Genomic DNA, 72,089 nt, shown 5'->3' with positions numbered 1-72,089 from the left:
TATACGTCGTTTGACGCGGCGGTTGAGTGGGTGCGAAGGTACAGGGCGGGGGCCCTTATGGCGAAGACGGATGTGGAATCGGCTTTCTGGCTTCTCCCGGTTCATCCGGACAGCCAGCGGCTGTTAGGGTGTTACTGGGAGGGGGCTTATTATATGGATCGGTGTCTCCCGATGGGTTGTTCGGTGTCTTGCGCGTACTTCGAGGCGTTCAGTTCGTTCCTAGAGTGGGTAATCCGTGAAGTGGCAGGGTTAGAGTCGGTCATACATTATCTAGATGACTTCCTGTGTGTGGGCCCAGCGGGTTCGGAGGTGTGTGCCAATTTACTGGGGGCAATACAGTGGGTTGCTCAGCGGTTTGGGGTTCCGTTATCCCCGGAGAAGACTGTTGGTCCCAGTACTTGTATAGTTTTTCTTGGCATTACCCTGGATTCGGTGGCGATGGAGTGTCGACTTCCTAGGGACAAGCTGGATGCGCTGCGATTGGAAGTGAGCAGGACGGGTCGGCTTCATAAGATTCAGCTGCGGGATTTGCAGTCATTGATAGGGAAACTTAATTTTGCTTGTCGAATAATGCCCATGGGCAGAGTTTTTTGCAGGAGGTTGGCGTCAGCAACGGCGGGGGTTAGAGCCCCACACCATTTTGTGCGGTTGACACGGGAGCATCGGGATGACTTGGCAGTATGGAGAGAGTTTTTGAATTTGTATAATGGGAAATCATTACTGATCTCGCCGGTGGTGGATAATGTGCAATGGGAATTGTTTACGGATGCTGCAGGTAGTGTGGGTTTTGGTATTTATTGTAAAGGACAGAGGTGCGTGGGGCAGTGGCCGGAGGAATGGGTATCTTTGGGACTGGTTCGTAATCTTGTACTTCTGGAACTCTTCCCGATTGTGGTGGCGGTGGATATTTGGTGGGAGCGTTTTCGTAATAGCAAGGTGCGGTTCCACTGTGATAATATGGGGGTGGTGTTGGCAATCAATAATGTAACGGCTTCTTCCCCCCCGGTGGTGAGGTTGTTACGGCGTCTGGTGTTGCGTTGTTTGTCACTCAATGCGTGGATTGTGGCGGTTCACATTCCGGGGGTACAGAATGACATCGCGGATTCTCTCTCTCGCCTACAGTGGGAGCGGTTTCGTCTGTTGGCACCGGAGGCAGATCTGGAAGGGGTCGCGTTCCCGGGATGGATTTGGGACGTGGTTTGCGAGCAGCAGGAGGTTTGATCAAGTCCTCTCTAGCGCCTGGTACATGGTTGGCGTACGACGCGGCGTGGAGTGACTTGGTGTCGTGGTTAACGGGTTCGCCCGAAGTAGGGTCGATGGAGGAACAGGTGGTAGCTTTGCTGGGGTTTTTGGGATGGGTATCAGTGGAAGGCTGGTAGGTGTCTAAAGTGAATCGTTTCGTGTCAGCTTTGGCCTTTGGTTTTAAACTAAGGGGGTTGGGGGACGTGACTAAGGATTTCTTGATTGTCCAGGCGTTGAAGGGGTTTCAGAAAAAGGGGGCGGGGCGGCCGGACGGCCGTCGCCCGGTTTCTTTCGCGCTTTTAGAGCAGTTAGGTGAAGTATTGGGTAGGGTGTGTTTCTCGGGCTATGAGGTAGCATTGTTTCAGTTGGCCTTTTCATGGGCGTTTTTTGGAGCTTTAAGAGTGGGTGAGTTAATTTCACCTAGCAAGAAGAGAGCGGGGGGTTTGCAAGCGGAGGATGTAACAAAAGGGGGGGAGAGAGTGGAATTCTGGGTAAGGCGGTCGAAATCGGATCAAAGTGGAAAAGGTAAACGGGTGGTTCTGGGGGCTGTGGCGAGGGCGGGGATGTGCCCGGTAAGATGCTACAAACGATACGCCGCGCTACGAGGGTGTAGTGGGGAGCCGCTGTTATGTCATAAGGAGGGTGCCTTCTTGTCAAGATGCCAGTTTACAGCTGTCTTCCGTAGATGTTTGGAGGTGTTGGGTTTGGATAAGGGTATTTATTCACCACACTCCTTTCGTATTGGGGCAGCCACGGAGGCTGCGTCATGGGGTTTGGGGCCTGATGTGGTGAAGCGCATAGGTCGTTGGGATTCTGGGAGGTATAAGTCCTACGTGCGTCTCCACTTTATGTGATTTGTTTGTCTCGTCTCAGCATACTGTTTCCGGTTGATGTCATCGTTGTTATTCTTCTATTTCAGATGGTTCACCTGCACTGGTGTGGATTCTTGGGCACTCATATGTGCACTGGGGGGCGTTAAGGGCTGATGTGCAGCCAGATGGGCGGCAACTGGGGTTCCAAAGGTCGTCGGTGGTGATACGGTGGCTGGGCACGCGCGGCATGGTGTGGAGTCGAGTTTTGCCGGATTTCCATCGGTATGCGCAGTTGGATCGGGTTCCTGATTTGTTGGTGGGAAACGACTTAGGTACTCGTCCGTTTAGAGAATTAATTCGAGATATTAAGTACGACCTTCTCCGGCTTTGGTCCTGTTTTCTGAAGGTGAAGGTGATTTGGTCGGAAATTGTGCCGCGGAGTGTATGGCGAAATGCGCGTTCGGTAGAGCGCTTAAACAAGGCCCGGGTGAAAGTTAATCGGGCGGTTTCCAGCTTTGTGGTGAAAAACGGGGGTTTTTTTGTGCGGCACTACGATTTCGAGGATGGCCAAGGGAAGTATTGGCCAGGTGATGGAGTGCATCTGAATGCGGTGGGCATTGACCTTTGGGCTTTGCGGATTCAGGAAGGGATCGAGCGCGCAATGATGGATGGTGGGGGCTCGCATACTTAAAGGTGGTCTAAGTATGCTCGTGTGGCGGATTGGAGGGTCCTTGGAGTTGGTGGTAATTTGAAGTGGGGGATTCATCAGTGGTATGGTCCCTAACAAATACATAATTGCTCATGGATATGGGCGTATTTTGGACTCCTGCTGGGTGGTGTCCCGGGGAGTGGTTTTACATACTTGGCAAGCCAACGGACGTAATTCGGGTGTTTTATGCCTGGAATTACGTCCGAAATTACGGCTTGAATGCGTTGACAAACATCTGCCCATTGAAAGCAATGGGCTGACGTTTGTCTGTTCAAAAGACGGCGCGTAAATAGACGCCCGCGCCAAAGAAGTGTCCTGTCACTTCTTGGGACGTAATTGGAGCCGTTATTCATTGACTCCAATGAAAAGCAGCGCCAATTACGTCCGTAATGGATGCGGCGTTCAAGCGCCTGCACATGCCGTTACGGCTGAAATGATGGGGCTGTTTTCTCCTGAAAACAGCCCCGTAATTTCGGCCGTAACGGACGTGCACGTGTGAACATACCCTTAGGGTATGTTCACACGCTTAGCAAAAAACGGCTGAAAATACGGAGCTGTTTTCAAGGGAAAACAGCTCCTGATTTTCAGAAGTTTTTTGAGCCACTCGAGATTCTCGCTGCGTTTTTCGCAGCGTTTTTTATGGCGAAAAACGTCCCAAGATGTGACCTGCACTGCTTTTTCGCGGCCGGTTTTTTACGCGGCCGTTTTTCAAAACGGGTGCGTAAAAAAACGGCCCGTCGAAACAGTACAACATTTTTCCCATTGAAATCAATTGGCAGATGTTTGGAGGCGTTCTGCTTCCGATTTTTCGGCCGTGAGCGGACCGAAAAATGGCCGAAAATAGGCCGTGTGAACATACCCTTACTGCTCTGCAATATGTGCAATTCCCTTTTCTATTTGATGTGCTTATCAGACAATTGTGAAGTAAAAAATAAACACAATGTCAGACCAGAGCTCCTCCTGTGCTTGCGAATATTCATACTGCAGTGAGAATCGACTGGTGTTTTGCCATTAGAACTAACCCTCAAGACCATTTAAAAGCTTTTGCCCATTGCTTGCTGGTGACTGTAAACATGGAATACATGCTGCACGTGGACAGTATATTTTAATCCTGAATGAACCTTAAAGTTATGTGCACAAGCTTACTGAAAAACGTCTGAAAACAGCTCCAGTTTTCGCGTTTTTCGCAGCGTTTTTTACGGCCGTTTTTGGAGCTGTTTTTCTATAGTGTCAATGAAAAACGGCTCCATAAACGGCTCAAGAAGTGACAAGCAGTTCTTTTTCACGGGCGTTTTTTACGCCACCGTTATTTAAAAATGGCCGCATAAAAAAACGGCCTGTCGGAACATAACGCCATTTTTCTCATTGAAATCAATGGGCAGATGTTTGGAGGCGTTCTGCCTCCGATTTTTCCGCCGTTTTTCGGGCGAAAAACGGCCGAAAATAGGCAGTGTGAACATACCCTTAGGCTAGATTTTTGCAAACCTCGGACATGAAAAACAAACATGTCTATGGAGGGATGCGTGAAGCGCAAAAAAATAGGACATCCTATTTTTTAACAGACACTTCACACGGTCCATTGAAACAACAGTCATGTGAATGGCCCCATTTAATTACATAGGTCCGTGTCACGGCAGTTGTTTTAACGGCTGTCACACGGACGTATTACACATTCGTGTGAATAAGGCTTAAGGATATGAACACACTAGGCGGATACACTGTAGATTTTCCGCAATGGATTTCACTGTGGAAAATCCGCAGCTTAATTCAGTAGCAGCAGTGTGGGTGAGATATGAACAAATCTCATCCACACACATCGGGAAAAAAATTCATAAATTAATCTGCGGTGCGATTTTATAAGCTGCAGCTTGTCAATTTTTGCTTTGGAATCGGTGCCCTTCTGTTGCGGGTTTTCCCCATTCAATTCAAGAGCTATGTATTGTGACTTTTGCGCCAGGTACGCTGCGATTCCGCCCCAAAAATATCAAATGAAAGAAAAAGGTATTTTTTATTTGAAATGAATAAAAAAAAAATTATACTTACCCCAGCCGTAGTCCTAGCAACGCGATCCTCTCTTCTAAGCGCGACCCGGCCTCCTGGAATGACGTTTTATCTCATGTGACTGCTGCAGCCAATCAAACTGGGATAACTATGACCAGGGTAAGTAAAACACTTTTTTTCCCTGAAAGATTTCCGCAGTGGACATGCCATTCGAAAAACAGTTTGGTGCGGTTTTTCGGGTGGAATTCCCTGCAAATAGCTACAAGGGTCGATGCGCTATGTAGTTTTATGCGTATTGGCCTAGTGTGTTCCTACCCTAAAGGTGAAAATTTGTTACGTTTCTTAGTCAATCTCAGAAAAATGTATTTCTATTTTTGCAGGAAACATAGGGCTTTCCTATAATTTAAAATTTGAGCCGACATTAATTAATTTTGGAGATCTTTTTTAGGGAAAATGTTTAGAAACAGGGAAGTCAAGTTTTGGGCTGGAATCATGGGGAGAGAGCTGGTAGGCCCCTTTAGGGTCCCTGATGGTGTGAAAATGACCTCTGCAAAGTACGTAGGGTTTATGACTGACCACTTTCTTCCGTGGTACAAAAAGAAGAACCGTGCCTTCCGTAGCAAAATTATCTTCTTGCATGACAATGCACCATCTCATGCTGCAAAGAATACCTCTGTGTCATTTGCTGCTATGGTCATAAAAGGAGAGAAACTCATGGTGTGGCCCCCATGTTCCCCTGACCTCAACTCTATTGAGAACCTTTGGAGCATCCTCAAGCAAAATATCTATGAGGGTGGGAGGCAGTTCACATCAAAACAGAAGCTCTGTGTAAAGGATCTGCCAGACACAGCTTCTGCGTCGACGCCCGTGGGTAATAAGTCTGCACCTGCTCCTATGTCTGTGAGACTGACTCCATCTTCCACCACTCAGGATGGCAGGCTTAGGAGTGGGAGAGTCTATCACAGCCTGGCCAGACGGCGCTAGCTCCCGCCCACTGTCTATTTATACCTGCCTTTCCTGTTCCTCCTTTGCCTGTGATTCTGCTCTGCTTGTTTCCTGGCTCTGCTGCTGCTGCTTGAACTACTGATCCTCTGCTTGTTATTTGACCTTGGCTTACTGACAACTCTCCTGGTTTGACTCGGCTCGTTCAATACTCTCGTTGCTCACGGTGTCTCCGTGGGCAGCTGCCCCGTTTCCCTAGCTTCTGTGTACCCTTGTCTGTTTGTCTGTCATGCACTTACTGAGCGTAGGGACCGTCGCCCAGTTGTACGCCGTCGCCTAGGACGGGTCGTTGCAAATAGGCAGGGACTGAGTGGCGGGTAGATTAGGGCTCACCTGTCTGTCTCCCTACCCCGTCATTACACTCTGGGAGGCTATTCTGACATCCTGCAAAGATATTCAAGCAGAAACTGTCCAAATACTCACAAATTCAATGGATGCAAGAATTGTGAAGGTGATATCAAAGAAGGGGTCCTATGTTAACATGTAACTTGGCCTGCTAAGTTTTTTTTGATTGAAAGAGCTTTTGATTTCTGTAAATATGACCACCTGATGCTGCAAATTCAACAAATTACCATTTTAGTTCTCTTTACAACCTTTAAAATGTTTTGATCTCTGTTGTGCATAATAATTTGAAACAGTGCATTTTGCGTTTTTTTACTTCTAAAAATCAATCTGTTATCATTAGGAGATTTGTTCAATAAAATTCCTATTATACTCCAACGGTTGATGGCTTGAAGATTATACTGACTGTCATTTGCATCGACTATTTAGGAAAATCAGCGAAAAATAACATTTGCATAATAATTTGGAATGCGGTGTATACAGTACCTGGTTTAAAGCGGACTCTACCCAGCATGCAAAGCACTAGGACAAGCTCTTTGCAACCATGAGCTGTCAATGAATGCATAATTGAAAATATATAAGCCTAAGTGACCGTCACGTGGTATAATGTCCTCAGGGTGTACGCCTAGTGCCAATTATGGCCAAGAATATCCAGTATAGGAATTAAGCGGCACACCTACAAGCAGTTAATTGCTTAAATCTTGTATTTTATTCAAGGGTGCAATATTTGCAACCTGTATTATACGCATCACGTATAATATGTATAAATGTAAACCACAGAAATTAAAGCTCAGACGTTTCGGTCTCTCCTGGACCTTTATTAACGATAATCTAAAAAGATAAAGCAGCTCTTAGTAATTCTAGTGCAAATATTATCATAAGTTGTATGCATTGAGAAATAGGGCACACCAAAAAGAAAAATGTAAACTCATAGCTAGATTGTAACGTAACTTCTAAGCTTTATATTAGAAGTAGCAACTATTGCAACGTGAATCATATATTAAGTTATTAGTCTTATGTTAAGACACATGTAGAGGAGAGCACTAGTAATAAGGCATATATTAAGACACATGTAAAGGAAAGCACTGGTAATAACCTGTAACTTTAAATTCTACAAAGAATAATGTGCCTCAATAATCAGAGTTCCAGAAACGAACTGAAAATTGCTCATATAGATCATAGTAATACTTACTAATTATCTTACCTTAGTGGTAATGAATATGGTGGAGTCATTGGGAACGTAGGATCGTGTTGGTGTCCTTAAGGACTGTCTGCACCTGCACCGAGTGGCCACACCGAGTTGAAGACGTGGCGTGTTAATTGAAAATGCATTCCAGATTATAATATAGGCTGTAACTCAGGATCAGTACAAGATATGTAATGTATTTACAAAGTTATACAACTATATTTATATTGAAAAATGATGTGGATATATGCTTTTAAGTGCGCCTATCACCAGAAAAAGGGGACCAGTTTTATTTGATAAACATTAGTACCTTAAGAAATTAATCATTTTTTAAATATATGTTATTGAAAAAATCCGAACATACCTTCAGTAGAACTGTACTTTCACCATGCAAATGAGCCGACTCCTTGCAAGAGTAGTCTCCCTTCTCCCCTATCCTCTGGGTAGAGGTCTTCGGCATCCTTTACAGCAGCATCCAAGCTAAGAATGGGAGACCTCGCTGGTTATCGTGTGATCTCGCGTTTTGCCTCAAAGAACGCTAATTGCTGTATTAATACATAGCGGTTACCCACTGGTAAGTGCTATATAAATGAAGCAGTTAGCACTCTTTGAGACTGAATGCGTAATCTCGTGTGCTGAGCTTGGATGCTGTATGGGGGATGCAGAGGATGCCGGGATACCCCTACCTGGAAGTTAGGGAGTCGACTACGGCAGGAAGTCGGCTCATTTGCATAGTGAAGGTACACTTATACTGGAGGTATGTTTGCATTTTCATAATAACATTTATTTAGAAAATGATTCATGGTGCCATTGAAAATTACAACTCTTCCTGCAAAAAACAAGTCAACAGGGACTGAAGGGACACGGCTACTTAATTTTAGCAAGCAGCAGCGATCACAGTGGTTGGATCCCTACCAATTTGACATTGATGGCATCTCCAAGCAATATGCCATCAATGTCTTTAGTGACATAACTGCTTTAAAAAAACAAAAACATTTCATTACAGAACTGATGAAGACTGTTGCACTTTGGCGCAAGTTTAAGTCCTATAGAAATGAATAAGATCTTGCAACTTATCATTCATAATATCATAATATGAGAAGTTAGGGTCACAATGCACAAAAAACAGCAGACACCAACACGATGCCTCCACCAACACATACTTGGCAGAGCTAAACATGCATATGTCTATGGTATTAAAAACCTCTGATGCCACTCATGCCTGGAAATAACAAGCTGAACACAAACCAAGAAAGATTATTATGTTACATTACTGTAATGCTAACATAACTAAATATATTAAAACCTGTCATTTGCAACACACTGGATCCCCTTCGTTATAATATAGCATATACACTATCTGCCCAAAAATATGTAAACACCTTACACCAAACACCTTACCATCACAAATACATGAGCTATTTGGACATCACATTTCAAAAAATATGGGCGTTAATATGGAGTTCGGCCCACTTTTCCAGCTATAATAGCCTTCAATCTTCTGGGAAAGCTTTCTACAAGATTTTGGAGTGTGTCTTTTGGGCCCATTCAGCCAAAAGAGCATTTGTGAGGTCAGACGCTGATGATGGGCGAGAGGTTTTGGCTCACTATCTGCATTCCAATTTCTCCTAAGAGTATGTTCACACGCCCTATTTACGAACGTAATTGAGGCGTTTTTCGCCTGGAATTACGGCCGAAAAACGGCTCCAAACCGTCGGCAAACATCTGCCCATTGAATTCAATAAGTCTTATGGTGTTCTGTGCAGACAGGCTTTTTTTTTACGCACCGCTGTCAAAAGACGGCGCGTAAAAAGACACCTGCATCAAAGAAGTGCATGTCACTTCTTGGGACGTAATTGGCAAAAACAGCTCCTGAATTTCAGACGTTTTTGCAAGTGCACGCGTTTTTCGCCGCGTCCATTACGGACGTAATTGGAGCTGTTTTTCAATGGAGTCAATGGAAAACGGCTCCAATTACGTCCCCAGGACATGACATGCACTTCTTTGAGATGGTCATCTTTTTACGCGCCGTCTTTTAACAGTGGCGCGTAAAAAAAAGCCCGTCTGCACAGAACACCGTAAGATCCATTGAATTCAATAGGCAGATGTTTGCCGACGGTTTGGAGCTGTTTTTTCGGCTGGAAGCAGATTCGGAGAACAGTGTGTTACAACCAACAAGTTGTGAACCCACTGAGCTACTCCACTGGTTTGGCATGGGGTCACCTCTAAGTGTGTCACCTAAGTAGCCTCCCTATTCTTCACCATTTAACCCCTTCTAGGGTGATCGGGTCTTCGTTGCAGGGAGGCTTCCAGGTCACAACCTATTGAGGTAGAGTAACTGCTGGCCAAGCGGACCAGGTACAGGCATTGGAATATGGTACCTTGATGGATGAAGGCCAGGCAACACAGTTCGTTATAGACTGGCTGCTTCAGGCTTGTCACAAACAGTTGACACAGGCTGATAGGGGACGGCTAAACGCAGGCTGATAGCGGACGGCTAAATGCAGGCTGATATAGGACGGCTGGCCGCAGGCTGATAGCGGACGGCTGGCCGCAGGCTGATAACGGACGGATGGACGGATGCTGATAGTGGACGGCTGGACGCAGGCTGATTGCAGACTGCTGTATGCAGGCTGATTGCAGACAGCTGGACGCAGGCTGATTGCAGACAGCTGAACGCAGTCTGATTGCGGACGGCTGGACGCAGGCTGATTGCGGACGGCTGGACGCAGGCTAATAGCGGATGGCTGGACACAGGATGATAGCGGACGGCTGGACACAGGCTGATAGCAGACAGCTGGACACAGGCTGATAGCAGACATCTAGACACAGGCTGATAGCAGACAGCTGGACACAGGCTGATAGCAGACAGCTGGACACAGGCTGATAGCAGACAGCTGGACACAGGCTGATAGCAGACAACTGGACACAGGCTGATAGCAGACAGCTGGACACAGGCTGATAGCAGACAGCTGGACACAGGATGACAGCAGACAGCTGGACACAGGATGATAGCAGACAGCTGGACACAGGCTGATAGCCAATAACTGAATACAGGCTGGTAGCGGATAACAGATAACTGAATACAAGCTGGTAGCGGATAACTGGATATGGGCTGATAACAGATAGCAATAGCAGACTCGAATCAGATGCACACAGGAAACTTTGCAGAACACAACCAGGTTGTTCCAATGTTGCTCAGGCACCAGGTGGATTTTGTAGGTTCTTTAAGTAGTCCAGGAAGAAACAGGGAATAGTACGTGAATTTTAAATTCACGTACACTGTAGGGGACAAGTAGCTGCGGTCAGAGGAACACAGCAGATGCCGTCGTCATGGAAGGGAAGCAGGGCCATCACGCCAGCATAGAAAGTACGAGATCTGGTGGCGGGGACCGCTGCCAGGAGCAGGACCCGCCGCTGGCATTACACAGTGGCTAAAACAATCTGAATGGAGGGTGATAAAAGTGTAATCAAGTAACAGTCCAATTTTGATACAAGGATAAATAGCAACAGTTTGTAGCATAAGGTAGAGACTTGGTCAGGAAACAATCTGAATTTGATATAGAGATAAGCAGCAACAGTTATTAGCATAAGGCAGCAATGAACTAGACTAGAGACAGGAAGCACAATATCCTGGCAAGGAGGAAGTGCAAAGGCCAGGCTTATATAGGAAGTCATAAAGGAATCTCAAGAGGCAAGAATCAAGAGTACCAAGACAACACAGCAGTACAGCTGTCCGGTATCAACCGTAACTCAACGACAAGAGCTTTTTCCTTAGACACATAGGTTTTTGGGTTTGAGTCCTGACAGTACCCTCTGGACATCCTGGGGGCTGACTTGTTGGGATATCTCTGATTAAATTATTTTGTTAGCCTATGAGCATGAACAATGTCCTCTGGTTGCCCAGAATTTTCCTCATAGCTATACTCCTTCCACTGGGATTCTGAAGTCCAAGATTCTTTCAACAATATATTCTTTTTCACCTTGCTTGTACATTCACTGTTGGTGAAGGAGGGAAATAGTGGTCTTTAAAAGTATTTTCATGAAATGGCTCAAAGAGAGAGAGCAATGTAAAATAGGACGCACCTTCATATTCTCAGGAAGTTTTAACCAAAAAGTGACTTCATTAATTTGAGCAGAAATTTGAAATGGACCAATATATTTCTTGCTCAATTTTGGAGAAGGTACTTGCAGCTTTAAAGTGTAGACAAACTTCTGACATGTCATAGTGATATGTCAGAAGTTTGGATTGGTGGGGGTCCGAGCACTGAGACCCCCACCAATCGCTAGAACGAAGCAGCTGAAGCGCTCGTGTGAGCGCTCAGCCGCTTCGTGTCTGTTCGGCTTTTTCCAGAAATAAATGTATCGTTGTACGGACTCAATAGAATGTCTATGACCCCGTACTACGATACATCGGCTTTCCGAAAAAAGCCGAAGACACGAAACAGCTGAGCGCTCACACGAGTGCTTCAGATGCTTAGTTCTAGCGATTGGTGGGGGTCTCAGTGCTCGGACCCCCAACAATCCAAACTTCTGACATGTCACTAAGACATGTCATAAGATTGTCAAACGTTCAGCTACACTTTAGTTTTTTTGTTTTTTTGGGGAAAGCCACACATTGTCCACGTAGTTGCAACTCAGTGCTTATCAGCAACCTTTTTAAATTCCTTTTACGCATTGTGCAAACTCTCAACAATATTTTCATGAACATTTTCGTTCAGTCATCGGTAATCGGTAAATCAGGACTAAGGACTGGGTGAAGCTCTGTTTTAGCATAAAAAGGACTTTGTCGTGAACTATGTTTGAAGTTATTTTATGCAAACTCAGCTTTGGGTAAGTTATCCAACCAGTCATCCTGAAGATAACTAATGAAGCATCAAAGGTACTGTCCAAGGGTTTGATTAGCTTTTTCATTTTGTCCATTTAATTGAACAGAATGACAAATTTACTCTTATCCCAAGAGCAGAGTGAACTGTATCCCTTGATCAGAGACCACACTATTTGGAATTCCATGAAATTTGAATACTGAATCATCAGTTTGTTCCAAAGTGGCTATTCCCTTAATTGGGGGTAAAAATGGGCCATCTTTGTGAAACTGTTACAGTGTGCTGTAGAAGTGGTTGTTAAAAAACATCAATTTTCAGATATAGATTTAGTATTTTGCCGGATCTACAGTGCTGAATGTCCGAAAGAGGAGGCATGATAATTACCAAATGCTTGCAGATTCTCCCTACTTCTTTCAGTAAATCTCTGAACAATTCGAATACACAATTAAATTAAAACCTCCAACTCATCTGGGGTTTTTCACTCAGCTTGATCCTCCACTTGCTCTAAAAGCTCTAGCCGAAATTGGCTATTCTTTGTTGCTAGATTCCACATGGTATCAGGTACCCAGTGGCGAAATTCTGCTGTGTATTCAACAACAGGTTGTTTGTCTTGCCGGAGATTATGTCGTTTAGCTTCCTCTGTGGCAGAGCGTTTAGGATCATCAAAAAATTTCTTCATATCAGTGATGAAGTCATCCAAATCATTCAGAAGATTACAGTTCTTTCTACATAATAAGAGGCCCACGCTTAGAGCTTCATCTGTCAGAAGATTAATTATAAACAATACCTTTTTCCTTTTACTGGACTATGGAGCAGGTTGCATTAGAAAATATATGCTGCATTGATGAAGGAAACCTCGATAATGGCGATGATCACCACTGAACTTTGATGGTAGTGGCATGCGTGAACTTGAGTCTGTGGCTGAGCCACGCTTTTCCAGAAGCTGTCTTTGCAATTCACTATTCTCTTGATATTGTACTAGATTTTGCAGCTGAGAAAAAATGTTCTTGATAGATTGTGCTTAATTCTTGTAGTTCGGCAATTTGCTGCATCATAGTTGTCAAAGAACTTGTTCCAGTGGACTCTATATTAAAGCTAAACTATTCTGTCAAGGTCGGTACACAGATAAGCGGCAAGATTTTGTAGCATGAAGCCGAGACACGGTTAGGAAACAATCTTAATTCCGAACAAGGATAACGGGCAACAGTTTGCAGCATAAGTCAGAGACGTAGTCAAACAATAATTCAGGTTCGGTACATAGATAAACGACAAAAGTTTGTGGCATAAGGCAGAGACATGGTCTGAAAACAATCCAAGTTCAGTACACAAATGAGCAACAATAGTTTGTAGAGTAAGGCAGCAATGAACTAGACTAGAGGCAGGAAGCTCAAATGTCTGGCAAAGAGGAAGAACAGGGGCCAAACTTATATAGTAAGCCAAAAAGGTGAGACTAATAAGGTAACTAAGGAAAGGAATCTCAAGAAGCAAGAATCAATAGAACCTAAAGAATAGATTCAGCAGTGGAGCTGTGCAGCATCATCAGTAGCTCGATAAGAAGCGCTACTGTCTGGAACACATGGCTGTTGTTACTCCTAGACGCTTCCAACTCACAATAACAGTTGACTGGTGTAAAAGGGAGTGGTATAATGGCGGGGTTCACCTACTCATGTCACCCACCATTGCTACCTCCCTTATTATCAGGGTCACTAGGGTTATGCCTAGTTCCCCTACCTTTTCCTTATTCTAACGTCGATCTAATTTATTTTCTGCTACATAAGGGAATAAGACCGTACAGTAAATAAAGGTAATATTTATTAACATACAGTAATCACTCTCATATATAAAATACAGTAACTAAGCAAAGTACAGTATAAACACGGTATTACAATCCTAATCTATACCGCCACCCACTTACCTAAACATACATAGAAGTTACGTTACAATACACATAAGTTACTTGTAATTCTCACACGCTCACTATCCCTGTCCCACTCCCTCCTAATATAACTGTCCCTGTACACTAAGGTTTAATCAGGTAAAGGATTAACAATGGGAAGGGTTAAATGTTTCAAGGGTTAACCAGGGATACAACAGGGGATGCGCAGGTCACTCAGGGACAGCAAGTTACTGCAGGGGTTACTTAGGGCTGCAAGGGTTACTTAGGGGTTACTCAGGGCTGCAAGGGTTACTTAGGGGTTACGCAGGGCTGCAAGGGTTAACTTAGGACTGCAAGGGTTACTTAGGGAACTCAGGACTGCAAGGGTTACTTAGGGAACTCAGAGCTACAAGGGTTAACAGGGTATGGGAATGTGCAGGTGAGGAGCAGGGGAGAGCGTAACGTGTATTTAATGAATCGCGGTAGGGAGATGGACAGGTGAGCCCTAATCTACCCACAACTCAGTCCCTGCCTACTTGCACGGCCCGTCCTAAGTGACGGCGTACAACTGGGCGACGGTCCCTACGCTCAGTAAGTGCAAGACAGACAACACAAGACAAGGTTACACAGAAGCAAGGGGGGTTGGGGCAGTTGCCCACGGAGACACCGTGAGCAACAGGGAACGGTGAATGAGCCAAATCAAACCAGGGGAGTACGTAGTAACAAATCAGAGCAGGAGAATAGTCAGGCAAGTCAGGGTCAACAAGTAACAGCGGTCAATCGGGTGAATAGCAGGAATCACAGAGCCAGGAAACCAGACAATCACAGGCAAGGAGCATGCTGCAAGTGAGGGTATATATAGACCAAGGGCGGGAGTTAGAACTGACAGGACAGGCTGTGATAGGTTCTCCCTCTCCTCAGCCTGCAAGCCTGAGTGGTAACAGATCGCGTCACTCTAGCAGGCCTTGGAGCTGATGAGGGCTGATTAACCCCGGGCGTCGATACAGAACCTGTGTCTGGCAAACCCTTTACAGTAACCCCTTTTTAAGAGGGGCCACCGGACCCTTAGTAGGTGGGTCTGGCTTGTTAGGGAACCGAAGATGAAATTTCCTGAGCAATATACCAGCGTGAACATCCCGGGCGGGTACCCAAGTCCTCTCCTCAGGCCCGTATCCTCTCCAATGGACCAGGTCTGGATGGAGCCTTCGACCATCCTGCTGTCCACAATCTTGGCTACCTCGAATTGTACCCCATCCGGAGTAGGAACAGGGACCGGAGGTTCCTCGATGAAGCCAAGGACGGGGAGCAGCTTTTTAAGAGGGAGGCATGGAACACGTTGTGTATCTGAAAAGACGTGGGTAACTCCAGCCGGAAGGAGACAGGGTTGAGGACTTCCATGATTTTGTACGGCCCTATTTACCGGGGAGCAAAATTCTTGGATGGAACTTTAAGGCGCAAATTTTTAGAAGACAGCCACACCAGATCCCCGACCACAAATAAGGGGTTAGCAGAACGTCTTCTATCTGCCTGGGTCTTTTGGATGTTCTGGGACGCCTCTTCTGAACCTGGGCCCAGACTGTGCACAGTTCCCGATGAACGACATCTACTTCGGGATTGTTGGAACCACCAAGAGAAATGGAGGAGAACCGTGGATTAAACCCAAAATTACAGAAGAAGGGGGAGACCCCCGACGAGTTACAGACCCGGTTATTAAGGGAAAATTCGGCGAGGGGAATGAAGGAGACCCAGTCATTTTGATAGTCTGAGATAAAACACCTTAAGTATTGTTCTAGAGACTGATTAGTCCTCTCAGTTTGGCCATTAGCTTCAGGATGGAAGGCCGGGGAAAAGGACAGATCAATCTCAAGCTTCTTACAGAAAGCTCTCTAAAATAATGAAACAAATTGTACCCCTCTGTCAGAAACAATATTGACCGGGACCCCATGGAGACACAGGATGTGTTTAACAAACAAGGTAGCTAACGTCTTGGCATTGGGTAGTTTCTTGAGGGGTACAAAGTGGCACATCTTACTGAAGCGGTCTACTACAACCCACACCACCGACTTGCCTTGGGATGGAGGCAGATCGGGGATAAAATCCATGGAGATATGGGTCCAAGGTCTCTGGGGAATGGGCAAAGAACATAGTAAACCTGGGAGTCATAGACCTAGCACAAATCTCACAAGCGGCGACGTAGGCCTTAACGTCTTTAAGCAACCCAGGCCACCAATAGGTTCTAGAAATGAGGTGCTTAGTACCCAGGGTGCCTGGATGGCCAGATAGTGCGGAGTCATGATTCTCCCTGAGCAACCTTAGCCTGAATTGCAGGTGAACAAACAGTTTGTTCTCAGGAAGGTTTCTCAGGAGCAGAACCTTGATCAGCCGCAATTTCGGAGACTAAGTCTGAATCCACGGAGGATATGATTATACCTGGGGGCAAAATACAGGCGGGGTTCTCCTCAGGAGGAGGGCTAGCCATGAAGCTACGCGACAGAGCATCAGCTTTAATATTTTTTGACCCAGCCCTATAGGTAACCACAAAGTTGAACCTCGTAAAAAACAACGCCCATCGAGCTTGTCTCGGGTTTAGCCTCTGGGCAGATTCTAGGAAAACCAGATTCTTGTTTTCAGTAAGGACTGTTACCTGGTGCCTAGCCCCCTCCAGGAAGTGGCGCCACTCTTCAAATGCCCATTTAATGGCTAGGAGTTCGCGGTTGCCAACGTCATAATTTCTCTCGGTGGAGAACTTCCTGGAGAAGTAGGCACAGGGACAGAGATGGGTGAGAGACCTAGTACCCTGGGACAAAACAGCACCCACTCCCACCTCGGAGGCGTCAACCTCCACGATGAATGGCTCCATTTGGTTAGGCTGAATCAGCACTGGGGCAGAGACAAAGCACCTCTTAAGGATCTCAAAAGCCTGGACCGCCTCCGGAGACCAGTGGAGGAGATCAGCACCTTTACGAGTGAGATCCGTAAGAGTCTTAGCGATGACCGAGAAGTTAGCAATAAATCTCCTGTAATAATTAGCAAACCCCAGGAAACACTATAAGGCCTTCAGGGAGGCAGGGCGGACCCATTCAGCCAGAGCCTGAACCTTGGCAGGGTCCATGCGGAATTCGTTAGGAGTGAGGATTTGACCCAAAAAATTCTATTTCCTGCACCCCAAACACACATTTTTCGGTTTTAGCAAAGAGTTTGTTTTTCCGAAGGGCCTGGAGCACCTTTCTAACATGCTCAATGTGGGAGGACCAGTCCTTGGAAAACACAAGTATATCATCAAGGTACACTACAAGAAATACCCCCAGATAGTCTCTTAAAATCTCATTTATGAAATTCTGGAAGACCGCGGGAGCATTACACAACCCAAAGGGCATGACGAGGTATTCGAAATGACCTTCGGGTGTATTAAATGCAGTCTTCCACTCATCCCCCCTCTCTGATCCGGATAAGGTTATAAGCCCCCCGAAGATCGAACTTAGAGAACCATTGGGCCCCCTGAACCTGATTGAAGAGATCAGGAATCAAAGGAAGGGGATATTGGTTCCTTACAGTGATCTTATTTAAATTTCGGTAATCGATGCACGGCCTAAGACCACCATCCTTCTTCCCCACGAAGAAGAAGCCAGCACCTACCGGAGAAGTAGAGGGGCGAATGTAACCCTTGGCCAGGCTTTCCTGGATATAACCTCTCATGGCTTCACGTTCAGGACAAGAGAGATTAAATATCCTACCTTTAGGGAGCCTTGCTCCTGGTACCAAATCGATTGCGCAATCATACGCTCTATAAGGTGGTAACTCTTCGGAGGCCCTTTTAGAAAAGACATCAGCGAAGTCCTGAATAAACTCAGGTAGAGAGGTCACCTCCTCAACGAGAGAAACCAAATTAATAGAAAAACATGACGTCATGCATTCATTACCCCATTTAGTAAGATCACCAGTATTCCAGTCAAAAGTGGGATTATGCGTTTGCAACCAAGGGAGGCCTAAAATCAAATCGGACGATAACCCCTGCATCACTAACACAGAACACTGCTCCAAATGAATGGAGCCAACAATGAGTTCAAAAACAGGGGTATGCTGCATAAAATAACCATTGGCAAGCGGTGTGGAGTCTACACCCACTACCGGGACAGGTTTATGCAAATCAATTGGTGGCATAGCTAGAGACATAGCTAATTCCACAGACATAATATTAGCAGCAGACCCTGAATCCACGAAGGCACTCCCGGTGGCAGACCTACCATCAAAAGAAACCTGAAAGGGAAACAAGATTTTATTAGGCTTCATGTTTACGGGAAATACCTGTGCGCCCAAGCGACCTCTCCGATGGTCACTTAGGCGCGGAAGTTTTCCGGCTGCTTATTCTTGCGCCTGGGACAGGAGTTCAATTGATGCTTGTCATCCCCACAGTAGAAGCAGAGACCATTCCTCCTGCGGAAATCTCTACGTTGTTGGGGAGACACGGAGGCCCCGAGTTGCATCTGTTCATCCGAGTTCTCCGTGGAAGAACGAAGCAACGGAACCTCTGGAGCCATCATAGGGGAGCCAAAGGTTAAAAGCTCCAGCACCTCAGAAGATAGAGAAATATTGAGTGCTTCAGTTTTCGTATAGTTTACCTTAAAGTTGCTGACCTGTCCAAATGTTTTGAATTCTTGAATGAGCACCGGTAAGGAAATCACGGGGTTCATCACAAAGAGCAAAAGGTCATCGGCATATAAAGCCAGTTTATGACAATCCCCACCTATTCCTATCCCTGAGATATCAGGGGAGTTGCGGATAGCCACCGCTAGATGCTCCATCGTGATGACATAAAGTAAGGTAGACAGGGGACATTTCTGCATTCATGAAAAATCAGGATGATTTGTTAAAACCAAAGAAAAATTAAAATAAAAAAAGGAATGATAAGGAGGGATAAAGATTCATCTTCACTTTCAAATATACCGGTCAAGCACAAATTATCAAAAACGCGATCTTTAAATACTGGCATTTAATCGAAGAAGATTCAAGTCTGAGAAATATAGCCATAAAAAAACCTTTGATCTCTTTTAGACGAAGTACCACACTAAAAGATAATCTAGTACATAGTCGATTTTCTGAAACTAAACATAACTGGCTTGAAAAACAAATCCCGAAAGGGAACCACCGATGTGGTAATTGTGCCTTTTGCAGGTTCAACCTCCAGGCAAAAATATAGAATTTTGGGGGTATTACACAAAAAGTAGAACAATTTATTAGTTGCAAAACCAAATTCGTAGTCTATATCATTTTTTGTCATTGTGGACGATTTTATATAGGGAAAACCATCAGATGCCTATATGTTAGATTTAGAGAACACTGTAAATCTATAACAACAAATGAGGGAGCTCCCAGATTAATTCACCATATGAATAAAGCCCATGGTGGAGACTCTAATCTATTGAGGTTTGCAGGTATTGAACATGTCCCAATTCCAGAAAATGGGGGGATATACACAGGATATTATTGAGAAAAGAATCAGGATGGATCATTTGTACCAATGCAATGGGACCTGCCGGGTTAAATGATAAAAACGATATGGCAGTCTTTTTATAATAATCTCTATATTTGTGCTTATAGTTTTTGTTTTTAATTTGCCACACATCTAAAGTATGTGTTGCATTTTACCCTCACTTATGCGTTCTGTAAAGGAATAATGAACGGCTTCCTATATCATAACCATTATGGTGTACAAACAAAAATTGCTATGTAAGGATAAAACTATTTATCTTTAGTGTATTTAATTGAATACAGTTTGGTTTTTGCTCCATCCCCTGACAATTCATCAAAAGGTTCTAATCTAACTAATCTACATATATACGTATATATTTTCTTAAAACCGTACTCACCTATCGTTGTCTGATGTGTCCGTGATAGAAGTTTTGCTTATTTCCGGTCTTCAGGTCAGGATAAGGTGCGAATTTTTGGAGCCTTTTCTTTAAAAGGAAAAAGTGATGTTTGTTTTGTGAAAGAAATTAACATAAAGGGGTGTGTTCCAGAAGCTGTTCACTGTTGCTACACGCGTTACTATGGAAGCTACAGCTGACGGCAGTTTAAAAGAACGCCGCCAGCAGTGACGTACTAGGTCAGAAGAAGCGTGATCTCCAGTGCGAAACAGGCTGTAACCTACAACTAGCTGTCCTCCCTGTAATGCTTTTACCCTTGCCAAGATGACACAATAAAGTTAAGAAGAATTGCAAACGGGTGAGTGCCGCATTTTCATTTCTCCCATTCATATCATACTACAAGACTGTCTGTTTTTATGCTGAGCACCGCCCGAAGTTTGCTTAAATGAGGAAACCCTGACTCCACTTGCATCTATCTACCTGTTCCATGCTGTGAAGATTGAGAGTGGTGCCGACTTCCCTCTATTGTGCTTAAAGAGGCTCTGTCACCAGATTTTGCAACCCCTATCTGCTATTGCAGCAGATAGGCGCTGCAATGTAGATTACAGTAACGTTTTTATTTTTAAAAAAACTAGCATTTTTGGCCAAGTTATGACCATTTTTGTAGTTATGCAAATGAGGCTTGCAAAAGTCCAAGTGGGCGTGTTGAAAAGTAAAAGTCCAAGCGGGCGTGTATTAGGTGCGTACATCGGGGCGTTTTTAATACTTTTACTAGCTGGGCGCTCTGATGAGAAGTATCATCCACTCCTCTTCAGAACGCCCAGCTTCTGGCAGTGCAGACACAGCGTGTTCTCGAGAGATCACGCTGTGACGTCACTCACAGGTCCTGCATCGTGTCAGACGAGCGAGGACACCGGCACCAGAGGCTACAGTTGATTCTGCAGCAGCATCAGTGTTTGCAGGTAAGTAGCTACATCGACTTACCTGCTAACGCCGATGCTGCTGCAGAATCAACTGAAGCCTCTGGTGCCGATGTGTCCCCGCTCGTCTGACACGATGCAGGACCTGTGAGTGACGACACAGCGTGATCTCTCGAGAACACGCTGTGTCTGCACTGCCAGAAGCTGGGCGTTCTGAAGAGAAGTGGATGATACTTCTCATCAGAGCGCCCAGCTAGTAAAAGTATTAAAAACGCCCGATGTACGCACACAATACACGCCCACTTGGACTTTTACTTTTAAACACACCCACTTGGACTTTTGCAAGCCTCATTTGCATAACTACAAAACTGGTCATAAAAATGCTCATTTTTAAAAAATAAAAACGTTACTGTAATCTACATTGCAGCGCCTATCTGCTGCAATAGCAGATAGGGGTTGCAAAATCTGGTGACAGAGCCTCTTTAAAGAGGCTCTGTCACCAGATTTTGCAACCCCTATCTCGTATTGCAGCAGATCGGCGCTGCAATGTAGATAAGAGTAACGTTTTTGTTTTGTTTTTTAAAACGAGCATTTTTGGCCACGCTGTGACGTCACTTCCCCAGGTCCTGCATCGTGTCGGACGAGCGAGGACACATCGGCACCAGAGGCTACATTTGATTCTGCAGCAGCATCGGCGTTTGCAGGTAAGTCGATGTAGCTACTTACCTGCAAACGCTGATGCTGCTACAGAATCAACTGTAGCCTCTGGTGCCGATGTGTCCTCGCTCGTCCGACACGATGCAGGACCTGGGGAAGTGACGTCGCAGCGTGATCTCTCGAGAACACGCTGTGTGTCTGTGCACTGCCAGAAGCTGGGTGTTAACGAAGAGAAGTGGATGATGCTGATTCGTCAGCATCATACACTCCTAGTCACAACGCCCAGCTAGTAAAAGAAGTAAAAACGCCCAGATGTACACACACAATACACGCCCAGTTGGACATAACTTTAAACACGCCCAGTTGTACTTTAGAAAGCCTCATTTGCATAAATATAAAAATGGTCATAACTTGGCCAAAAATGCTCGTTTTTAAAAAAACAAAAAACGTTACTCTTATCTACATTGCAGCGCCGATCTGCTGCAATAGGAGATAGGGGTTGCAAAATCTGGTGACAGAGCCTCTTTAAAGTATGTTTTACCCTGCCTCCTGTTACCTATATAGATGTAATTTGGGAGAGAAAGTCGACACAGACCTCAATTCCTGACACAGGGCTCAGTTGACCAAGTAAGAGGTTGCACAAAAGGCATTGGACTGGGAGTTAAAACCAATTTAGAAATTTAATCCAGTAACAGCTCACCATTCTCCTAAAAACATTACACTCTAAATATTTATGCCCACCTTAAAGAGGCTCTGTCACCAGATTTTCAAACCCCTATCTCCTATTGCAGCAGATCGGCGCTGCAATGTAGATAACAGTAACGTTTTTGTTTTTTTTCAAAAACGAGCATTTTTGGCCAAGTTATGACCATTTTTATATTTATGCAAATGAGCCTTTCTTATGTACAACTGGGCGTGTTTAAAGTTATGTCCAACTGGGTGTGTATTGTGTTCGTTACATCTGGGAGTTTTTACTTGTTTTACTAGCTGGGCGTTGTGAATAGAAGTGTATGATGCTGACGAATCAGCATCATCCACTTCTCTTCGTTACCACCCAGCTTCTGGCAGTTCACAGACACACAGCATGTCCTCGCTCATCCGACGCGATGAAGTTCCTGTGGGAGGAAGTGTTGTGACGTCACAGCGTGATCTCGCGAGGACACGCTGTGTGTCTGTGCACTGCCAGAAGCTGGGTGGTAATGAAGAGAAGTGGATGATGCTGATTCGTCAGCATCATACACTTCCATTCACAACGCCCAGCTAGTAAAACAAGTAAAACGCCCAGATGTACACACACAATACACGCCCAGTTGGACATAACTTTAAACACGCTCAGTTGTACATAAGAAAGGCTCATTTGCATAAATATAAAAATGGTCATAACTTGGCCAAAAATGCTCATTTAAAAAAAAACAAAAAAAAACGTTACTGTTATCTACATTGCAGCGCCGATCTGCTGCAATAGGAGATAGGGGTTTGAAAATCTGGTGACAGAGCCTCTTTAAGCCAGCTAAAAAAAATAGAAGCTCCCTAGTATTTATGTACATCATCACATTGTGAATGCAATATTGGCATATTTCTCTTGTACCAAATAATTACTGTAATTAGTCATCATTTAGAAGGTTTTAGGAGATGGATCATATAATACTTACCATGTACCAGATAATACGAAGAGTTATGTTCAGGCTGCTAGGAACTGTTTAATGAATGAACAGTCACATTTACACTTTGCCAGTTATTTGTGAGGAAGGTATTGATATCATTTAGGTAATAAATAGGTCATGCTGTGCAGTTTTCTGAGCTGATTAATTTAGCACTGACAGCTCTCTCACATCAAGAAATACAAACAGGTCTACTGGCAAAAATGTTCTAAAAGTATGTTTCATGAGTTGTGACCATAGATAGACAAACGGATAGATAGATAGATAGATAGATAGATAGATAGATAGATAGATAGATAGATAGATAGATAGATAGAATATCCAAAAATGGCGATAACTCTCTAAAAACACTAATACCACCTAAACACTATAAATAAATAAATAGATATGCATTGCTGCGGAATCTACTTACAATAGGGAGGTTCTTAGAGCACATTTTGATAAAATTGTGTGAGCCCACCTGCCACGACAGGGCGACCTCTATGAGGTGCGTACCTATACTGCTCATACAGCCAGAACTGGGACTAAGCCTACATATGTTTGGAGATGGTAGGAACAGGGGTGGGATCCGGCTGGTTCTCCCAAACCAGTTGTTAAAATGACAGCCGGTTCGCAGAACCGGGAAACCAGAACTGGTCCCCTGCACTCAATTGTATCCACATCCTTAGGACGCGGATACAATTGAGTTGACTAGCGCTGCCCTGGCGAGGCACATCATGCCTCGCCATTCGGCGCTTTAGTGATGATGCAGTCGGCGCGATGATGAGGACGTCATCGCGCCGCTGCATCGTTCCAATGGAAGAGGACTGACGCCGCTGGAGGATGGCGCGGCAATGGGACAGGTAAGAAAATGTGTTTTTTTTCCCTCTACTGTGGGCACTATAGGGCACTACATAGGGGACTATACAGGGAATGAGAACTACAGAAGACTATATAGGGAACTAACTACAGGGGACTATATAGGGGCCCTTATCTACAGGGAACGCCTCAGGGGGTTGCTATCTACAAGGAATGCCACAGGGGGCCCTATCTACAGGGTAACGCCACATAGGGCCCCATGTGGCGTTCCCTGTAGATAGAGACCCCTGTGGCGTTCCCTGTAGATAGAGACCCCTGTGGCGTTCCCTGTAGATAGAGACCCCTGTGGCGTTCCCTGTAGATAGAGACCCCTGTGGCGTTCCCTGTAGATAGAGCCCCCTGTGGCGTTCCCTGTAGATAGAGCCCCCTGTGGCGTTCCCTGTAGATAGGGCCCCATGTGGCGTTCCCTGTAGATAGGGCCCCATGTGGCGTTCCCAGTAGATAGGGCCCCATGTGGCGTTCCCTGTAGATAGGGCCCCATGTGGCGTTCCCTGTAGATAGGGCCCCTTGTGGCGTTCCCTGTAGATAGGGCCCCATGTGGCGTTCCCTGTAGATAGGGCCCCATGTGGCGTTCCCTGTAGATAGGGCCCCTTGTGGCGTTCCCTGTAGATAGGGCCCCATGTGGCGTTCCCTGTAGATAGGGCCCCATGTGGCGTTCCCTGTAGATAGGGCCCCATCTACAGGACCGCCGCTTGGGGCCCTATCTACAGAGTCCGCCACAGGGGGCTCTATCTACAGGGAATGCCACAGGGGGCTTTATCTACAGGGAATGCCACATGGGGCTCTATCCACAGGGAATGACACAGGGGGGCCTATCTACAGGGGGCACTATACAGGGAATGCTACAGGGGGCACTATGCAGGGATCGCTACAGGGGGCACTATACAGGGATCGCTACAGGGGGCACTATACAGGGATCGCTACAGGGGGCCCTGTTTGCAGGGAACGCTAATGGGGGCACTATCTACAGGGAACGCTACTACCTACAGAGGGCTCTATGGGGAGAACTATCTATAGAGGGCTCTACTGGGAGCACTATCTACAGAGGACTCTACTGGGAGCACTATCTACAGAGGGCTCTATGAGGGGCACTATCTACAGGGGGCACTGTGTGTGGTGCATTACTTTACAGTGTTTGACACAATTTTATTCAGGGGCACAGTGTATGTTACTATTATATTCAGGGGCACAGCGGGAAACACTATTATATTCGGGGACACAGTGTATGATACTATTATATTTGGGGGCATAGAGTGTGGTAACATAAGAATTTGCTCTTCGTTTATAGGTGCAGAAGTGTTGAAAAAGTGAGCTTCTGAAGACATCTGAGCAGAAAATTTACCCATTTCCGCAGAAATGGGTCATGGCCAGGAGGCATCATAGAGTCCTGGACCAGATGGAAAAGTAAAGAGAATGACTAGAATCTGAGAAGTCGTCACTGGTGAGTCACTAAATGTAAATGTTTATTCTCCCTGTGACTGCTCAGTACTGTAGTCACTGTATGATCTGCAACGAGATGATGTTTGTATCGTTCTAAATTTGTGAAACAGCAACTCCCAGCATATCCTTACCATTGTTCTGGCTATACTGGGAGCTGTAGTTTTATGCCGTACAAACTTTTATGGCAGGGGTTAAACTAAATTTGCAAATTATCTTTGTACTGATATATATAAAGTACAGTGAAGTTTACCGCTCAGACGGCACTGGTAACAGTCCAATATCATTCAGTATGGACTCTCCCAGAAAAATGCAGTGGACAGTCCGCAATCCAATGAGGGTGTGGATGGTAATTCTTATCCTTGTAGTTCCACCAAGCTCCTTATCGTCTCTCTCCACATTCAAAGAACTCCTGGTAGGAAAAGGATCTTATGTCTCTAATAGATGGAAAAAGGAAGAAACATAGTGCAACACCCTCTGAAAAAAGATTGCTCCACGCCACGTTTAATCCATACTCACAGAAGTAACAAGCAATAAAAGCATCAAGCTAAGTAAAAATCTTTAAAATTTCTAGGCGGCACGCCAAACACTCTCGCCCGACCCTGGGTTTCGCCCTTCCGGCTTCCTCTGGGGCATCTCATGTGGCAGGTTGTGCCAGACGTGGCGGATGGTATCCCGGATGGTAGATGAGACCAAACGTGGTGTATTCCAGCAGGCAAGGCAAGTCTCAGATACTAAGCAGGCTCAGGAACGAAACACAGCATGGGATACAGGAGATAGGAGGTAGGGCACGGGAACACTGGGAGCAGGAAAACACTAAGGGACCATTCGCAATACAAACATGGGATAACTACAACAACGCTCAGGCAAGGAGTGTAAGGGCGGAGTCCTTCTTATAGTCCAGGATGAACAGGGATTAATAAGGGAACTTTAACATGTGCGCGCTGGCCCCTTAAGGCCGGGACCGAGCATGCACCTTAGCACACAGAGCAGGGCCGAACGGCCGCGAGTGCTGGTGTCTCCTAGGAGGGAGACACTGGCAGGACGCCAACGGTCTGTGGTCGCGGCCGTCGCAAGGTAAGGTCCGTGACCACGGCGATGACACCCACCAGATTTATATATATATATATTTTAATTTTTTACGACTGTGCATCTTTGGAATAGATAGATTAGATAGATAGATAGATAGATAGATAGATAGATAGATAGATAGATAGAAAGAAAACAAAGAAATCTCAGAACTCAAGCCCTGTGATATGGCTAAACCGTTGCATAGACATGGATGAATAGTTCAACGTATTTGGAATACTGCGATTTTTTCATTTTGTACATGTCTTGGACCCTGGATCAAGGTCAAGTTGCACCCTATTCACACTTTTATTGAAGTGCTGATTTGTCTTCTTTTTTAGATAGAGGGATATATATGGGAGAGATAGCTACTAAAATAAAAGTCTTCCTATGATAATTCTCTGCATACTGTAGTAGAAGATGGAAAGTGAGGTTGATTTTTGGTCATTGTAACTATATCAAAAGGAAAAACTCCACAGGTGAATTGTTAGACAGGCATGAAAGATATAGTATAGAGGTATAACTAAAACATGCAGTCCTTTAGCCAGGGGCTGTATATCAACATGGAATCAGCAAACCTTTTTTCGGCAATGTTTCAGGGCTGTTCTCATAGTTCTACCACTTCACAACCACCAATTCATTTCCTGTCAGGAATCAGCATATTCTCTGACAGGATGTGATTCACGACTGAGTCAGCTGGAGCAAGTTCAGAATATATGGCTGGAACTGAAATATCTAGTTTCTGGTCACTGGACTAGTAAAACAAAGTACTGTGTCACATCTGCAGGTAGTCATAGATTTCAATAACTTTCAGGCGCTGAGACTTGATTTCTATTTGTTGTCACAAAATTCTGTCAAATGGAGAACACATTGTAGGGATGTTCTAACTCAAAAGACAGGGCTGATAGATAAATACTGATAGAGACACTAAGCATTTACATAGGTTCCCTGATAAGTTATTCAGTCCAGCATTAGCCCTAATGCGCATGGCAATGCCAAATGTATGTCGGTCCTACATATCAGTATTACGGTCCCACAAGCACTCCACGTGCTGCCATATGGTGCCTCACTGAATAGCTACATAAAACAGAATGTGTATAAAACTATAAAGAAAAGCACAGGGTGGTACAGTATTACCCCATAACAGTCTGAGGGCGTCATTTGACGGATGTGAACAACACGGACGAGTAAGACTGCAGTATACAATGATCCTTAAAGAGGCTCTGTCACCAGATTTTGCAACCCCTATCTGCTATTGCAGCAGATAGGCGCTGCTATGTAGATTACAGTAACGTTTTTATTTTTTTTAAACGAGCATTTTTGGCCAAGTTATGACCATTTTTGTATTTATGCAAATGAGGCTTGCAAAAGTACAACTGGGCGTGTTGAAAAGTAAAAGTACAACTGGGCGTGTATTATGTGCGTACATCGGGGCGTTTTTACTACTTTTACTAGCTGGGCGTTCTGACGAGAAGTATCATCCACTTCTCTTCAGAACGCCCAGCTTCTGGCAGATCACGCTGTGACGTCACTTCCCCAGGTCCTGCATCGTGTCAGACGAGCGAGGACACATCGGCACCAGAGGCTACAGTTGATTCTGCAGCAGCATCAGCGTTTGCAGGTAAGTAGCTACATCGACTTACCTGCAAACGCCGATGCTGCTGCAGAATCATCTGTAGCCTCTGGTGCCGATGTGTCCTCGCTCGTCCGACACAATGCAGGACCTGTGAGTGACGTCACAGCGTGATCTCTCGAGAACACGCTGTCTGCACTGCCAGAAGCTGGGCGTTCTGAAGAGAAGTGGATGATACTTCTCGTTAGAACGCCCAGCTAGTAAAAGAAGTAAAAACGCCCCGATGTACGCACATAATACACGCCCAGTTGTACTTTTACTTTTCAACACGCCCAGTTGTACTTTTGCAAGCCTCATTTGCATAAATACAAAAATGGTCATAACGTGGCCAAAAATGCTCGTTTTTTAAAAATAAAAACGTTACTGTAATCTACATTGCAGCGCCTATCTGCTGCAATAGCAGATAGGGGTTGCAAAATCTGGTGACAGAGCCTCTTTAAGCAAAGACATAATGATAACTGATCATGACAACTCAACTAGACTAATTTGTCCAACTTGCATTTTCATCCATACAATGTTTATCTTCTCTTCTCTTTTTTTTTTTTTTTTTTAAATTAAATTCTTTTTGAGCAGGATATGCATTTCTATTGTCTGAGTAATGATTAATATGGTGTAGTTGTAATAATTCTGTCTGTTGTGTACTCTGCAGAGCAATGTAGGAAATTATGCAGCTCACTGTCAAAAATGATATCAACATACACTCCTGCCAATATGGTGGCATTTACTTATTATGTCTCTCATTAATGAAGACCGAACTAATGTTGTGTACATTTTCCATACAATAATGTGAGGTCTGATTCATAGCAGTTTATTCTGCTCATAAACAACTTCCTAATCTGGTCCATCTGTGCAAAACAGCAGTAAAAAGAAGGAACTGCGCCCAAAGATATGTCAGGAACCCATGGCGAGATAATTAGAGCTTTTACCTCAGCAGGGGATGTATGTGCCGCACAAGGAGCATGAGATTAAAATACATTTCATCTACAGCACAGTCACATGCCACATATAAAAAAAAATCCCCACCGGAGCTATGGAATACATGTGCAAAATAAAAACATAAACAGTAAGCAACGCTGTCTTATCAAAAGCAAATAAACACACACAATCTGCAAAAGAGTAAAGTGGTCCTCCACCTTTAGGCAATTTTTACCATATAAGCAGATGATAGTAGATGGTTCCTTATATTTTTTAATACTATGTTGCCTTCCTGGCCTGTTTACATTATATGAAAATAGGAAACCCAGGTGTAACCCCTGTATCAGGATTCAAAACCAGAAATTCCTGTGTCCCAGGCAGTAGCTCTTCTCATCGAGTTACTGGTGATACTGCACAGCTTCAATGTAGAATCTATTGTCCAGGTTCTCTCGATTCTTGAGATACCTCGCCTTGAGTACATGTTTAGCCTCACCCTTTTGACTTCCTATATAAGACTGACCCTTTCACTTCCTCTTTGTCAGACAATTGAGTTTCCTGCCTATAGTGTAGTTTATTGTTCCTTTACTCTACAAACTACTGTCGCTTATTTATGTACCGAACTTGGAATGTTTCCTGACCACATCTTTGCCTCACTCTACAAACAGTTGCCGCTTATCTATATACAAAACTTGGATTGTTTGCTGACCACGTCTCTGCCTTACTCTACAAAATGTTGTCATTTATCTGTGTACCTAACCTGAACTTTTACTTACTACTCTTGCTATTATCGCCCATCTTCAGATTGTTTCTGCCACTGAACTCCAAATTCCTTCCAGACCTTGACACCTTGTTCCAGAGATTCAAAGACTATGTGATTCAGTCAGGGATTGGGAAAACTACATTTCCCAGCAGCATTTGCCACTATGTGGAGACAACATAGGACGTTGGATGTAAAAAGGGGAGGTAGATGAAAATAACCAAAAAAAAGACAGGGAGCAGAGATTCACAGGGAGTGAGGAGCCTTCTACAATAATATTGACTGCCAAAAGTGAAGTCCAGGGGACAGTTTATGAGCCAAAGGAGAACAGTGTATGGGGTTGCTAAGGCTATGGGATATCAACTGTCAGATATAAGAAGAGAGACTGCAGTGCAGGTAAAAGGACGAACAGCAGCCTACAATACGAGAGACGAAAAGTTGGGGGAGAGACTAGCAAATATGAGGTCACTCAGAGATAAAATTGACACAGTCACTGAGTGATTATAAACCTGGATTTTAAGCTGTATTACAGGTCAATGTGTGACTATAAAATCCTGAGATCTACAACTTATAACAAGAGAGAGGCAAAGGAGAGATTGACACACACACAAATAATGGGGAGCCTCTGTTTAAGAGGATGTTACACAGGTATTGCTTTTTGATAACGGACTACGCTGCATATACACAAGAAGGTCAATATGATTGTGTCAAAAAATATTTAAAAAACAATTATCAAAATAGATGGTCAGTCAAGTAATATTCTACCAACAGTTATCTTTCAGCTGCTGATATCATACATACAAACTCTCAATACCTAAGATGATGCATGGGCTGACTTAAAAAAGCACTCCACTTTATTTTTTTATTGCACCCTCCATTTGTACATTGGTGTTTCAGTGGGGTGCTGTGTGCAAAAATACTTACCGATCTCGCATCTTGTCGTTTTTCGGGTCCAGCGTCGCTCACGTGATCTTCATTCTGACCTGGTCTCGAATCGCTGCTTTTCAGAAAACCGGATGTAAGGCTCTCAATGCATTCCTATGGAGACTCGTTCAAGTCAGAGGGAAGATCACGTGAGCGGCGCTGGACCCGAAAAATACAAGATGCGGGGATCGGTAAGTATTTTTGCACACAGCACCCCACTAAAACACCAATATATATATATATATGAAGGGTGCAATAAAAAAAAAAAATAAAGTGGAGTGCTCCTTTAATGCAAATTAGACCATTCAATACAAAAGATATATGACAATAAGAAAGTTATGTCCTTGCAATTCTAATTTGAAAAATGTCTAGCAAAGTTCAGCTAAAATTTATCTGAGGGGAATTGAAAAAAGGTTGACAAAAAAAGGAGGTAAATTGAATAAAATCCACATGGATCATTTTGATTACTTGATAGGACACAACATATATTTAATGCATGAAGGTGGAGTTAGGGTATGTTCACACGCTAGATGGCTTTTATGGCTGAAATGACAGACTGTTTTCAGAAGAAAACAGCTGCGTAGTTTCAGCCGTAAATGTTCCTCCTCGTAATATACGAGGCGTCTGTGACGCTCGTATATCTTGAGCTGCTCTTCATTGAGTTCAATGAAGAACGGCTCAAATTACATTGCAAAGAAGTGCCCTGCACTTCTTTGCCGAGGCAGTCAATTTACGCGTCGTCGTTTGACAGCTGTCAAACGACGACGCGTAAATTACAGGCCGTCTGCACAATATGTCGGCAAACCCATTCAAAATGAATGGGCAGATGTTTGCCGACGTATTGTAGCCCTATTTTCAGGCGTAAAACGAGGCATAATACGCCTCGTTTACGCCTGAAAATAGGTCGTGTGAACCCAGCCTTACACTTTAATCTTGGTATAACACATGCAGTTTTTGTGTCAGTTTTTGAGCCACAAACAGGAGTGGATACAAAACCGAGTAGGACATAGGTCTTCCCTTTATACTCTTGTTTCTCTTTTGGATCCACTCCGGTCTTTGGCACAAAAAAAACTGTGAATTTAGCCTAAAAGCTTTAGAACTTGTTTCCTTTTATTTTTCCATTTGTGACTTATTGTGCACAAATAAGTCTTGATTTTTACCTAAATCTTACCATATATGCATACCTAGCTCAGCTTATAGGCCCAATAATGAGCATTAGTGATAACAATTGGTGTTTCTATGGTGACAAAACTGCTGGAAATTAGTTGAAATATTTATCGGGTATGCTTTTATGAGTCTAAAAAAATATTGTAACATTCATACACAAAAAAAATCTTTACGGACTAATTGCTTAGATTTATATATAAAAAAAAAGAAATACAGTGAAGCCTTCTAAGATGACCAAATAATATTGAAAAATATAAGGGGTGGCCTTCTCATTCAAGAAAGACAATATGCAAATGAAAAAGCTAGTCTACATCAGAGGTGTCTTTTCAAAAAGATGGCCTTTTGCAGAAGTTTCATTGTTATTGTAATTTGCAGAGATGAAGGTTATTTTTTTTACATGAAAAATATATTCTGCAAAAACAAATTCTTTTTGTGCAAGGTCACAGTTTGCATTCCACAAAACAACTTGAATTTGCATCTTTAGTCATTTTGAAATTTGCCAAACTATGATAAGATTAGCATTGTGAACAGGGACGTAACTAGAAAAAGCTGGCCCCATAGAAAACTTTTTAATGCTCCCCGCCTTCGTGCATTATCATTTACTAACTCCATGTGAAATTATGACAAGGACACATTTTCTTGCCAAGTTACATTAAAATAAATAAATAATAATAACTAGGCTGCCAAGTGTGCCCTTGCCTTTACTGGTTTAGGAATAATACAACTAACAGTTAAAGGGGTTGTCCCAAGATTCACAATATAGATGATAAATGTATGATCTCTGGGGCCCCACTGCTTGGACCCCCCACTAATCACTAGAATGGGGTCTCCATTCAAAGCCTATGGGACGGACAGAAACAGCCAAGTACAGCGTTTGGCTGTTTCCATCAGCCCCAAAGACACTGAATGGAGTGGCAAGGTGCATGCTTGTCCTCTGCTCCATTCAAGCTCTTCCTCACTGTTATTTGCAATTAGAACAGCAGATAGGCGCTGCAATGTAGATTACAGTAACGTTTTTATTTTTTAAAAACGAGCATTTTTGGCCAAGTTATGACCATTTTTGTATTTATGCAAATGAGGCTTGCAAAAGTCCAAGTGGGCGTGTATTATGTGCGTACATCGGGGCGTTTTTACTACTTTTACTAGCTGGGCGTTCTGACGAGAAGTATCATCCACTTCTCTTCAGAACGCCCAGCTTCTGGCAGTGCAGACACAGCCATGTTCTCGAGAGATCACGCTGTGACGTCACTCACTTCCTGCCCCAGGTCCTGCATCGTGTCGGCCACATCGGCACCAGAGGCTACAGTTGATTCTGCAGCAGCATCAGCGTTTGCAGGTAAGTAGCTACATCGACTTACCTGCAAACGCCGATGCTGCTGCAGAACACGCTGTGTGTCTGCACTGCCAGAAGCTGGGCGTTCTGAAGAGAAGTGGATGATACTTCTCGTCAGAACGCCCAGCTAGTAAAAGTAGTAAAAACGCCCCGATGTACGCACATAATACACGCCCAGTTGGACTTTTACTTTAAACACGCCCACTTGGCCTTTTGCAAGCCTCATTTGCATAAATACAAAAATGGTCATAATTTGGCCAAAAATGCTCGTTTTTTAAAAATAAAAACGTTACTGTAATCTACATTGCAGCGCCGATCTGCTGCAATAGCAGATAGGGGTTGCAAAATCTGGTGACAGAGCCTCTTTAACATCACGCCAGAGGCTTCCCTCTGGGGTATAGGTCGATATAGTTCGCTTATACCAGATGACTGTGTAATGTCAAAGGAAGCCCCCTTCCTATGTCGATGCCTATATTACTATTAATTGCGGCATGTAAGAGTTTAAACAGCCAGAAGCTTGTCAATCACAGCAGTTCCCCCGCCACTGATCATCTGGGAGATCACTGTGCCGTTAATATACGGCTAATACATAGCTTCCAGTGTGGAAAGGGTTTAACTAGCGTCAAATATTATCCACGTCCAACTGTAATACTAAGCAGCTGTCCCTCCATTTTAAAGCAGCGGAGTAAGTATTGGCTTTAAAAGTGATATGTATCAGACCAACAGTTATGCCTTAAAGCGGTATCCCCATCCAAGACATTTATGGATATCCATGGGTATGCCATAAATATTTGATAGATGTAGGAAAAACCTCTAGGACACGCAAAAATCACCAGAACAAGGGCCACCTGACTTCCGTCTCGCCTGGTGAGGCAGCCCCCGCATTCAGGCGGAGATTCAATGGAGAGGTAGAATGGCTGTTTCCGTATCTCCTATAGGAAATAGTCAGGGGGGGGGGGGGTGACTACTCACATGTGCAGCCACCTCTACATTAATTTTCCGCCTGCTTGTTCCCACATCCACCGAACATTTATGGCATGGATGTGTCATAAACGGCTTAGATAGGAATAACCCCTTAAGTCTTATTTATAGAAAATAGTCTAGATAAAAAAAAATTGAGGTGTTGACCCATCAGATTGTTGCCTTCATTTAAAATAACAGCTGGAAACGGATTAGTCACTATGGGCAACATTAACACTTTCTGCCTGTACTATTTTATGGACCGAACATGCTCGTGTCAACCCGCTGGACATATCCCTTCTGGCCCCCTCCCCTGCAAAGCTCACTATGATTGACAGGTGTTTCTCCTATTCTCTTTTGGAGCTCCTTATACACATTAGACAAATGTAGGTGGATCCCAGAGATATCTGTGTCATCAGCCGACAATATAGTGTCCATTAAGACCTCCTGATAGCGGATGTCAACATGGCTGATCCGTTGTTCTGTCTGGAGACAAGTCACTGCCAGAAGCTTTGGGCCAGCTTCAGGTGTGATCCAAACTCGATTTATGGATATATCCAAACTCAATGTACATATCTAATAATAGGTTTAGGCCTGTAAACGTGAAAACGTTTTTTTTTTTTTACATTGATTTAATGCCATATCTAGTATTTTACTGCTGAAAGTGTTGAGGATTATTATTTCATTGATTTGGAAGCCTTTCTTGAAAACCGTGATATCACTATCTGTTAGGTTATGATCTGTATTAAAACACATTGATATAAGTCATTGAACCTGGTATTTATTTTGTACTCAAAAATAAATATGACTGAGATGAATATGTATGTTTTTTGTGGGAAGAGAAGCCGCCACACACCGATGTCACGGATTATCTCCAGTAAGGACAACAGGATCAGGCAAATAAAATCCAGTCTGCACAAAACATGCTTCCCCTGAGAAAAATGGCCAGCCATTATATGGTTTGTGAATACCGCTGAAAATGGTGTATCCGCCAACCACACTGAGCAACCTCTTTGCTTCCTTAAAGCTCTTTTACATGGGCCAATTAGCAGACAAACGAGCATTCACGCTTGTTCCTGATCATTGCCCTGTGTAAACAGGGCAACGATCAGACGATGAACGAGCAAACGCTTGTTCATCGGCTGATTGTATCGATCACGCTGCAAGAAATATCATCGTTGTCGGCAGCACATCTCCCTGTGTAAACAGGGAGCGGTGCTGCCGACACGATAGAAATGTAGGAGGATGAGCGATCAGAGTAATGATCGTTCGTCCCCATACAATACTGATCATAGCTCCATGCGACAGGAGCAAACGAGCACCGATCAACGTGGCCATGTAAGAGGATTCTTAGTGTTAGGACCCATTGTATGCTCACTTCACGAGATAGAGTTGGTAACGCATTGTACACAGCTATTTATCATACACTTATCCTGTGGATACACCATGAATGTCTCTTGTCGGTAAACCTATTTGAATAATGAGAGCTCCGGAGTGCCCTTTAACATAGAATGATCTTAAAGCTTTATTCCTTGTGATTTTGGAATCCATTATTAAGCAAGACAAACACATTATTCATGATAGGAAAGCAGTTTATTAAAAACATCTTACAAAATAATAGTAAATCCCTCAATGATGTGGTTCCCAGGCAGATAAACGTATCAAACTTCACTGCCACAGAAACGTGCAATATATTAGGCGCTATATTGCTTTTTTTTTCAAAGCCCCTAAGGGGTAAATACATTTAAGCTTCTCCGATTTATTACACTCCCTTGCATATTTCCGGACCAGCAGAATGGAGGTGGTGTAATAACTCTGATACAGAATGAATACTCAATGACAATTCCAGGTCACCGACTATTAAGGATGAATCGTGTTCACACTAATCAATTACATGTTCAACTTTTTAGAAAATATTAAGGGGGCTTATAAATGTGCAGTGTTGCATCTTGTGTATGTAATTAAAATATGCCATAAATAATTTTACAGTCCACCACACCGATCCGGCATTCGTTTCAGACAAGTGCAGCTACAGCATGGACAAACAAACCATATTATCCCTTGGCCTTCCATCGATACTACTAAAATAGAATGCCATTACACATTGGGCCAAAATAAATTCAGCACAGAAAGGCAAACCCAGTAACACTGATGATTTTGCGAAAATTCCCTTGATCTATCCAGCGTGGAGTCCAGTCTGTATTTCCCAGAGCTCATTGAATGAATAATCTCACTCTAAAGTTGAGGTGTCATCACCTAGATGGAGATAAAGCGCATGAGACCAGCAACTACGTGTCAATAAATGAAAAATAAAAAATGTATTACTGCACATCATAGTCCTATCCTATATTGATTTCCATTCCTTATCTGCAAGCATAGCAATGGTTTATTTCGGAGTTATTCCTATCCTTTAATCGGATTATGTCCTGTATTGTACATAGAAGTATTGTATGAACCATGCTATGCTTTCTATATAACTTGTTTTATAGCACATTTTATTGAAATGAATAAAATTATATATGTATACATTCAGAGATGCCCTACGAAGTGACGTTTTTTTTTGTTAAAAAATTGCTACTACATTGCAATAATTTTAATTTTCAGCTTTGCCTGTTGGCAAAAAATAAAGAAAGGTACACTGGTTAGCCACACTCACAGCTTTTGTACTTTTACTAATAAACCACATACAAAACTTTATGCTGCATCTCACTTTGAAAGAGACTTTAAAGTAAAAGGTTCAATGACAGAATATATGCACCATAAATAACATTTGCAGTCTGCAGATGGCACTATGAAAGTGAACGTGTGTGCTCTTCATTATTATCAGGGCTGTGGAGTCGGTAAGCCCCTGTCCGACTCAGACGTCTTCATAAATGGCTTATGTATAAGAGGCCGGGTTGTCTACTCACCATGTATATATGTGTAGTGGGTAATGTTGTAAGAAAAGAGAGAACAGTGTGCACTCATAACTGAATGCAGCTGTATATGTCCTACAAATACTTGCCACGGGCTCTGATGCATCTATGGCACCGTCATCCCGGATAGTACCATACACAAATCACAGCCCGTGGCCAGTAGGCGTTGGAAAACAGGTTCCCGCCTCAAGATTTAAAATTGCCTATTTCATCCCCTGGATCCCCGATGAGTCCAGCTATAAAATCTGGAGAAAACATGTCAGGACAAAGTGATTGGGGTAATTGTTCAGGGTTTTCTTCATTGAAAAGGAAAAAGGTTCCTGGTACGGCTTATTAGGGAATTATTGATATCCCGCTCTGGCTATGAACCTGGACCGTTCCACTAACCAGGCAATCTCAGGAATTGGTAAGACTATGCCATTTGTCCTCATTCAACTTGATGTTTAAAACGCGAACATCATAGTTATGCACAAATTGTTTAAATACGGGCCTTTTATATTTAAATTTTTTTTAAAGTGGGTATTCTCTCTTCCCACTTATATGGATGCACTTACACATTTGTATGTTTTTTTGATGACCTTATATTTCCTTTATATGCATTATTAATTTAAAATTACATTTTAACTGACTTCTCATTTGCCCCCTTTGATATGCATCCTCTGTCAACAGGCGAAAACTTGTAAAGGGTGTTTGAGGGCAGGCACACAGGGACAGGCTGTGGTGGGCGACACTGTTGCATGTGTGTTTTATTCTTCTATGTAGGTTTCCTCTTTTAGCCCTTGTGCTTTTCATCTTCAGTGGTTGTCAGTCTTCATTCTTCCCTTCTGTGTCGGTCTGGCCATTCTCCCTCCGGTTATTCTGGTCAGCTGTGTTCGGAACGCGTTCCTGGTTGTCAGGGACTTGGAGTTTCCCCAGTGGCGAGGCTAGGAGGGAGGGGGAGCCCTGCATCAACATGGGTTTGTTCTGAGCCCAGCGATGACGCGTTGTAGCAGCGCCATGCCAGTTCAGCGGATTGACTGGGCGTCTTGGGTGGGGATATAGGAGAAAGGAGAGTTGCACGCAGAGCGGGAGACCGCATGGATAAGTACAGGACACTACAGCACAGCTCTGGTACTCGCAGATTTCAGTGCATCCTAATCACTGGGGAGCAAAGACAATACCAACCCTTGGTGCTCCTGTCTGTTTAAGAGGGGGGTCCTGCACTGGGTCCACTATGTGCACAACAGATTCAGAAATTTTAACTAAAAGACCTTGGATCAGCAGCATAAAGATACTTAGTCGGATACCTTATTCACACAAACGTATTTCACGTCTGTGTAACGCGCAATAAAACAACGGACGTCACACGGACCTATGCAATTCAATGGGGCCATTCAGATCGCTGCATGAAACTCGCTGCTTGTCCTATACTTGTGAGTTTTTTTTGCGCATCACGCACAGCACACGGACGTCATCCGTGTGCTGTCCGTGTTTCACGCAACAGTTGCTAAAGAAATTATGAGAAGAACACCTTCAGTTTTATTTGCGGACGTAAAAAACCTGTGACAAACGGATGACATATGCGCGTAAGAAACGCAGACGCACACGTACATGTCACATGGAACTGCAACACGCGCAAAACGTTGCATTTTTTATGCCAGCAAAACGGACACGCTCGTGTGAATAAGGCCTAAGGGAGAGGATTGAAGAAAGGAGAGGCGATAACCGATTTTCTACGACTGCTAGAACTTCCTAGTTATTATGGTTTATTGATATATAGGGGCCTTAGATTGAGGACGATAACAAATCAGATTTAGAAATCATAACAGAAATCATATAAATACTTTCTAACTTTTAATTCCTCTGAAAGTAAATATGCAACAAGCTATACAATTAAGACAATAACTGTAATGAATCGGGGTAGGGAGACAGACAGGTGAGCCCTAATCTACCAGCAACTCAGTCCCTGCCTACTTGCACGGCCCGTCCTAAGTGACGGCGTACAACTGGGCGACTGTCCCTACACTCAGTAAGTACAAGACAGACAACACAAGACAAAGGCACACAGAAGCAAAGGGGGAAGTAGGGGCAGTTGCCCACGGGAACACCGTGAGCAACAGGCAGTGGTGAACGAGCCGAATCAAAACAGGGGAGTACGTAGTAGCAAAATCAGAGCAGGAGAATAGTCAGTCAGGCAAGTCAGGGTCAATAAGTAACAGCGGTCAATCAGGTAAATAGCAGTAATAGCAAAGCCAGGAAACCAGACAATCACAAGCAAGGAACATGCTGCAAGTGAGGGTATAAATAGACCAAGGGCCGGAGCTAGAACCGTCAGGCCAGGCTGTGATAGGTTCTCCCTCTCCTCAGCCTGCAAGCCTGAGTGGTAACAGATCGCGTCACTCTAGCAGACCTTGGAGCGGATGAGGGCTGATTAACACCAGGCGTCGATACAGAACCTGTGTCTGGCAAACCCTTTACAATAATATTGAATATTTTTATTTTGAAGCCAGAGTTGAACTCGGTACATTTCTACCTACTCCAGACAAAACTGAATCCACGACTGCGACTCCACAGCACTGCCTGTTGTCAAAATATACCCTGCTTGTAAATTAAGCAATTTGTGTAATAGAGAAATATTGTGTTACATATTGTATTGACGTAAATATTGGTGACAAATTAATATACAAAAAGGTGGACCTTCACTTTTAATACTGTATTTCAAGGAACAATACAATTGGATATTTGTACTCACCGTAAAAACCCTTATCTCATTGAATTCATTGGGAGGGGGAGGGGGGAAGATAAATAGGTATAGGGCCTTGCCACTATGAGGTTGACACTAGGTAGAGAAAATGTAGGCTCTGTTCAGGCAGGCGACACCCTTCCCACTGGCACTTTAACCAGTTTGTACCAAAGCAGTAGTAAAAGACGAAGAAAAAAACCAAAAAAAAAACCTCCAAAAAAACCAAGACCACGGTCCCAGGAAAAAAAACAAAACACAAAAACACCCCCAACCAGCCAGAACAGGAGGTCCTGGGCCTAGAAAAAAAAAAAAAAAAAAAAAAAGAAGAAGGAGAAGGAGGAGTATGTGATTGGTGTCCACAAATGAATTCAATGAGAAATGGATTTTAGGAGCGAGTAAAAAAAACAAAAACAGGAGAAAACAGCCATGTGACCCATCTAACGCACAGATGCCTCCAGCACCCTGTGACCCAGACTGGCATCAAAGGAGGCCAAAGAATGGATCTGGTAGAATCTTGTGAAGGTGTTCACTGAAGCACAGGTAACATCCTTGCAAACCTGAGTGTAACGCCCATGGCCCGTCGGGATTATTCAACCCCCGACTGCCGCAGCCATGGATCACTTCCGCTTCGATCTACTGTGTCCCGTAGGGTGCCCGCGCACGCTCATGCCCGGCCTTAAAGGGCAAGCGGCACATGTAGGAGAATCATTAATTAGACCATACTCACCCTGGACTATAAGAAGGGCCCTGCCCCTTCCTTCATTGCCTGAGCGTTGTTGTGTTTAACCGTGTTAGTCTTTGCAAATGATCCCTTAGTGTTTTCCAGTTCCCACTGTCCCGTGCTTGCTACCTGTATCCTGTGCTACCTTGTTCCTGTGCCTTAGAGAGTTGGAGTCGTGTCACCGATCACATCTGCTGTGTTACACCACGGTGTCAGCTGCCAAGGTCCCATCTGAGCCTAACCATCGCTACTGTCTAAGCTACCACAGGTACCCTTACTCGGACTATAGACATTGACTTGGCACACTGTTTGCCCAGCTGCTATCCCGCTACGGTGGTACAGCCCAGTGGGTTCACATACCCACAGATCGTGACACTGAGCGACTAAAGCTTTGTGCCATACCACCCAGGAGGCACCAACAGCCCTAGTGTAATGAACAGTGACCCGAAGGTGAAGAATTTTACCCTCGGACTGATAGGGCAATGGTGGCCTTGGACGCTGCCAACCCCTTATGCGGCCCTTCAGGAAGAACAAAAATTGTCGGAGCATCTAAACGACTCCATTGCATCCAGACTGCTATCACCACATTTAAATAGTGCAGCACCCACTCCCTCAGATGAGATGGTGAGAGACAAATGTAAGAAAAGAAGGATTTATGGACGGATTCCTCATTGATGTAGAAGGCAGAGACCACTTTCGGGAGGAATAATAACAGGACAGGGCGAAACACCACTTTATCCTTATGGATGACCAGAACAGGAGACTTGCAGGACAGAGCAGCAAGATTCGAGATCTGTCTGATGGACGTAATGGTCACAAGGAAAGCAAATTTCCACGAGAGTAGAACAAAACATGCTACCCCTTGCAGAAAAATCTTTGAGGCCGGGGGAAGGGGGCAGTGTTTGCTGAAAATGGATAGACAGAGCAGTGAACAAAAATGCTCCAGTTGAGAGATATTCTCCTTATTTCATCATAATGGCACCCCCTGGTGTTCAGTCTGTGTAGAAACGTGCACGTCCTCCAACTGAAATGAAAAAGAGAGGACGCCCATGCTCATTTCCACTCTCCAACTTCCACCAGCCAATAGAAAAGGTCTTCTCTGCTTGTTAGTAAAGAAGTAGAGACTCACACAGTAAGAAAAATACAGGAAAGCCAGCAGTTTAATGAAGAGCGAGCCTGCATACATACATCCTCTCTTGCTCATCCTCTGTGTGTAAGTTGCAGGCCCTCTTCTTCAGTTATATAGAACTGGGCTCTCCCTCCAAATAGACATGCAATGGGAGAAATTGTATAACTTCTCCTAGAGAGGCATTAGGCAGTAAAACAAAACGATCTGCCTATACAAGCTATGACAAGGAGGGGGAGGGGTTGCAGGAGAAAGGATATGCCCCCCGAGTTGTCAGCCTGAAGAAAATCTAGCAGAGCAATTTGATCCATGTAAAATACAGAGCTGGTTCTAGCTTTCTTACAAAAAGATTATCATGCAATATATTAGATCTGATTTTCTTTTTGATTAATTTTAGGACAACCCCTTTTTAGAGAAGCTAAAGCGAAGTCCCCGATCAAGACTCGATTGGAGAAAGGATAGGAGTCTAGGCGTAGAATATACCATGTGATGGAAACTGCTCTGTTCACACCAACGGAAAGAAGCCTTCCACGTACAGTGGTACACCTTGGCTGATTGAGGTTTCCTGTTTAACATTGTTTGGATGACAGCGAGACCTCGGGCTCTCAAAACCTGGAGCTACTAGTATGAGGTATAGTATACCAACTTGATCCTCTTGAGACAGCAGCGGAAGGGGAGGGAAGAGGTACAGAAGAGATAATCCCTTCCAAGGAGTCTACTGCAATGGCTCTGAGATCCAACGCTCCTGGCCACATAAGCTGGAACCTTGTGTTTGACAAGATGAGAAGAAATCCACGTCTGGGGTGCCCCACCTTTGGCAAATCTGAAGTTCAGAGTACCGGATGAAAAGACCATTCCCCCGGAGTCAGCCGTGTCCAACTGAGGAAGCCCAACTGTCCATGTTGGGACTGGAAAGGTTGTCCCCCCTGGTGGGGAATTTCACCAAGACCAAGAGGCTGTCCAGGTAAGGGATGACACCGACTAACCTCGTGTGTATGAGTGCTAAGGGAGTCAATAAATCATTGCAGTCATGGCAAGCCGGAAGGGAAGGGCGACAAACTGGACATGTTGAGAACCGATAGGGAAACTAAGAAAATACTGGTGGGTCATCGCGATAGGGATGTGGAGGTAGGCATTGCAAATGTCCGATTGTTCCAGCTATGCAACCACTAACCTCAGGGAATCCATGCAAAACCTCTGAATGCGAACAAAGCAGTTCAGTTTCTTTAGATACAGGATGGGTCTGACTCATCCATTTCCTTTTTTGGAACTGTAAAGAGATTTAGTAAAATCGTTAAAACTCTTCCGACTGAAAAACCGTGACGATCACTTCCTGAAGGAGAAGAGAACGAACAACCTCGCAAAAAAGCAGAAGCGCGATCCAAGGCACGAGGTGGAGCTGACAGAAGGAATTAACAACCCTTCCCCCTTGTGAATTCTGTTTTGTACCCTGTCGACACCACATCTCGAACCCAGTCATCGTCCACATGAGCAAGCCATATCTGCTGATAGGAAAGAAGTCATCCTCCCCAGTGGGACACACCTTCAACTCTGTTGCCAGGCAGGTTTAGGTCTGAACGATGGGCGTCTATAGTCCATGGTACAGCTAGACCTCTTGTCTGACCTCTGAGAGGAAAGGTTAGGAAAGGACCGAAACTTTTGAGAACGTTGAAAAGCCTGCAGACATCTACGACATTTCTGAGGCAGGAGGGAACTCTTACCACCAGTAGCTTCAGAAATTATTTCATCCAGACATTTTCCAAAGTTTGGCCCTAATAAAAGACCGTACAACAAGGGCTTTTTTTGTAAGCAGGGTCTGCTACCTAAGATTTTTAACAAATTTAACATTGGATAGCTATTGAATTAGCCGATGCTCTGGCAGCAAAATGGGCTGACTCTCGAGGGAGGCATCAAATAAGAACTTGGAAGAATGGAAAACCAGATAAGTGAGATCAGCTAGATCCTCTTGAGGTACTCATTCCGAGATACCGCAGTGAAGTTGTTTTTCCATTACTGAGCAGGCCTAGCTAACCCAGGAAAAAAAATATAAAAATACAGCTGGAAAAGATCTTAATTTGATGTTTATTAATTTTTATTACCATTATTTTGCACTACTTTAAAGGCCAGGATCACACACACACCATTGATGAGCCTAAATCTGTCACACACACACACAAAATTGATGAGCCCAAATCTGCCAGAGTAACTGCATCAAAAAGGTGTGTGTGTGTGTGTGTGTGTGTGTGTGTGTGTGTGTGTGTGTGTGTGTGTGTTTCTTGCCTAATACAAGTTTACACATTTCTTAGAATTTTATTTTATTTTTTTATAAAAAACCATCATATCAAAAGGACTGTCTTACCTTCTGCTGTGCTGGCCTTTAGAGGCTGCATGGCTGTAAAAGAGAAAAAAAGTGTGTTCTTCAGTTTCAGAGAAAGGACTACTACAGAAAAAAAAATAAAATATGTTGTTTGAGAAAGAAGAAAAAAAACCCACAAAAAAACAAAAACACCAGAAAGCCCATCTACGAGTGAGGGACCTTTCTTGTACTTCGCTGTGTAATCATACCTGTTTTTAACTCTCCATTTTCCTCATGCTCTTCATTGCCTGCTTTGAATTAAACAAATAAGGAAAAGTTGAACTTGATAAACATTGGTCTCTTTTCAACCCCAGTAATTAAGTAGCAAACGTCAGTTATGTGCTTTATGCCGTAGCATTTGACATTTCAGTGCTGCAAAAAATTATTTGCAATTTTCTTCTAATCTTTGCATACTCGTTACACTTGAATGTTTCAGATCATCAAAACTACTTTTAAAAGGAAATGCGTCCCTTTTCTTTTCTTACTATTGCTTTTGTTAGAACAAGAGATTGTTTTTACAACTATTATAAATTCAGTTGTAATTTTTTTTTTAAATTAATAATTATTTCTTAAATAGGGGGCTGCACTCTGTAATAGAATCTGTGTAGCATCTGCACGACACATACGCAGATGGTGTACAGCATACATAGGGCATAGGAAAGTAGGGACTACAGGGCACCCTAATACCTTATGCTGGTGCCATATCAGCTGTGAACTGTGCGTACTCTATGGATTGCGCAGTTCAGTGTAACTGGAGTGTAATTGTGTAGCCTGGAAGCTCTTCTTTCTACACCAGAAAATGGTATAGTACACTGTACAGCAGGGGTCTCAAGCACGCGGCCCGCGGGCCGCATGCGGCCCCTAGGGCTGTCATCTGCGGCGCGCGGGACACAGAGCCGCTAGTATCGGCTCTGCTCCGAGACTCTGTGGAATTCCCTGACATCGCTGCCCATATATGGACAGTGTGTCAGGGTCTTGCCCAGAGCGGAGCAGAGCGCTGGTGTCGGCTCTGCTCCTGGACTCTGTGGAATTCCCTGACATCGCTATCCACATATGAACAGCGATGTCTGGGGCTTCCCCAGAGCCGGAGTCCCGAGCAGAGCGCTGGTGGCGGCTCTGCTCCGGGACTCTGTGGAATTCCCTGACATCGCTGTCCACATATGAACAGCGATGTCCGGGTCTTCCCCAGAGCGGAGTCCCGGGCAGAGCGCTAGTATAGGCTCTGCTCCGGGACGCTGCGGAATTCCCTGACATATCTGCCCATATATGGACAGTGTGTCAGGGTCTTCCCCAGAGCGGAGTCCCGGGCAGAGCGCTAGTATAGGCTCTGCTCCGGGACGCTGCGGAATTCCCATATATGGACAGTGTGTCAGGGTCTTCCCCAGAGCGGTGTCCCAGGCAGAGCGCTAGTATCGGCTCTGCTCCGGGACTCTGGGGAAGCCTCTGACATCGCTGTCCATACATCCTTGCGGTTTAAATTACATATTAACTTTATTAATGGAGTCATTACGATCACGGCGATACCATATATGTGTATTTTTTTTTTTTTTTTTACGCTTTTACTAAATAAAACCACTTTTTATGGAAAAAAATTGATTTATTTTTTTACTGTACTTTTTATTAATAATCTTTATTTCACATTGGTGACTTATTTCATTAGTCCCACTAGGGGACTTTACTGTGTGATCTTCAGATCGCTGCTATAATGCTTTGGTATACTTCGTATACCAGAGCATTATTGCCTGTCAGTGTAAATCTGACAGGCAATCTGTTAGGACGTGCCTCCGGCGCATCCTAACAGGCATATGTCCAGGGCAGACCAGAGGGCTTTTATCAAGCCCCCGGCTGCCATGACACTCCATCGGAGACCCGCGATTGCATTCGCAGGCCGCCGATGGGTGACAGAGGTAGCGCACTCCCTCTGTAAACAAAGTTAAATGCTGCGGTCGCTATTGACAGCGGCATTTAACGGGTTAAAGGGCCGCGATCTAAGTAAACTTCGATCACGGGCGTTGGAGCAGGAGCTCAGCTGTCATCACACAGCTGAGCCCCGGCTCCAGCCTAGACCCGTGCAGGACTTAGACTAGGCTCACGTGAAAAGGCGTCAGCCTAGCCTAAGGCCCCTTAGTGGCGAACGTTAAAAGGCATATTGTTGGTCACTAAGGGCTTAATAAAACGTTATATTTACTTTATTTTTTCACACACAATGTTTTTGTTTTTTTATTGTCACTTTCTCACTTTACTGGGGGCTGCCATGTTTTCTTTCAGCTGTGTATGTGTCAATTCACGACACATACACAGATGGAATATGGCAGCTACAGGGCATAGGACATAACAAGCGGGAGCCGATCGTTATGTCCTGTGCCTCCGCTGTCTCACTCTGTACTGCGTATGCACAGTTCAGATTGGCCCAATTTTTTTTGGGGGAAAGCCAGTGCCATTTTGAATACCGGCTGCACTGCAGGTAAGGGGGGGGGGGGGGGAGTGGGTGGGTGTGTGTGGTTGTGTCAGCTCTAGAGCGGTGTCTGCGTAGTTTGTGCAGCACAGCCTTGTCCTATTTTTGTGCAGTGGATTATGCACAGGCGCCACAGATTCTTGATAGATACTTATCAGCTGTTTTGAAGAATCAGCAGCGAGCACCACTATTTTTTTTGCAGGGTCCGCCGGACCTATTGGACTACATCGTAGAATCGATGGACTACTGCGATGATCTGCTTTTTTTTTTTTTAAATAAAATGGGTAACGGGGGTTTTGATTTCAATAAAAATATTTTCTTAGGTCTCAGAGTTTTTTCAATACTTTATTTGCGCCTCGATAATGGCAGTTGTTTGTTTGACGACGTCCATGACTAAGGCGGGGATTAGTGTGAGCCAGTAAAAAGGCTCGCACTAACCCCCATTGTTACCCTGGTACCCACCGCTACCAGGGGTATCGGGAAGGCTGGTATTATTGGGCTGGGGAGGGCCAAAAACTGTGGCCCTCACCACCCTTGTAATGCTAGGCTGCTGGGGCATATGGCTCGTTATGAAAATGGGGGGACCCAACGTTTTTTATTTATTCAAGAATGACGTGGGGTCCCCATTTTTTTTTGTTTTTTTTATAACCAGCCAGATACAACACAGCAGCAGGCTAGCATTACCAGGGTGGGGAGGGCCACTGTTTTAGCCTTTCCCAGACTAATAATACCAGCCTGCGGCCACCCCAGTGCCCGACCATCACTACAGATGGTCAGGTACTGGATCATACCCGGCTCTTCCCGATACTCCTGGTGGCTGAGGGTACCGGAGTAATAATGGCGGTTAGTGCTAGCCTTTTTACTGGCTAACACTAAGCCCCACCTTAGTAATGGACGTCGTCAAATAGACAACTGCCATTATCCAGGTGCTAATTAAGTATTATATTATTGTTTGTTTTTTTAACAGACCGCGCACTGACCCATACATTTCTATTTAACCATGCACAATTCCTTTTTTTTTTTATTGCGGGGCGATTTGCGGTTTTTGTGTGCGTAGTTTGGACTCCCACTGAGTCTGCGAACATTTGGCGCATTTTATGCACCAAAGAATTGATCCGACGCTTTTTTACGCCACACGTCTTTTAAAAACACTTGCGTAAAAAACTAACGGCTTGCTTTCCCATTGATATAAATGGGAAGCTTAAATCAAGCGTTTGACGCTTTTTTCATGTGTTTTTTTACGCATTTTGTGTGCGTCTTTTGCACGTTTTTTGGCGCATAATTAGGACTCACATGGACTACAGGAACATTTGGCGTGTTTTACGTGCAAAGGAATTGACTCGACACTTCTTTATTTACACTTAAAAACGCTTGTGTAAAAATGCGCGTTGTATGTACTATCAGCTCAATTTATCATTTAGGTGTAATCAAAACCGTAATCAAGCATTTGATTCGGTTTTCGGCATGTAAAATGTGCCAAAAAAACGCATTTAATAGACGCCGTGTTAACCGGTCAACTGAAAAGTCATTCACCACAGGGTCTCCCTCTTGACTTTAATCATTCTTAGGGCTTATTTAGACGAACGGCATATACGTCCGTGCAACGCGCGTGATTTTCATGCACCTCGCACAGACCTATGTTAGTCTATGGCGCCGTTCAGACAGTCCGTGATTTTCACGCAGCGTATGTCCGCTGCGTGAAACGCACGACGTATCCTATATTTGTGCGTTGTAGTCAATGGGTGCGTGAAAATCACGCGCACCACACGGAAGCACTACCATGTGACGCGCGTGATTCGCGCAACAGCAGTCAAAACTATGATTTACAAACAGAGTGTCATAATGATGGCGGCTGCGCGAAAGTCACACAGCCACGCATCATATGCTGCTGACACACGGAGCTGTTAAAGTGCCTTTTGCGCGCGCAAAACGCCACGTTTTTTGCGCACGCAAAACGCACACGCTCATGTAAATCCAGCCTTAGCCATTTGGTCTGTCCTAAAGCTTCTACCAGCTGCCATTGTGCAAACACTCCCAAAATGGGAGCCAGACAATGCTTAGCAATTTGAAGACACCTTTTCCTGGCATGTAACCAAAAATAGGGATTCCCTTCCACATTTACAGCAGCTGTAGGTCAGGCTGCTCTGCCTGATTCAACTTGCTGTAATTCTGGGAAATGCTCCCTCTGGTGGCCAACATAGGAAAACATGTCAAATTATTAGTTAATTTTTAATACTTTCCACCTTGTGGAAGAGAAAAAAATAAAACAATACGGCAAAAAGATAAAAACATTTTAATTAGTGCTACATTCCCTTAAAGCTAGTGAAATGCATGCTCGATTTGGTTAAGATCTGCTCGCTGACTATTGCAGAATATTCCACTTCTTTGCCTTAAAAAACTCCTGGGTTGCTTCCACAGTATGTTTTGGGTCATTGTCCATCTGTACTGTGAGACGATGTCCAATCAACCTTGCTGCATTTGGTTGAATCTGAGCAGGAAGTATATCCCTGAACACTTCAGAATTCATCCGGCCGCTTCTGTCTTCAGTCACATCATCAATAAACACTAGTGACCTTACACTAGCGGCCTTTGGCAGACATGCATGCCCATGCCATCACACTGCCTCCACCATGTTTTACAGAGGCTGTGGTGTGCTTTGGATCATGAGCCGTTCCAAGCCTTCTCCATACTTTCTTCCTCCCATCATTCTGGTACAGGTTTATCTTCATTTTATCTGTCCAAAGAATGCTGTTCCAGAACTGGGCTGGCTTCTTTACATGTTATTTGGCAAAGTCTAATCTGGCCTTTCTATTTTTTAGGCTGATTAATGGTTTGCACCTTGTGGTGCACCCTCTGAATTTGCGCTCATAAAGTCTTCTCTTTATGGTAGGCTTGGATACTGATACACCTACTTCCAGGAGATTGTTCTTCACTTGGGGTAGATGTTATGAAGGGGATTTTCTTCACCATTAAAAGGATTTTGCGATCATCCACCACTGTTGCCTTCCGTGGACGTCCAGGCCTTTTGGAGTTCACGAGATCACCAGTGCGCGCTTTTTTTTTTTTTCAAGAATGTACCAAACTATTGATTTGGCCACTCCTAACATTTGTGCTCTCTCTCTGATGGATTTCTTAATTTTTTTCAGCCTGCGATGGTCTGTTTCACTTGCATGGAGAGCTCCTTTCACCTCATGTTGTGGGTTCACAGCAAAAGCTTCCAAATGCAAATGCCAGACCAGGAATCAATTCCAGACCTTTTACCTGCTTAATTGATGATGGATTAACGAGGGGGATAGCCCATGCAGTCCATTAAATAGCTTTGGAGATAATTGCCCAATTACCTTTGGTCCCTTGAAAAAGAGGCAGCTACATATTAAAGAGCTGTAATTCCTAAACCCTTCCTCAAATTAGGATGTGAATACCCTCAAATTAAAAGCGGAGTCTGCACTTTAAGCCCATATTGATTATATAACTGTATATTCAATATGTTTTGGTAAACAGCTAAAATGCCAAAACTTGTCACTGTCCAAATAATTCTGGACCCAACTGTATATCTGTCAATCTACTTCATCTCCTCCACTGTGGATGCTTGTACAGCTGCCGTTACACACAATGTTCGATTGCAAAAAGCACTCCCAGATCCATTTTGTAAAAACTGTGGCATTTTGCCGCGATGCCGTGGTAATTGCGGCAAGAAACCACAATTATGAAATTCTTGTTAAAACCAGTATTTTGGCCGTGACATGTGAACGCAGTCTAAGGGTTTATTGAGACGTAGCAGTCATGATGTTTGTTTGTTTTTGCCGAAACTACCCCAGAATAAATATTCGCAAAAACGCAGCATTTTTCACTGGTTATGCGGTATTAGCGGCACAAAAAACAACATGACCGTTAAGTCGGAGTATACCATTATGTCGGAGTATATCCATTATATGCGATGAACACAACATATTTATTGGGGCAAAAAGTTGCAACATGACCATAGTGTGTCATGGCTGCACACAAAACTCAGCTGGCGGGAGACGTAGTGACCCAGCAGCATGCCTGAACCTAATCATTTCTCCAGGGGGAGAGCGTCGAGAATAACGAAAATGTACTCACTGCAATTTTTATTTCCTGGAGTCCGTAGGCAGCACAACACATATGGGTTTTAGTCCCCTAGGTACACCCAAGCAGAGACAGGTTAATTAGAAATAAGCATGAGGCAATTAAACAATTAAGGACTTCCCCCTATAAGTATGTACCGGAAACCGGGCCCCAGCATATTTTTACGAAGCGATAGTCATAAGTCCTGACCGGGAGGGGGGGGGGGAGCTTGTGCTGCCTACGGACTCCAGGAAATAAAAATTTTGGTGAGTAAATTTTCGTTTTCCTGATCGTCCTTGGCAGCACAACACATATTGGACTTGCCAAGCAATAGCTATATGGGCGGGATAGCAGACGCCATTTCAAGCACTCTTTTACCAAATAGAGAACCCTCTGATGCCAGTGAGTCGGGCATGTAGTGCTTGACAAAGGTTGATGCGGATGTCCACGTAGCCGTTCTGCAGATTTGATCCAGGCGAGATATGCTCGACTTCTGCCCATGAGGTAGATGTAGAGCGTGTGGAATGTGCCCTGATCTACAGAAGAGATTGAAGGTCAATGAGATGATAGCATTTTTCAATAGTTGACATAATCCACCTTGCTAGGGTGGCTTTACTTGCCTTTTGTCCCTTATTAGGACCGGCATGTTGAAGGAACAGATTTTCTGATTTCCTAAAAGTCTTTGTCCTTTGAATATAGGTGAGAACTGCTCTTCTCACATCCAGTGTATGCCAATTTTCCTGATCTTCACCTTGGGGATGAGGGAAGAGAACTGGCAATAATATCTCTTGATTTATATTCCTAAAGGAAGGCACTTTAGGCAAGAACCCAGGCATGGTACGTAGTAGAAGACAATCTCCCAGGTCCCTCAAATATGGTTCTTTGAAGGAAAGGGCCTGCAGCTCGCTTATGCACCTGGCCGACGTGACTGGTGGGGGGGGACCAGAAACTTGCCGGACTGGAGAGTGTCCGGGATTAACCACCAGCTGAGGTCTTGAAGGGTGAAGTTGGAGACTTTGAAGAGGGCGTCCAGATTTCTGACATTTTTGTCCCAGGCTCTGAGGATGTCGAGCTGTAATGATCTCATGTCAGCTTTGGCCCAGGGGACCGCATCTATGGATGAGGTGATTAGACCTAGGATTTTCATAGCTCCTCGAACCAATATATTCTGATATCAAATAAGGGGTTCTATTGAACCCCGGATTGCCGCAATCCTCTCCGGAGACAATTTGACTGTCATCGACTGGGAATTCACCATGAACCCTAAAAATGTCAGATTCTGTGATGGTGAGAGCTTTGACTTTCTGAAGGTCACCAGGAACCCGTGAAAGTGAAGACACTCCAATGTGGTTTGGAGATGTTCTTGTAGAAGGGACTCCGATGATGCTTTTATTAGCCAGTCGTCCAACTAACCGACCACACATATCCCTTTCAGCCTCAGTGCTGCTGTTAGGACCACCACAATTTTCGTGAACACACGTGGTGCCGACGAAATCCCGAAGAGTAGGCAGGTAAATTGGAAGTGCTGTACTCAGCCTTGCTTCTGGACCGCCAATCGGAGGAACCTTCTGTGCGCGGCCAGAATCGGGACATGCAAGTATGCGTCCGTGAGGTGATTGTTGCCAGCACGTCATTCCTTTCCAGAAGGTTCATCACTAACCGGATAATCTCCATCTTGAAGGTTTTCCTCACCAGATATTGATTGAGGAAAGTCAGGTCTATTACCAGCCTCCAACTGCCATCTGATTTGGGCACAGGGAACACTCTGGAGTAAACTCCTTGCCCTTTTTCTGAGACTGGGACATCTTCCAGGGCTGCTTTTTGGAGAAAGACCTGCAGAAGCTGATGGACTATCGGGTTGTGATGCCTGTTGAAGAAAAACTGGTCTGGGGAGAGAGTTCTGAACTCCAAAGAGTATCCTCTCCTGATGGTTGCCATCACCCAGTCGTCGGATGATGTCACCGACCACCGAGAGGAGAATCTTTGAAGCCTTGCTCCTACTTGTAGGATTGGCTGGGCGTCGTAAACAGTTTGGATTTTGAGAGGGGTTTTTCTTCCGAAAGGAGGAAGGGTTTTCCCGTTTCGTGTTAAACGTGCGCTGACGGTCTGGAAACCATTTTTTGAACTTCGGGGATTTTCTTTTCTGATCCCGAAAGTAACGCCTGGTATCCTTCCTTTTAGGTTCAGGCAACCTAGGGAGGCTCCAAAAATTATTTTTGCAGAGATTATCCCCAGACCATAAATAAAGCCAATGAGCCCTTCTGGCCGCATTCGATAGAGACAAGGCCCTGGATACATATTTGATGTTATCCAGCTGTGAGTTACAGAGGAACTCCGAAGCAGACTTCGTTACTGGGAGGGACTGGAGAATTTCTGCCCTTGGGACTCCATCTTCTAGATCCCTTGACAGGTGGCTTAGCCCGACCCGGAGTGCCCTAGCCACCGGTACTGAAGACAAGGAGGCTTTACACAAGCCCACTGCTGAAGTATACACCTTCTTCAGAAGGGAATCCACCTTGCGATCCAAATGGTCTTTCAGCAGGGCTGATTCATCGGGTGGAAAAACGGCTTTCTTTGCCATTTTAATCACTGGCAAGTCCAGTTTTGGAATATTCTCCCAATCGTTGGAGCCCGTTTTATCCAGTCTGTAGAGGTTTTTGAACCGAGGGCCCAGTTCTGATTTCCTCTCAGGCTTATCTCAATACCGTTTCATCCATTCCGTTAGGACAGGATGGCTGGGAAAAATGTTCCCCTTGGTAATGGGAAAATAAAACAGTGTCCTTTTTAGGCTTAGGGTATGTGCACACACACTAATTACGTCCGTAATTGACGGACGTATTTCGGCCGCAAGTCCCGGACCGAACACAGTGCAAGGAGCCGGGCTCCTAGCATCAAACTTATGTACGACGCTAGGAGTCCCTGCCTCGCTGCAGGACAACTGTCCCGTACTGTAAACATGATTATACTACGGGACAGTTGTCCTGCAGCAAGGCAGGGACTCCTAGCGTCGTACATAAGTATGATGCTAGGAGCCCGGCTCCTTGCACTGTGTTCGGTCCGGGACTTGCGGCCGAAATACGTCCGTCAATTACGGACGTAATTAGTGTGTGTGCACATACCCTTATGCGCAACCTCCTTCCCCGTCTCCAATGTATCCTTCACCGCTCTGAGGAGATCATGGAGCTCAGGATGTAACATTCCTCAGGGTCGTCAGAGTCCAGGGAGTCAGAGACCACCTCTGAATCTGAACCTCCTGCAGAGGAGGAATCCTCCTGGTATTGAGGAGGTGGAGAGGGAGAGCGCCTGGTCCTCTTAGCACGGTGTGATGATTTTACATCCTCAAAAACTACAGACAGCTGTTGTTTAAACCATTGAATAAATCCCCTAGACTCTTCCCTGGGAGGGGAGGCGACTGGGGTGGAGCATGAGATACACAGATCTGACACTGTCATCAGGCAGAGGCCGGAGGCATTCCCTGCAAAGCCGGTGCCTGGATTTGTGGGTCCTTTTCCTACCTTCTCTTCTGGCAGACATCTAGAGAAGAGGCAGAAAGAAACACATGGTAGGAAAAGGTGCATAGCCATCAGCATCAAGACACATCAGGACCCATCAATGTAAACAGCCTTACTAACCTTAGCAAGCTGAGGGCTGTCCAGAGGCAGAGCGAGCCAGAATTCAAATAGGACGCCGGCATAATGAGCCTGCTGCGTCCGCGCGTCACATCCGGGGGCGGGGCCAACTTCCGCCCCCATCCATGCCTAACGCTGAGCAGCACTTCCGGGTAACCGGGAGAGCGCGGGCGGTCAGTCCGGAATTTACTTCGGACCTAGACGAACAGGGGATGCTCCAACAGGGGGTCCTCCTCCCCTGCTACCATTACCAGGATCAGGTAAGGTGCCCCGTCGCTGTGTACCAAGACGTTGACCGCCATCTTGGTACACCTTTGCGGCTGAGGGACAGAGGCGCAGCCCTGTATGCAGCCCAGAATAATCTTTTCCTCTGTTAGAAGAATAGGGTACTGTCTCTGTACTGACCCAAGAGAGAAAGAAAAAAATACGCTGGGGCCCGGTTTACGGTAAATATTTATAGGGGGAAGTCCTTAATTGTTTAATTGCTTAATGCTTATTGCTAATTAACCTGTCTCTGCTTGATTGTACCTAGGGGACCAAAACCCATATGTGTTGTGCTGCCAAGGACGATCAGGAAAGGGGCAATTACACCAGTGAATATTTCCTCCCCGCATGCCAGTCACTTCAGATATGCTATACAGGTGGTCGTGACCACCTGGGAGGTCGTGTGAAGACCTGCGGGTGGTCGCGAGCCACTGATTAATGCCCTGGCTTCAAATGTATCTGCATCCTCAGGACACAGATACAGTTGAAATTAATGCTGGAGCAAGGAGCCGACGGCTCCTTGCTCCAGCATTAACTTTGCCGTGAGCGGCTCGGAGCAGACAGGCACGATGTAGTGAGGTCATTGTGCCTCTCTTCTCTGAGCCACAACACTGCACAGACCGGATGAGCAGGAGGATCTCCTCCAGCCGTCGTGGGAACGGACATATGTATGTATTACACACCATTAGGGCTGTGTGGGGGCAGCTATGGGGGTATTATACTGCGAGGTGGCAGCTATGGGGGCATTATATTGTGTAGGGAGGCACTATAGGGGCATTATACTGTGTAGGGAGGCACTATAGGCGCATTATACTGTATGGAGGCACTATATAGGGGCATTATACTGTATTGAGGAACTATATAAGGGAATTATACTGTATGGAGGCACTAAAGGGCAAATATACCACGTGTGGGGAGGCACTATAGGGCCAATACGCAGGATACCTTGAGCCCCATCCCCTGCCTGCACAATTGTCGCGGTTTTCAATGTTGTAGGGACTTATTTTTCGAATGGAGTTATGTACCGGCATCTAACTGCGAATGATGTTGACATATATAAGCCAAAATCTGGCTAAGTACGGCAGTAGGGGAGTCCCAAACAAGTCTCGGCCAAAAGTGGGTCCAGGCCTCAGAAAGTTTGGGAACCACTTCCCTAGAATATGGGTCAGCAACCTGCAGCACTCCAGCCGTTATGAAACGACAATTCAGAGCATGCCCTGGAACAATGAAACCTTTTACTGTCAGGGCATGCTTGGAGTTGTAATTTCACAGCTAATGGCGTGCCAAAGATTGCTGACCCCTGCTCTAGAATAGATTAATTTTAGGTTCTGTTCACAACTGCCTACTGTCCAAATATGAACAGTGACGTAAGGGGCTCCCTCGAGGAATCTACAGAAGGGCACACTGTGGCACCATCTAAAGAAGGGCCATCCAATCTTGACATTCTTGTGTCTGCCAAATGCTGCCATCTGAGCAGCCAGACAGCATTTAACGACACTAAACTGGAAAACTGGATTGTTAAAATAAGCACGGAAACTTGCACATTTCTGATAAGTTAAAACCTGGCGGTATTGTTATAGTAATATAGTATTATTATAGTAATTTAGTATTGTTATAGTAGTTAAAATAACTTATTGATTAACAATAATTTTGTATTGTATTAAATTTGAAAGTAATGCGGCTCATCAACAGTTTGAGACCCCTGGATTAGGCTCTGTTCACATCTCAATTTTTGCACGCAATCGTTGGGTGCACCAGTAGAGCTGCCAGCGTAGGCCCCGAATATTCCAAAAGTTTCCATTTGGTACATGCTGGACCGGTACGCGTAAGAATACTTTTTTTTTCTTCATTGTTTGCATAGAAAAGCGTAGTAAACTGTTTTTTATAGAGGGAAGCAGTAATACCTGCAGTATACCTCCGACATAGGCTCAGAGCCAGATCTGAACAGAGCCTTAAATACACCGCACACTAGGGAACAGCTCAGACACACCTAACACTATGCATGAAACAGAACAGCTTAGATACAACTCAGTGCACTATATGACAACGTATACCAGTCTATATGTGATCTCTTATGTTACAATACAGGAGCGTACTACCAGTGTATTTTTTGTGCCTGTATTACGGATGCAACACCCGCCATTCATCAGATCCGGAGTTAGAGAACCATATGCTTCTATGGTGATCTAACGCCGGTTCTGATAAACCACAGGCTGTCCAGGTGTTGTGTACGTAATAAGGGCACAGAAAAAAAAAATAAAAAAATTCTGTATTACCCTCATGTAAAAGTGGCATAGATCTAATTGGCTATTGCCAATGGAGACTACTCTTCGGGTAGTGACCTGGGGATTCTAGTGGCCAAGTTCACATCTCCGTATGGAGGTTAAAGGGTGAACACCTAGCTATCCCTTAGACTCCTCTCCCCATTTTAGCTCTTCGCCAAATTCGTTGGCAACACAGTGGGTCCACACTATCCCCTGTTGGCTCCAATGTAGCCAAATTAAAACAATTCTGCAAAGAAGACTGGGCCAGAATTCCTGCATAGCGATGTAAAAGAATCATCGCAAGTTATACCACATGCTTATTTGTAGTTGTTACTGCCTAGGGTGGCAAACCAGTTAATAGGTTTAGAAGGGCAATTACTTTTCACATGGGTGATGTAGGTTTTGAATAAATCTTTATCCTCAATAAACGGAATGATCAATTAATAGATGAAACAAAGATGATATTAGTTTAGGACGGAGCTTTGGGGCACCATTCAGAAGGTGCAATTCTACTCACTGAAACACCTTCCTAAATACATAAAAAGTACAAGGTCTCTTGACAGATTCCTTTTAAAAGATCAGTTAGGGAAACATATACTGCTATATAGATCAGCACCAATATCTTTCCTCCCAGAACAGCGGTCCTGCGATCTAGTCCATAATTTTCTTTTCTAGTTACCTGCTTCTTCCTGCTCCTCCTCGCAGGTTTGTTTGAGATGTTTTCTGCACACACATGCCAGAGCAACTAAAAGACCCAGGAGGCAAGCACATAGCCCGACCGTCACCCACACAGCCACCAGAGGGAAAGAGAGATGTTGACCTTTACAAGAGAAGAGGATGCAAGTTAAATAATGCAAATTATCAATAATGAAATAAATTCAATTAGTGTCTATGAACAGGGCGATATAGAAATTTAAACTCGGACAGTGTATTTAAGGAAAAAGGGATTGGAAAAGTATGCTTTACATGGCGATGGGGAGCAGTGAATATTGTTCCCTCTCTGATGCTGGAAAGGAAGTGCAGTAAATTTGAGCAATACACAAAAGCATTGGACTCTGAATGTGTCACCCCACTAGCACTGTCTGGTATTAGTAAAAAGTAACCGATCACATTAAGTTCATGGCTTATGTCAAAAATATTTTAATATCTTTATATGTGTGAACCTAAATTACTCAACATGTACGGACAGTTGAAGCTGTAAAACAGGGGCAGACACGGTTTTTGAACACCGATGCTGCGTGTCACGGTCTCTCTCTCCGGCCGGCCTCTGTCAAATCCACCAGTGAGAGAGCATTGATTAATTTGGAACTCAGACAAATTCAAATAATGTCGAAGTTAACGGACAACAGAAGTTCTGCAGCGACACTTCGCAAAGAGAAGGACCAGAAAAGAATTCATTTGAGGAAATCCAATTTTTATTGGTGGGTTCCTTTAATTATTTGATGTGGTAGAAGCAGAGTTCCTTTGATTTCCGTAGTTAAGGCATTAACCTTAGATACTAAGGCTCATCAGACGAGCGAAATACTCGTCCGTGTGCTATGCATTGAAATCACTCACAGCACACGGGCTCATGCAATTCAATGGGTCCATTCTCACATGCGTTGTTTTTCACGGTGTGTCTCCGTTGCGTGACACTCACTGCATGTCCTATATTTGTGCGTTTTCACGCACCTAGTCGCCCCCTGAAGTCTATGGGTGCGGGAAAACCACCGACTGCACGCGGACGACAACAGTGGGCTGTACGTGTTTCATGCATTAGTTACATAGAAAAGCAAATAAATAAATTTAAAAAAATAAATAAAAATGAAGTGCTTGCACAGGCGTTAAAAAAATAGCATGCCACACAGATGCCAATAGGCAACGCACAAGAAATGTAGGAAAAACGCTGCGTTTACGTGCGCAAATCGGACATATATATATATATATATATGTGACAGAGAGAGACAGAGAAAGAGATTAGATTACTCCATTGCACTGAACTGCAGATATTTGACTAACTCAAGTTCAATGAAAAATACATTTCAACAACAGGATTGATTCTCCATGTAATAAGAGATATGTATACAATGTTGGGGTGGAAGAGTAGCTGTACTGTACTTGACAGCAATTAATCTAGTAGTTGAAATTCACAAATTTAATAGTAAAAATGCTAAAAGAACTTGTAGACTACACTCTCCTCCTATTGCTTAAATGATAAACAGTATTCTAAAATTGGTACCCAGGCATCTAAAAATAGACGTCAAATTGGTCTGGTATAATGAGGCAGTGTGACATCTTGGGATTCAGGTCATGGACACCCAGCCTTATTGCTATAATTATTTTTTAATGAACCAGTTCTGCACATTATAAGCAAAAAAAAAAAAAAAAATTTCAGATCCGCACTGTGCATGAGTGGAGAAACACATAGGGGAGATTTATCAAAACTGGTCCAATGGAAAAGTAGAGCAGTTGCCCATAGCAACCAGATTCCAGAAACCCTTTAGAAAGTGACAGACGCAATCTTATTGCTATGGGTAAACCCTCTACTTTCCTTTGCACTCGTTTGGCTATATCATTAACCCCATTAAGTTTGTTAAATCTACAAGCATTTCCTAAGACTTTCAAATGTGCGTTATAACCAACAAAAGTGATTGGTTTATTATGCCCGAGTTCCAATAGTCGCATGGAGAAACTGTGCCACACCCATACTTTGATGGATAGAATCTGCTGTGAACATAAATGTAATTTAAGAGAAATGTCACTTATATCTATTGCATACAATATATTAATTTATTGTACAAATACATATATATATATATATATATATATATATATATATATATATATATATATATATATATATATATATATATTTGCATCTTAGAACATTCCTCTCCTCGCTACTATCTGTAACACTGAGAAAAGGGAGGGGGGGCAGATGACCTCAGCCCTGAGGCGACAGCCGCCAGGAGCAGTGTGCTGTCAGAAGCAGAAACACAGCCAGCTGGTACTGTACAGACTCTACAGCAACAAAATGCTAGGACAATTTTAATGAAGACCATTTAAAAAGTTACTTAATTTTGCATTTAGGAAGAAAAATAGAATTCAGTGGAAAAGGTTCTCTGTCAGCAGTTTTGAGCCCTCAAAACTGCTGACAGCGCTATATAGATGATATGTGGGGGTGGCAGCATTCAGTGCGGAGAGCTCGGAGCACTGTACATACAGTGGCCACCTCTGTGGCACTAGCAATCGGGGACAGTAAAACGTAGATTTCTTGTCCAGTCAACTTGAATGACTGACACCACAGGTATCATTACGCTGCTCTGCCAATTCTCTATCAAAACTGCTGACGGATTCAATTTATTGCACTACTAATAATGCAACTTCATAACTAGCATTACGGAGCGCAAATAAAGTAACTGCCTATTACATAACCTGCAAATAAATAACACGTCTGCTGTTCTGATGACCAAAAGCTGAACATTCGTTGGTTGACCTATGACAAAATTATGTATTTCCTATACTGACCTGTGACACTTAGAGATGCATGAGTTACCACCTCCAGTAAAGGGTTATACACTAGGCAAGTGTAAGTGTCATTGGTCTCCAGAGTTACGTGGATAGAGCTCTGCACATGGAACAAGCCATCTTCATTGGCTACTTGCGATGTTGTGACATTTTCCGTAAGGTTTTTCCCACTTCCATCTTGCCACAGTATTTCAGCTTCAGGGTATCCATGGTAAGTATGGCAGGTTAAGGTTACCTGGTCCCCAGGTTTAAGGCCTTCACTAGACTCGAGGTGCAAAGTAGGCTTAGTGTAAAAGGCTGCAGTGAAGATAAATATACGGGTTAATTTAAAGGGGTTTTCCAGTCCCTAAAAATTGATGGCCTATCCTCAGGATAGATCATCAATAGCTGATGGGTTAGGATAGACTCCTGGGACCCCCGCCGATCAGCTGTTTTGAGGGGGGTGAAGCGCAAGTACGAGCAATGCTTCCTCTTCATTTCTACTTGCTGCTACATCCTTGTCGACTATTCACAGTAAGCAATTCACAGTATTGCAGCTTTCTCCCATTGAAGTGAATGGGAGAAGAAGTGAACAAATTCACAGTGAGCAAGTAGAAATGAAGGGGAAGCAGCGCTCGTATGAGCGCTGCAACCCCTTCAAAATAGCTGATTGGCGGGGGTCCCAAGAGTTGGCCCGCGACTCATCAGCTCTTGATGGCCTATCCTGAGGATAGGCCATCAATTCTTAGGGACTGGAAAACCCCTCTAAACATGACAAATAGTTTGACATTAATTAGATATGGACCCACATATAACGCATGCTTACCTGCCACCTGAAGACTTAAAGCAGCAGAACTGGAGATGCCAACATTAACAAAGCATGTGTAGGTGCCTTCATCTGATAAACGGACATTACGCAGTAAAAGAGACATATTGCCCTTCGGCAGTTGTCCAAGAAACAGTTCTGTCCGATTAATGAATTTTGGGTCTTGTTTCTCTAGCTGTTCCTGTCCTTGGGTGAAGGCATAAACCTGCTGGAGTTTCGTGATCTCCCAAAACACACTTAGGTCCTGCAAGGAAAATCCTTCTGGAGGAGAAAAACTGCAAGGGAGGGTGACATCTTCATCCAGGATCCCAGTAACAGGAGCTTCAGGAACACGGACTTCAAAGGATCCTTTAAACCAAACAAACAAACTAAATGGCATAATAGAGAGAAGTGGAGCATACTGTTAAGTTGGCCATAAACATGAGATAAATGTTGGTCGAACCTCCTACTTTGGCAGGAGTAGCCATCCATCTCATGTGTATGGGGACCCTCTCTCTCCTGAGATCAGGAAGGATGGATGGCATCATGCCCCATTCTTTTGTTCTCAGAGGAGAGATGACACCGCCAGAGGTTCCTGTCAGCAGCTTACTCATCCTCTCCCTATTTAGAATACATGCGGGGGGGGGGGGGAGCATCAGCTGTTGGCTTTACGAACATTTGGCCGACAGCTATCTAATGTTTGTGGCCAGCCTTAAAGGGGTTCTCAAAAAAGTGGTCAATGGGGGGGGGGAATTGAAAAATTCTGTATACCCACTGAGGCCAATGATCATGTGGTTATACAGGCACGTTATCGCTGCAGCGATGTCAACAAACAGTAGCTGAGAGGATTAAGGCAGCTACGCTGAAATGCAGGGGAATCTGTCGGGTGAGTAATGCCTCTTTTTTTTTTTTTTTCTTTATTGCATTTCGCTCCAGCCATCTATTTTTTTTTTTACTAACTCTGAAAAAAACCTTTTAAGCAGGAGGACTTTATCAGCTGTGATATTTCCTGCAATCTGATTTCTGATCTAGTTATAATCACCATCCAAACTTCAGGCCTTCAGAACAGACCCCCATAAAAGTGTTAGTTAGCCGCAGAACCCTTTAACACATCCAACCATAGTGCTCAGCCACATAGGCCTGATATAGTAGCAGACACAGAATCCACAGCACAGGGAGTACGTGAGGACATTACATGTGAGCAGATCATCAGGCTGCCGATATACAGTAAAAACATCTTTAGTACACGCCAAAGAATTTCCTACTAACAGAAGAGATCTAACTGAGGCTTCTGTCACTACAAACACTTATTTGATTGGGACAATGGAGCTGAATGTGATACTCTCCCACTAGTCATCATTGAAGGATGGTTTTACCCAGTAATTTTCCCACTTCTCATCTGTTATATAGAAGAATCTTAGCAAACTTACTGCATAAAGGAAGAAGAAGAAGAAGAATACAAAGGAGATCCATGTCTTGGGGCCACTAGGAACTATAAAGAAAGAATGGAAATTAGTGACATTTTAAGGGCTGACAAATCAGGAAGTTGCACGTGCTAAAATAACATACATAACAGGTCACCGGTCAACAACAGAAACAAGCTGCAATGGATCTTGTCCAATTTACCCATCACAGTCGGCTATTTACATTACATACAAGTCAGATAGACCGTCTGACAATCTAAGGTGTACAGGGGCTTTCCAAGGCTCCCATGACGGTAAATCTCAGGGGAAAGAAGGGATCTGGAGTGTTGCTTTTTACCATGCTCGATCCATTGCTCCCATGGGAGATGAACCACTGCCAGAGGGGTCCGATAGTGGCTTATTTCGCTCTTCCCACTTAAAAAGGCTCTGTCACCAGTTTATACCTGCCCTAACTTCTACCTAATCTAATAGGCGCTTTAATGTAGAAAAGTAATGTGTTTTTTTTTATTTTTTTTAAACAAAACAAACTTATATCTTTGACAAAGTTATGAGCATTTTAAGTGTTATGCAAATTTGTTCTTAATGCCCAAGTGGGCGTTTTTTTACTTTTCACCAAGTGGGCCTAGTAAATAGAAATGTATGACGTTACTGTGGGAGTGACAGCACAGCGCGATCACACTGTGCTGTCACTTACTCACACAGTAACTTTACCGGAGTGTCGGGAGAATGAAAAGACATTGCATCCAGCCAGGAGGCGATGTCTTTTCATTCTCCAGACACTCCAGTAAAGTTTATGTGGGAGTAAGTGACAGCACAGTATGATTCTTGCTTACCTTAGTAAAAAGGACAGTTTAGGCTGTGTTCACACAGAGTTTTTTTGCATGAGGCAAATTCCTCCTGCAAAAACTGCTCCAGACGGTTTTTGCACAGTGGTTTGACAAAAACTCGTCAAAACACTCGTCGAGGCGTTTTTTTCCTCTTTCTAACTGATTGGTAATGAGGTTTTGGAGGCGGAAACCGCCTTAAGATGGGTCATGACGCTTCTTTTTACCGCGACGTGTTTTTTTTACTCACGTTAAAAAAAACTCGTCCAACTCCCATTGAAATCAATGGGAGGCATTTTCGGGCGGTCTTTGACGAGTTTTGCGGCGCGGTTTCCGCGGCAAAAAAACTCTGTGTGAACAGGGCCTTAGGGTATGTTCACACGCAGTGTTTTCAGGCGTATTTCGGAGCGTTTACGCCTCGAAAAATGCCTGAAAAAACGGAAGCTGAACACCTACAAACATCTGCCCATTGAAATCAATTGGAAAAATAGCATTTACTTCACATGGGGAGTCTTTTTACGCCGCGGTTTTAAAAAAACGGAGCGTAAAAAGACGCTCCGTAAATAGTAGTAGCATGTCACTTCTTGAGGCGTTTTTTGGAGCCGATTTTCCATTGAACACTATGAAAAATGCCTGAAAAGAAGCATCAAATTACTCATTAAGAAAGCGTGATTGAGCGCGCGTGTGTGTATATAGAATTGTAATATTGTGCCACGTATAGGGTCAGTATACTTAATACATATTAATAGTTATGTGTATTGAGGTATACAGATACTATACCATGAAAATATATTTTGTCTTTAATAGCGGAGTGTGATTACAGTTAATAAACCTTGTTTTTATTTACTATACAATTGTGTCGTGAATCACCGCACACACAGTACTTTTACACCGACCAATTTTGTCCAGTGCAACGAGCACCGAACGACGTGACAGCTCGTTGATTGACGCTCGTTTTCTCTTTAACGAGGAGCTAATATGGGGACGAACGCTTGTTAGGGTATGTGCACACGGTAGCAGGCTTTTACGTCTGAAAAGACAGACTGTTTTCAGGAGAAAACAGCTGCCTCGTTTCAGACGTAAATGCTCCTCCTCGCATTTTGAGCTGTGCTTCATTGAGTTCAATGAAGAACGGCTCAAATTACGTCTGAAAGAAGTGTCCTGCACTTCTTTTGACGAGGCTGTATTTTTACGCGTTGTCGTTTGACAGCTGTCAAACGACGACGCGTAAATAACAGGTTGTCTGCACAGTACGTCGGCAAACCCATTCAAATGAATGGGCAGATGTTTGCCAACGTATTGTAGTCCTATTTTCAGGCGTAAAACGAGGCATAATACGCCTCGTTTACGGCTGAAAATAGGTCGTGTGAATCCAGCCTTACTCCGATCGCTCATCCCCATACATTTCTATCATGTCGGCAGCGCGTCTCCCTATTTACACAGGTAGATGTGCTGCCGACAAGGATAATATTTTGAGTATTTAAAACAATACGATCAGCTGATGAACGAGGCAATTATCAATTATCGGGAAAGAGCCTTCTGTGAATGCTCGTATGCCCATTAATTTGCCAGTGTAATAAGAACTTTAGTTACCAAGGTAAATAGAAGAGTAATACAATGGAACAGGTAGGGGAACTAGGCATAACCCTAGTGACCCTAATAATAGGAGGTAGTAATAGTGGGTGACACCAGCCAGTGAACCCCACTAATTAAGAGACCTGTAACAGGGCAGGTTGCCAGGACCGCAATCCGACAATCCAGCAGGTTCGAGTTTTTTGTGTCTGTCATGTCGCGGAAACCTGTAGGTCACAACGCGGCCACATTCAGTTAAATTACCTGCAACGCAGGTAGGGCAAGACAGTGATCTTTGGTCTTGCGACAAGAGTCGCTGCTAATATCATCTTGTATGTTTAGCCTAACCATTCCTTTTTCTAGTTATGCTTGAAGTAGGATCGCCTTCATTGGTATGTGTATACATGCATCCTCTTCACCCATCTAGTGGTGTTAGCGGTTTGGGAGGGGATCAAAAGCGGCGACAGGCTCGCTCTTTAAGGCCCACTACACATGTCCGGGGATCCCGTTTCGCTTCCCACGGGCACAGTACAGAAACGCCGGAGGATAACTGATGCCAGAACGAATCCCGTGCTTTACTATAGGAGCAGTTTTGGCCTCCAATGCAAAGGTTGTGAATTTGAAACAGCCAGCTCCCGCCGCGTATGGTGCGTGCTAAGCTCCTGAGGCCCCCCCTATATTGTAACGGCGCCAATCCAACATAACTATACATTGGATGTCTTAAAGGGGTTAAAAAAAAAATATACAATTCGTTCCGCAAAAACAAAACAAAAAAAAAGCCCTCATACACCTACAAATAAAAAACAAGTCCTAAAATAGCATAACACAAAGTAAAACAAAAAGTAAAAAAAAAAAAAAAAACCTACTAAAAATGGAACTAAATACTGTGTGTGAATCCAGCCGAAGACCACGTTTATACGTATTGCATTCCCTAGAGGTTTCGACGTGGACTTCGCTTAAAATCCGGCGACATAGGCGCGCCACGAAAAAACAAAAAGCATACTTATTTCCGCACGAGGAAAGCAGAGGATTCGCCCCATTGAATGACGATGCAGCTAGTGCGGATTTCTGCCACAGGGTATACATGTATAATTTATCATCGACATGTGAACATGCATTATAAATCCTGTGCACAACTGTGTGCAATACGGTACTGAACAGAGGAAGGCATTACAAACAACATTGAAATTCACGGTTGATGTTAGATTTTGCTCTTATATGCTTCTAGAGAAGAATACGGTGTAACGTAGGCTGGTGATGGAGCAGGCTGCAGTGTCACATATTGCTGCATGAAAATATGGAGGCATGCATGGCTCCAGCGGGTAACATTGTTGGGCCATGTTACATAGTTAATACGGTTAAAAAAAAGACATGTCCATCAAGTTCAACCAAGAAATTGGAAAAATTTAAGGCCCTGTTCACACGGAGTATCTTGACGCCTTTTGGCGCGGAAACCGCTCTGCAAAACTCATCAAAAACCAGCTGAAAATACCTCCCATTGATTTCAATGGGAGGCGGTTTTCTCCCACGAGCGGTAAAATCGCCTCGCGGTAGAAAGAACGGACATGCCCTATATTCGCGTGGTTACGCCTCTGACCTCCCATTGACATGTCAATGGGAGGCAGAGAAAGTGTATTTAGCTGAGTTTTTTGCCCGTAGCACTCAATGGTGGCGAGAAAAAAACGCGGCAAACGGCGTGCAGGAAGGTCAAAATCTGCCTCAAAAGCCCAAACTGAATTTTGAGGCAGAATTTTCCTCCTGCAAAAAATTGTGTGTACACAGCCTTAAAGGGGCTCTGTCACCAGATTACAAGTGCCCTATCTCCTACATAATCTGTTCGGCGCTGGAATGTAGATAACAGCAGCGGTTTTTATTTTGAAAAACGATCATTTTTGAGCAAGTTATGAGCAATTTTAGATTTAGTTTCTTAACCCCTTTAGGACACAGCCTGTTTTGGCCTTGTGGACACAGATGATTTTTTCAAATCTGACGTGTCACTTTATGTGGTAATAACTCCGGAATGCTTTTACCTATCCAAGCGATTCTGAGATTGTTTTCTCGTGACATATTGTACTTTATGTTAGTGAAAAAATTTGGTCGATAAATTCAATATTTATTTGTGAAAAACTTCAAATTTTAGCAAAAATTTGCATTTTTCTAAATTTAAATGTATTTGCTTGTGAAACAGATAGTAATACCACACAAAATAGTCACTAGTTAACATCCCCCATATGTCTACTTTATGTTTGCATCATTTTTTTTTCACGTACTTTTATTTTTCTAGGACGTTACGAGGCTTAGAACTTTAGCAGCAATTTCTCATATTTTCAATAACATTTCAAAAGGCTATTTTTTCAGGGACCAGTTCAGTTCTGAAGTGGCTTTGAGGGCCTTATATATTAGAAAGTCCCCATAAATCACCCCATTTTGAAAACTGCACCCCTCAAGGTATTCAAAACCACATTCAGAAAGTATTTGAACCCTTTACGCGTTTCACAGGAATTAAGGCAAAGTAGAGGTGAAATTTACAAATTTCATTTTTTTTGCCGAAATTCATTTGTAATAAAAAAAAAATCTGTAGCACAGAAGGTTTTATCAGGGAAACGCAACTCAATATTTATTGCCCAGATTCTGCAGATTTTAGAAATATCCAACATGTGGCCCTAGTGTCCTAATGGACTGTAGCACCGGCCTCAGAAGCAAAGGAGCACCCAGTGGATTTTGGGGCCTCCTTTTTTTAGGAATATATTTTAGGCACCATGTCAGGTTTGAGGAGGTCTTGTGGTACCTAAACAGTCGAAACCCCCCCAAAGTGACCCCATTTTGGAAACTACACCCCTCAAGGCATTTTTCTAGGGGTATAGTTAGCATATTGACCCCACAGTTTTTTTGCAGAATTTAGTGGAATTAGTCTGTGAAGATGAAAATCACCTATTTTTCTGTGGAAACATAGAATTTTTTCATTTTTACAAGGAATAAAGGAGAAAAAGCACCCCAACATTTGTAAAGCAATTTCTCCCGATTACGGCAATACCCCATATGTGGTCTTAAACTGATGTTTGGACCCACAGCAAGGCTCAGGAGGGAGGGAGCGCCTTTTGGATTTTGGAGCGCAGATTTTGCTGGATTGGTTTTCAGTGCCATGTCGGGTTTGCAACGCCCCGGAGGGACCAAAACAGTGGAAACCCCCAAAAGTGACCCCATTTTGGAATCTACACCCCTCAAGGAATTTTTCTAGGGGTATAGTGAGCATTTTGGCCCCTCAGGATCTTTTTTAGAGCTAAGGTGACCAAAAAAACAGCGATTTTGGCGCTTAAAATTCTTTATTTATTACAGCGTTCACCGTGCGCAATAAATTAAGTTTATTTATTTTGCCGGTCGGTACGATTACGCCGATACCATATGTGTATAGTTTTTTTTACGTTTTGCAGCGTTTGCATAATAAAATTACGTTTCTATAAAATTATTTATTTTCTGAGACACGCTATTCTGAGCCGTGACTTTTTTATTTTTTCGTCAAAAAAGCTGTGGGAGGTCTATTTTTTTGCGGGACGGGTTGTAGTTTTTATTGGTACCATTTTGGGGTAAATGCGACTTTTTGATCACTTTTTATTCTATATCTTGGGAGGGGTGGTGACCAAAAAATAGCGATGGAGACAGTTTTCCGTTTATTTTGTTTGCGCCGTTCACCGTGCGGAAAAATTAACATTATAGTTTCATAGTTTGGGTCGTTACGAACGCGGCGATACCAAATATGTGTACTTTTTTTAACGTTTTCATTTTTTCCCTATAATAAATGACTTATTATAGGAAAACAAAACCTTTTATTTTTACACTTTTATAAAACATTTTTATTAACTTTTTACACTTTATATTTTTGTTTATTAACTTTTTTTTTACACTTTCTTTTTTTTACCTGCAGATCTGATCGCTGCTAGAATACATTACACTACCTAGGTAGTGTTATGTATTCCAACTGTCAGTGTGACGTCACAGTCACTCTGACAGTTGGTCTACGAGGATCAGCAGAGGCTGATCCTCATAGGCTGACATACATGGCAGACTTGGGGGCCGTTGTCTGGCCCCCGGGTGCCATCACAAGCATCAGAAGCCCCCACGATTGCATGGGGGCTGCTGATGCGCTACAAACCCGCTACATGCGGAGATCGCAATCGAGCCCCGCATGTAACGGGTTAATTGCCGAAATCAGCGGCGATGAGCCGCTGATCGGCAACACTGGAGAGTGTCAGCTGTCGGGGACAGCTGATCTCCAAGTTCCCGATGCACACTGTCGCCGACAGTGTGCATCGGGAACGACACAGTGACTTCCTGTCACTCTGACAGGAAGCCTATCAGGACCAGCCGAAGGTTGGTCCTGATGGGCTTCCGTCCATTTCAGACCCGGAAGCCATTGTTTGGCTTCCGTTTGCCATAGTAACTATTGGCAGACCCCGCGATTTCGGACGGGTGTCTGCCGATATGCTAGAAACCCCTAAAATTCGGCGATTGCACCCGATCGCCGAATTTAAGGGGTTAATTCGCCGAAATCAGCGGCAAAGTACCGCTGGCCGGCAAGAGAGGAGTGTCAGCTGTCGGCGACAGCTGACCTCCCGGTTCCCGGTGCACACTGTCGCCGACAGTGTGCACCGGGAAAAACTCAGTAACTGTACGTCCTCGTGCGGGAAGTAACCTCCCGCGAGGACGGACAGTTACGTCCTGGTGCGGATAGGGGTTAATGCCCAACTGGGCGTGTTTTTACTTTTGACCAAGTGGGTGTTGTAAAGTGTATGAGGCTGACCAATCAGTGACCAATCAGCCTCATACACTTCTCATTGTTCCAGCCCAGCTTCTTTCACTGCACAATCACACTGTGCTGTGGATCATGCTGGGCTGGAACAATGAGAAGTGTATGACACTGATTGGTCAGCCTCATACACTTCTTTACAACACCCACTTGGTCAAAAGTAAAAACACACCCAGTTGGGCATTAAGAAACGAATCTAAAATTGCTCATAAATGATCGTTTTTCAAAATAAAAACCACTGTTATCTACATTACAGCGCCGATCAGATTATGTAGGAGTTAGGGCATTTATAATCTGGTGACAGAGCCTCTTTAAAGGGAAGGAAAAAATTCACACATTTAGGATTGTGTCAGGATTTAAGCACAGATTTCATGCCTAAATCCTGACAGAATACTGTAAAATTCCACAGACTATTTTACACCCCATTCACACAAGAAAATATCCACGCGGAATAATGAATGCTGTACTGTAAATCCATGCCATACAAACATACCCAAGACCTCGCTCACACAAAGGGTTCTTCCTTAGGATTTTGTATCAAAAAGCCGAGGCTAACCCCCGTATTCTACCATAGTTTTGCTGTAAAAACCGCTCGTTTCTGCATGTAGATTAGCCACAATCAATGAGGCTAAACTGCCTGTGGCTACCGGACGCGGTTTTAGGACATAACGCAGTGCGGAAAACGTGTAAAGGGAGGTCACTTTTTTTTCCAGTAACGCGGTTTTCAGTAATGGTAGGCATTTTACAAGCGGAATTCACGACAATTCTGACGCAGACAACTCTTTGAAATCCACATGAACTTTCCTCTGTGTGAAAAAGGTCCAATACTACATTCAGGTGGCTACTAATATCGCAGTCAGTGCCACACCTAGAGAACCCAACATGTTCTAAAAACGCCTTAGAACTGCAGCAGTAAACAATGCAAGGTGTGAATAGGATATCATAATGCCTCAACTGAAATGAATCCCACACACTATACCGCACCCCTCCAGAGAACATACCAGCCACACACAGGGTGATAAGCCATGACATGCACCCCCACACAAAGCACGTACCTGGCACACTCCTTACTGTGGGCTCTGTGACTGGCACCGATGACACTATCCCTCACGCCGGCGGCACAAGCCACAGGAAGCGGTCGCTCACTGTCGCCCACTTTGCGGATCCATGCTTAGTCTATTTCCCCTTCCCATTCCGTGGTGAGATCATGCAGAGTGTGGCGGGAGGATGGGAGAGAGATAAGAGAACTCATTGGCTGCGGCTCTCTGACAAAGACCGCTTGGTAGAGGAGGCCTTCATCGAACGGCGCTGGATAGACGCAGATTTCCTGTACTCTTATCCGCCCTCCTCCTGGAAGTGGAGGCTGCGTCCCATATACAAGTCTTATGCCAGCCCGGTAACCACACGAACCCACCGCGTCTTTCCTTATTCACTTACTGTAAATGCCTCTCATTATTTGTCAGGAGGAATGTCCGTATGAACGCTTGAGAACACCTGGGCAGGCTCACCAGGTGCCATTTTCCCGAGGACGTGCCCTCAGGGTGTATTATTCGATGGGTGCCCTGAGGGATTGTTCTTGTATTGGCAGTACAGTCTAGAAATATCACGTGGTCTAGGTTTAGGGAGAAGTTCACACAGTGCATACATCTTTATGTCCGGTTTTCACTGGCGTATGGTGGCAGGGTGGGGTATTAGGTGCTATTTTGGGGTCATGAATCCATACTTTTGCTGGTAACATTTAACGTGTTTTTTTTTTGTTGTTGGCCTGCGCACTTCAAAATGTCACATGACGCAGAATACGACGTCCGCTACACGAGTCTCTCATGACGGTTTAGCCTGGCATTTGTCTGTGCCATTATCTTGTAAAAAATTGAGTATTGCTTTTATTATTATGACACTGACAGAAAAATGTTGGTAAATGTCCCAGAAAATGTCGTAATTCTTGTCTCCATATGGTGCCATTTACACGTGCCAAGTTCTGCATATAGTACATACGCCATTTAACATTGTTGCACATGTGCCTTTCTGATTTTGTGCGGTTACGTTGCAATACGTGCTCCATGTTTGTAACCTTTTATGCTGTTCTGTGAGTAAATTACTATTGTAAGTTTAACTTTTAAAAAATGTTTTTGGGGAAGAACAGGTCGTATGTGGTCCAAGTGATGTGGCTGCAGGTAGTAAACCTTCATTACACTTTTACTAGCAATAGTTATAGAGACCGCAGATGTAAAATGTCTACCAACTCATACGTGAACGCTGGATTTGCCGCTGTGGACACTAGATGAGGGGAGAAGAAAAAAAGGTCCATACTTGTGCCCTCCTGGTATCTCATAGCGGCACATCTCTCCTGCCAGGGCAGGTGTCATTTGCGGCCTCCTGGAATGACATTTTCCCCCTGTGACCGTTGCAGCCTGTGATTGGAGGCCAACACCATTGAGGTCAGACGGGGAGGAGGTAAGGCGTCGCTATGGAACCACAAGGAGCGG

The 72,089-nt window shown here is 44.1% G+C and overlaps 1 protein-coding gene across 3 annotated transcripts; it reads right to left on the bottom strand.

Moving 5' to 3' along the window:
* Window positions 1–35,721: 35,721 nt before the first annotated feature.
* On the bottom strand, window positions 35,722–71,192 carry CD276 (CD276 molecule). Of its 3 annotated transcripts, none has more exons than XM_075857749.1 (8): window positions 70,659–71,192; window positions 62,410–62,471; window positions 61,001–61,348; window positions 60,196–60,492; window positions 57,368–57,508; window positions 44,200–44,238; window positions 43,994–44,026; window positions 35,722–36,406 (listed from the first exon to the last, which is right to left on the bottom strand). In XM_075857749.1, exons 2-8 carry the CDS (start codon window positions 62,450–62,452, stop codon window positions 36,381–36,383), a joined length of 927 nt encoding a protein of 308 aa, XP_075713864.1. In that variant the 5' UTR covers window positions 62,453–62,471; window positions 70,659–71,192; the 3' UTR covers window positions 35,722–36,380. The 3 variants fall into 3 exon arrangements, with proteins under 3 accessions (XP_075713864.1, XP_075713863.1, XP_075713862.1); XM_075857748.1 differs by having other exon boundaries at window positions 44,200–44,241; window positions 71,041–71,192; XM_075857747.1 differs by having other exon boundaries at window positions 44,200–44,241; window positions 70,659–71,191.
* Window positions 71,193–72,089: the final 897 nt, after the last annotated feature.

This window comes from Rhinoderma darwinii, chromosome 3 (genome assembly GCF_050947455.1).
Source record: "Rhinoderma darwinii isolate aRhiDar2 chromosome 3, aRhiDar2.hap1, whole genome shotgun sequence".
NCBI lineage: Eukaryota > Metazoa > Chordata > Amphibia > Anura > Rhinodermatidae > Rhinoderma > Rhinoderma darwinii.
This window is presented reverse-complemented; position numbering and strand designations above follow the sequence as displayed.

Bases quoted from the DNA above. Each gene is read 5' to 3' on its own strand.
- CD276 (XM_075857748.1), bottom strand. From the start codon at position 62,452: ATGGATCTCCTTTGTATTCTTCTTCTTCTTCTTCCTTTATGCA. The intron at 60,493-61,000 runs GTAAGCATGCGT...TCTTCACTGCAG, and splicing joins TTTAAGTCTTCAGGTGGCAG to CCTTTTACACTAAGCCTACT. The intron at 44,027-44,199 runs GTATGATTACAC...TCTCTTTTACAG, and splicing joins AAATGGAGAGTTAAAAACAG to CCATGCAGCCTCTAAAGGCC.